Here is a 61476-nt window from a genome sequence, read left to right as displayed (position 1 = left end):
TTTATTACTTTAATTCAATTTTTATCACTTTAGTTCAATTTTTATTTAGTACAATTTTTATTACTTTAGTTCAATTTTTATTACTTTAGTACAATTTCTATTACTTTAGTTTAATTTTTATTACTTTAGTTAATTCTTTATTACTTTAATTCAATTTTCATTACTTTAGTTTAATTTTCATTACTTTAGTACAATTTTTATTACTTTAGTATAATTTTTATTACTAAAGTTGATTTTTTATTACTTTAATTCAATTTTCATTACTTTAGTTCAATTTTTATTACTTTAGTTTTTTTATTACATTAATTCAATTTTAATTACTTTAGTTCATTTGTTATTACTTTAGTTCAATTTTTATTACTTTAATTCAATTTTTATTACTGTAGTTCAATTTTTTTTACTTTAGTTAATTTTTTTACTTTAGTTAATTTTTTATTACTTTAGTTCAATTTTTATTTAGTACAATTTTTTATTACTTTAGTTTAATTTTATTACTTTAGTTCAATTTTTATTACTTTAATTCAATTTTTATTACTTTAGTTCAATTTTTTACTTTAGTTAATTTTTTATTCGTTTGTTCAATTTTTAATTACTTTAGTTAATTTTTTACTTTAATTCAATTTTTAATTACTTTAGTTCAATTTTTATTTAGTACAATTTTTATTACTTTAGTTTAATTTTCATTACTTTAGTTCAATTTTCATTACTTTAGTACAATTTTTATTACTTTAGTACAATTTTTATTACTTTAGTACAATTTTTATTACTTTAGTTGATTTTTATTACTATAGTTTATTTTTTATTACTTTAGTTCAATTTTCATTACTTTAGTACAATTTTCATTACTTTAGTTCAATTTTCATTACTTTAGTTCAATTTTCATTACTTTAGTACAATTTTTATTACTTTAGTACAATTTTTATTACTATAGTTGATTTTTTTATTACTTTAATTCAATTTTCATTACTTTAGTTAATTTTCTATTACTTAAATTTAATATTTATTACTTTAGCTAATTTTTTTACTAATTTAGTTTATTTTTTTGTTAATTTAGTTAATATTTTTTATTAATTTAGTTCAGTCTGTTTAAACAGATCAAGCAACGCCTTTTTAAGGCTAACACTTTATTCCACAAGGAGATAAATTTACATGCGAGGACTCTCTATGTTTTTCAATTTTATTTTCTTCCTTTGAAGATTGTAACTTAGGTTATGGGGCAGGCAAACCAGCTGCCAACATTGTCCTGTCTTTTATTGAAACCAGCCGAAAGCTCATTTTAGTGTCCTTGTAGTTCCCTTAAGTGCAATTGTCTGGATTTCTTTTGCACTTGGTTCACCAGGAATATTAGTTAAGTAGGACTTCATGTTCTTCTTCATAAGCCCTGTAGCACCTATAATAGCTGGTATGATTGATATCTCCCTAAGATTGCTCCTTGGTGTCTAAGAACTTCCTGCCTATTCTTTTTCCTTGTATGCTCTAGAAGAAAGGTGATCATGGATGCTGTCTGCAACAAGGCCAATGAAGTATTTCTAGATGGTAGTAAGCAGCAGTTGGGTCTGTTCTTGCCCGGGCATTGTGTTTCAACCATTTTAGGTATAAGAGTGGTGTCATGTTTTAACAACCATGTTGGTGTGACCTCCTTGCCCTTTACCAGTCTGGTGAAGCAGCTATTATAATGAATATGGAGTGCTGTAATATTTTAAAGCCGGAAATTTGATAAGTTATCAATTCTAGGTTTTTAATTATTCTAGAATCTATTCAATTTTTGTTTTACTATACCATAATGTTATCTTTAGTTTCGGCATTTCTGGCTGGTTTTTATTTGTTCTTGCTATAGCCTGGATCCAATTGGCTTTTAAGTTGCTAGGTCCCTCATTCTCAAAAAGAGACCTCCAATACTATTCTAGGTCTTGCTCTTTTGGTGGCTGTGGTTTTCTCTAAGGTTTCTGTATAATAGGCTTGCATTACTTCTGCAGTTTATTATCAGATTTTGTTTTCTGTCTGTTCACGATTACTTGAATCCTTTTGGCAAGTGCGGATACATTGCCTTCCAGTTATTCTTATCTTTTTTTTTTTATTACATTTTCACCCCAAACAAGGAAAATTGCCACTTTGGTGTAGGGGGCTACTATCAGGGGCAGCAACTACTGGAGCACTATGTTGGGATTTGGGCAGTAAGATGTCGGTTCACATTGCACTTGAACTTCTGCATGTAAGTACAATTAGGGAAGCAGGAACCTGGAATGGAATTCCAAAGTTTAGCGGTTCTGGGAATAAACTACTGGAGTAGAAAGATCTTTTACATCTAGGGATCTCTACTGTGTGGGAGTGGGATTTAGCTGTCTGTCGGGTTTGTCGTAGGTGTCTACATCGTGGGGGCACAAGTGTCTGCAGTTCGTCAGAGCATTCACCATTAAAATACTTGTAGAACAGGCAGACGGATGCAACGTTTCGTCGATGGGACAGAGGCTGAAGCTTAGATGCCAGTTCAGGGCCTATCAGATTGGCGACTCTTTTAAACCTTGTGTAGGAGTGAGAGGCTAGTAGCAGATGTACCAGCCCAAATGTGACAACAATACTCCATACATGGGCGAAAAGTGGCCTTATAGAGGTACAGGATACTTCCAATAGTTCTGCTTCACCAAATTTACACTTCTAATGATAACTATGATATTGTCCTTTCGACCACTGCACACTCGTTAACCCTTATCCTCGAGTGGCCTCTGGGCTTTGAATAAGTGGTGATTCCCTTGTAAAAAAAAAAGTTCTTTATCTCTCAAACAGTGAGTTTGTAAAGAAATTGAGAACACAATTTCTCTCTCCGCAATTTCATGTTATAGTATATCTTTCTTTTAAGTCTCTTGGTCTTACTAAGTTCTAGAACTAGAATTCATCTAGTCTGGTTGAGTATCCAACTTCGTGTTATTACTTGAGGTAACATCACTTGAAGAAAGAGCACCATTCTTCAAAAAGCTTAGCTGAGTTAGCCATAGTGAGATCTTATTTGGCTGTGAATACTATGTGATTTTGAATATTTGGTCAGAATTCATATTGCGGGAAAAGTATCCTGATGCCAGGTTGTTCTAACAAACCCTTGTACAGAGATGAGTGTCTAGTTCTCTCTGTGTAGGTCACCATATGAATCTTCAAAGAGGATCTAATATGAAAAGCTTTTTTTTACAAGGGAATCACCACTGATTAAGGCCCAGAGGCCACTAGAGAATAAGAGTTAAACAGTGTACAGTAGTCAATGGGACAATATCATACTAATCGTTAGAACTGTAAATTTGGTAAATTGGATTACTTAAGGGGGACGGGTCATCAAGAACTTGTTCATATTGGACTTGAAGACGGCCATATTATAGTCAGCTAGAAAGCAAGCAAAATGAAAGACAGTGGCACAGGTGTGCAATTCTAAGAAAGAAGCGTTGTTCTTGGAATCTATGTTTAGGTTTAGGCACAGATAAAGAGTGGTGGGGAAATTATTGATAGTGTTTTCAGCCAAACATGTGTTTCTCGTGAATGTTTCACAATGCGGGACCATAGATTGGAGCTCAGATGAGCATGTGCCATGAAAATAACGATAAAATAGAGATAGGCTCGCAACATCTCTTCTGTGAGAAAGAGGTTGCAGTGCAGGGAAGAGAAAAGGGCATCCCCCACTAGGCTATGAAATCTATTCTGAACAAACTTTGCCACATGTTTTGCAAGTATGCAGACTGTTAGACACTCGAGGATAGTGTCTAGTAGACATTCAAGTTCTCTCCCTCTTTTTTTTTCATTTTTCTTAAGCTTTTTCTTCTAGGGGATGGGACATCCAACCAGATGTCTGACATTTACCCCCGTTTATGCTTGCTATGTACCTTTTAAAGTGCCTTTTCATAAGCCCAGTTGCTCCTATGATGACTGGTATAATTGAAACCTCTTTTAGTTTCCAATTTCGTTTCATATCATACATAAGTCCTTGATACTTTGTTATCTTTTCCCTCTCAGCTCTGTTAAGCCCTGCATCATTGGGTAAACTGACCTCTATCATGGTCGCTTTTTTGTTTGCTCTGTCCCAAATCACTATATCTTCACTCTAGTATGTATCCTTGTATGATATACTAATTGATATTTTGTAGAAAAGCTTTTACTACAAATGTCACAACTGAATGGCTTCTCTCCTGTGTGAGTACGTAAATGAACTTTCACTGAATAATTCTGAGTAAAAGCTTTGCCACAAATTTCACAATTATATGGTTTCTCTCCTGTATGTGTCATTATATGGTATTTCAACGTACTCATTGTGGAAAAGGTCTTTCCACATATTTCACAGTCAAATGGTCTCACGCCCGTGTGATCATAAAAATGATGTGTTAGCTGGGATTGGTAGGAGAAAGACTTGTTGCAATTAGTACACTGAAACGGCTTTTCTCCTGTGTGTGACCTTATGTGAGCTTGTAGTGAGGTCTTTGTATAATACTTATTGTTACATGTCAGGCAACCAAATACCTTCTCCCCTGTGTGGATTTTCACATGTTTACTCAACATGTCTGACCTCATAAAACTCTTCCCACATATGTTGCACGGGTATGGTTTGTCTCCAGTGTGTATTCGCATATGGCTTGTTAATCTGCATTTCACTGTGAAACTTGCACCACACACTTCACAAGAAAAAGGTTTCTCGCCAGTGTGGATTCTCATGTGGACTTTTAGATCAGCTTTATGATTTAAATATTTGCCACACACTTCACAAGAAAATGGTGTCTTTCCAGAGTGTCCGATTAGATGATTCGTCAAGTAAGATTTTCTTGAGAGAATCTTTCCACAAATTTCACAGGGAAACTTCTCTTTAAACTTTTTTTTCTCTGGGAATGGTTTATTATATTTTTCTTCTTCATTGCCAGAATCAGCTTTACTATCCACTGAGTTGCTTTGAACATTTCCATCAGTTTTACAGTTGGGAAGTTTTTGAGTATTTGACATTTTTATGTCTGATAAAGGAATCCGTCAACAGGTTTCAAAATCCAATTTCATAATCAGTTTATTTTCTTTGGAATAATTGATATCTTGTTTGGAAAAAAGAGATATGCAATAACTACCAGAATTTAGCAGTGTAAAGGGAAAATAAATGCCTTTACTGATGCATATGGAGCGTTTTTCTATTTTGTTACCATAACTTTGAAATGTACATAAATGAAGTATTTGCGTTGGCATTAAAGTAAATATAAGATATTTAAAAACAATGAAAGATTTTATTAATTAATCATTTCTAGCCAGCTGGCAGTTTACTCAAGACCTTTTCCTTTTTGTTTGCAGGAATCTATGATGTATAATGGTGAAAAATGATAATGCTGATGTGTACTAACTAAACCCCTTTCAAAAGTTGATTCTCAGGAGCATTCAGGTCCGCCCCAGATGAAAATCACATTCAAAATTGTCACCAACACTGACTCCCAGTGTCCAGCATTCTCCTCAATGGCCCACTCTCTTGTTATTTTTCTTAGCAATTTGTTCCAGTTAGGGGTGGAGCACGCTACCAGATGCCAAACATCCACTGGCTAACTCAGATATTCCAACAAAGAGTTCTTTAAAAGATTGTGACTGTCCCTTTAAGTGCAATTGTCTGAATCTTTCTTTCACATATTTCACCAGGTATATACCAGGTACTTTTTTAAATTCTTTTTCAGGAGTTTAGTTACTCCACTAATAGCTGCATGTGTTCGTTGTAGATTACCTTTCTGTGTATATGTTCTTCCACATATTTTTTTTTACATGGGATCACCACTTATCAAGGCCCGTAAGCCACTCGGGGATAAGGGTTATTTTGTGTACAATAATCGATGGGATAATATCGTAGTAATAGTTGGTATTGGAGATTTAATAAATCATCTTACTTAAGGGGGCGATTAATCAGGAATTTGTTTATGTTGGACTTGAAGACGTCCAAGTTGTAGTCAGGTGGGAAACAGGCAAACAGAAGAGAATTCCACAGGTGTGCACTTCTCAGAGAAAAGCTATGTTCATGGAATCTACGTTTTGATTTAGGCACAGATAAAGAGTGGGGGAAATTACTGACAGTGGTTTTAGCTAGACGGGTGTTTATCATGAAGGATAGGCGAGGGGGGACAAGAGATTGGAGCTCGGACAAGCACTTTCCATGGGAATAACGATAAAACAAAGACAGGCTCGCAATGTCTCTTCTGTGAGAGAGAGGTTGCAGGGAAATGCATTCTTACAGGAAAATGCATTCATCTCAATCTGTATTCTCATATGCATTTTAAAACCAATGTAGATTTTTCTTGTGTAATAAGCCAAACTTTCAAAGTCAGAAATTTCACATATTAATACAATTATGTTTTTTAAACCAATTCTCTACATACGATAAAGTGTTTCTATGTCAAACTGTATAGAATACGCGTTTTGTAACAGAGCATGGTCACACATATGCAAATGCCAAGCTATGTGCAAAGAAATAAAGACTACAAAAAGAGCATGTGCAGAGACTGGCGATCAAGTTCAGCACATTTGCGAGCACATTTTAAACAGCCTTTGAGAGGACAGAGATCAGAGAGAAAGAACGATCACAGTTTATTCAATACAATATGCAAAAATAAATGTTGTAACAAAAAAAGAGTTCAGTTAGTACTTGTCATATGTTCCTTGCGATGTATTCTCCATACTTGTCGGGTCCCTTTTAATGTTAAACTTTTTTCAAATTGTACTTCTCAAAACAAACCATTATTTTCTGGGGAAATTATAATGGATTATAATCAAATTGTATTCATATAGCTATTTCATTTTGATGTCTCAACACGATTTTGAAAACAGTATACTTTGAGCCAAATATGATTTAGATAAAGAATTCCACATACTTCTTAAAAATAATAAACTATGTTGCCTGAGTGCAAAACTATTTTGTCATGGAATTTTGAAATTTGAAAAAATAAATAGATGAAAAAATTCTTTTTACATCGATTAAAATATTTTGGTGTAGGTAGTCGCAGAGGAAAGACATTTTAACCGGACAGATACATCAAACTAACATCGATCAACGATATTCAAATGTCAACGTTTTTCATGTTTTTTTTTGTTTCTATTTGCCCCATCCATTTAAGTGTATAGCAACTGGATTTTGACGACTGGATTATCTGTAAAAAAAAGAAAAATAACGTATGATATTCAGTTTTCAAAGTCAAAGTTTTCATGTATTAGTGCAATTCTGGATTCTTGAAAACTGAAACTCTACAGAATTTTAAATATATAAATAAAAATGTGGATGCATCTGCAGATGGAATGTGAGGAAAGTGACAAGCTAACCCAATAAAAACGGACTGTTGCTTACACCAAAATTGAGTTGTAATATTATGAACCATTTTTTCTAGAATTCAAATACACAACAACACATTTGGTGTAAGTAACAGTCCGTTTTTATTCCTCGTTGTTTCTTGGTTATGATAGATAGAGAGAGGAGTATTAGAATGCTCGGTTGACAAATCAAATATCCAACTGCCAATCTTTTTCTTGTGTCACCTTTTCCTGTCAACTTTTCAAAACATCCACATAACCAAATTCCTTTCTGCTACATTTTTTCACAACAACAACAAAGGTTGTTTACATTCGTGAGAAATATGGAAACAATTCTGGTTTAGCTGTCATTTTCCTCACATTCCATCCGCAGACACATCATTTTTATCCATATAAATACATATATGTATATAGACCTATACACATATATATACTAGCATGTCAATCCGGTTTAGACCAGGTCCTTTGTGTAACAATATGTCACCAAGCCTCTTAAATTTGGATTCATCATTTAGAATATCCAACATTTTCCTGATATAATCATTCGAATTGAGAATGACTACACCAGCACCCTTACCCGGCTTAGTAATATAAATATCCTTATTAGTCTGCAGGAGCTTGGCAGCTTGATAATGGATCTTAGTCCAAGTAAACACACGAGTATTGATAGGGGAATTAGCAAACTTATGCGCCAGTTCAACTAACCTTGCCTTTATATATAAAAAAAAAATTGTCATTGAACCGTGGTTCATGATGTTTGAGCTGTGAGTTTAATATCTCGAATTTGGCAAAAGTACTTTTTCTATCAATCCTAAGGGGGGGGGTGCCCACATCCAAACCCCTAGCTAATACTACTTTTTCATTGTGAGGAAGACTAGCGCAAGAGAAGTTGAATATATGATGATCAACTTCAATCCGTGAACCGTGCCTGGCGCGAGTAAGCACAACAAGCCATCTCTGGTTGTTAGGGTTAGGCTTAGGGTTATTGCTACGGAAATTATCGCTAGTTGATGAATATTTCAAAAAACGTAATCTATCAAAAAAGGTAAGGTTTGACTATGCAACCGACCATAAACAGCGATATTTAGCAACAGTTCTCTCTGATTCTCTCTCCTCTGATCTCGAGCGCGTGGTTCAGTGGGGGAAGATGTGGCTGGTTACCTTTAATGCATCCAAAACCAAACTCCTATCCTTACATCATCAACGCTCTGATCCCCAGCTGGCATCAATTGTGATGGATGGCTCTCGTCTGGGTGAGGCCCTGTGTTTTGACAAGCTTCTGGGTTTGACCTTTACTCCTGATCTGAAATGGAACACGTACATCAAGTCTGTTGCCAAGGTCGCTGGAAAGATGGTGGGATCCTTCTACCTCTCCAGAAGATATCTCACTAATGATGCAATTCTCTATCTATATAAAATCCAAGTACGTCCAAGGATGGAATACTGTTGCCATATCTGGGCAGGAGCTGCTAAAATCAGCCTATCCTGCCTTGACAGAGTACAAAATAGACTTTGTGGCTTAGTGGGGAATGCCCTTTTCTCTACCCTGCAACCTCTCTCCCACAGAAGAGACGTTGCGAGCCTATCCTTGTTTTATCGTTATTTCCATGGCAGGTGCTCGTCTGAACTCCAATCTCTGGTCCCCCCTTGCCAATCTTTCACGAAAAACACTAACCCCAACCCGACGCAGTTTATATATATGTAAGAGAAAAGAAATAAAGCTGTAAATTGAAATTTACAATGAAATTCTAATAAGCTCTGCTCTCTATTATTTGTGTATTGGGCTTTTTTATTTGGTTGGGATTAAAATATCTAATATACTTCATATTTATATTAGATCGAAGTTTACCATTGCTTATATAACATAAATATTGCATCTCCTTTAATGTTACTATATACATACATACATATATATCTATAATATAAAGCTGAATGTGTGTGTGTGTGTGTCTGGTCACGAATAGGCTCCTATATGGTTGACTATTTAAAAAAACTAATTACAGATAATGATAGACGATGTATCGAGACACATGAATGCGTATGTTTGATCTGGCAGAACGGTGGTTCATTAAAATTGTGGGGTCTGCATTTGCACTTGGTCCACAAAGTATGGAAATAAAAAATAAAAAAAAACGTTTACAAGTGTTTTTGATATAGATGTACATAAGAATAATTTGATAAGTATGTTTTAACTTAAATAGGGATGGTACAATAAAATTGTGGGGTCTGCGTTCGCGCCTGGCCTCGATAGAATTGAAATAGTGACAAACTTTAATAAAGACTTTTCATATCTATCTGCGTAAGTATACTTTGATAATTGTGTTTCAGTTTGAAGAAATATGGTACAAGAAAATTATGAGGTGTTCGTTCGCACCTGACCTCCATAGAATGGAAATATGTCACAAAGTTTAACAAGGTTCTTTAATATAGATCCACAGAATATTGTGATAAGTGTTTCAGTGTGAACAGATATGGTATAATAAATTATGGGGTTTATCTATTTTATTTTTACTTTCATCATATTTTGCTTTGGTTTTGATACCCCCAAATTCGAAGCTATCTCTTTACAACCCTTCCTTTTCATAACCTATCATACTTTAATAAATCAGTCCATTTTCTGTATGCTGTTTTTGAACCCAGTCAATGACGGGTACTTTTGCTAGTATATATATATATATATATATATATATATATATATATATGTGTGTGTGTGATATGACTCAAAACTTTCCTCTCATCTTCGTCCTTACGGATCAGATGATCTCATAAAGTCCTATGTTTATTCCTTATCTTTTAAATTTATATTATCTCAATAAGCTTGGAATAATGTATAAATCATAAAATATAATAAAAATTAAATACTACTGCAAATTAAATTTCTAGACATACAGTCTAAGTTTAATATAACATAGACTTTGAACTTGCATAACCATGACATTCTATATACATGTGCTACACAAGTCCTGGAGGTGACTGGTCCTCAGTAGACAGTATGGCACAATCATGTTGACACACTGGTTCTCACCAGATCACCGAAGTTAAGCAACGTTGAGCCTGACCAGTACCAGATGGGTGACAATTTGGGAAGGCTAGGGGCTGTATGTACCTTCTGGGAAGGTTGGGCATGGGGCCAGCACACTCCCCCTATAAAGAAAAGAACTCCTCACTACAAAAGCATCTACAAAAGTTGTAGATGGCCTATGCCCCTCCAGGGGCTCAAGGGCTATGGATGGATATATATATATATATATATATATATATATATATATATATATATATATATATATATATATATATATATATATATAGTCATGCTTTATATAAGTGATTCAAGTATGTTTTTAATGTGAACTAAAATCTAATATTTTTTTTAAAATACTCAATACGTGCATAGACATTTTGACAGTATTTGGTGCTATATATATATATATATATCCTTTCATTTGTTTTTGCATATGCAGTAATTTGTTGCTACACAGTCATGAGCATGTTTCAGTCAGCTAGCTACTATTAAGTAGAGACCTCTTCAGGCGATACAGATTACATGAAAGCAAAGTTTTCAATGAAAATATCAGGTCTTTGTCACAAGGAGTTAAAATTAGGAGGTTCCCTCAGATGTTGTGATGGAAAGTGACAGGTTCTCAGTAGACAGAACAGTTTCTGATGGTTAGTTGTTCTATACAAGTCCTGGAAGTGATTGGTTCTCAGTAGACAAAACAAAAGATTCTTCACATGTTGACACAAAGAAAACATATGCGAAGTTGCTACAGAAAAGGTTTAATATTTATGGAGCAATTCTGGTTTCTGATTGGTTAGTAGCAGAATGTGAATTAATTTTTTCATTAGTTCCTAGCAGCATCATTTATAAATAGAATCTGCCGACTCTGCGGGATAATACCCCTTTATCGATCAAAAATATTGCAACACTCCCCCCACTATTTTTTATAATGGGGAAGTCTTTTTGGTTCATTCAGCTAAAAAATAAATATATATTTTTATATTCAATTATACATAATAAAATTAGAAATTGTTTGGATCTAAAAATTTTGTCATGTAAAAGAAGCCATTTTTAATTTTGTTCAAATGTCAAACATAAATATACATGTGTACAGAAAAGAGAAATAACAGAAATGGATTTGTATTTTTACCTTAAAAAGGGGTGGGCATGTGAAAAAAGAAGCCATTTCTTAAATTTGATTCAATTTGATTCAAAAACGCATACATATATATGTATAAATAAATATACATATAAATAAATATACATGCAATATGTACCCGTTAAAAAGGAATTTTTTTTTTGTTAATTAAAACAATGCAAAAAAAAAGAATAGGACATTTTTGATGAATAAGAAGGGAAACTAATGTGCATAATAATTCTAATTTATGCACACCTTAAAATAAGCATGCAAAAGTTATTTGTCAAAAAGAAAATTTATAAAGAAAATGTTTTCTAAAAAAGTGATGCAAAAATTATTTGTCAAAAAAAAAAATGTTTTCAAAAAAGTAACTTTAAAAAAATTTTTTTTTTATTTCAGTAAAAGTATTAGTTACGCATTAGTAGGTTAAAGTGTTAATACAAACAAAATGGATGCAGCTTAACGTCTTGCCCAGGACATTCTTTTTCAACATATAGAAATTTATATACATACAAGCCCGTGAAAAGTTATTCAAACTCAAATCCCCCAACAAGTTTTGAAGCAAAACGCTTTAATTTTATTATTGTTGACAATTTCGTGAATACATCAGCGATATTTTGTTCTGATGATATGCAATTCAAAATAATGTATTTCTTTTTTCACCTCGTTTTTTATGAAATGGTATTTTATATCTATATGCTTAGATCTTTGGTTGATTATCGTGTTCTGTGCTAAGATTATACTGGCTTGATTATCTCAATAATTTACTACGGGGCTTTTAGTTAATTCTGGTTCTAAAATAGTCTTTAGGATATTTTTAAAATAGAGTGCTTCCTGGATCGTGTGTGTGATCGCGATAACTTCTGCTTCACACGTAGAGAGAGATACAATTTGTTGCTTTTTAGATTTCTATGAAATAATAGGCCCATTTTCTGATAGTCTGAAACAATATCCAGATATACTTTTTCAATCTTCGTCATTTCCCCAATCTGAATTTGGAAATCCTTCTAATTTTAGGGGATTTCTTGATTTTCTAAATACTAACTTCTGTTCCTTAGTTCCTTTTAAATGATGAAGGACTTGTTTAGTTACGTTTAAACCCTTCATTGTCGGTATTGATAATTTTTGTGACAGTTTTGTTACTGTATACCATATATTGGGTTTATCGCAGTCATTAAATATATAAGACTTCCTACGATTTATCAATATAATTTATGATCTATTATTTCATTCTGTGTGTATATTTTTTATTAATATCGTTTTTGACTGGTGTAGAGCGTTTCTTGCACTCTCCCATTCCAAATTTTAATAGTATTTTGTCAATGTATCTCGATTGATTCATCGTAATAAGTCCTTTCCTATGAGTAAATTCTATCCTAAAAAACTAGGCTATTTTGCCAAGATCGGTCATTTTGAATCTTTTACTTAATTTGTTCTTAACATCGGTCAATATTATGTCACAATTTGATGCGATTAAAATATCATCGGCCCATGAAACCAAAATCAGTAGTTTATTACATTTGTGTTGGGTATATAAACAGGAGTCTGCTGGGCATTGTTGCAATTGCTGTTTAATCATATAATCATGAAATACTGTATTCCAACATTGAGCACTCTGCTTTAGACCGTACGATGATTTGTGAAGTCGCCACACACTATTTTTATTTTTCATTATAAATCCCTCTGGAGGGGTAATATATATTTCACAGTCGACTGGGGGAATTCAAATAAGCATTTTTTACGTCCATTTGATGGATGTTTAGGTCATATTGCGATGTGATTTGCAATAAAATTCTGATTGTCATTAGGTTTGTGGCCGGTGAAAATGTAGAAAAATTTTCTATATCGTAAATCTGAGAGTATCCTTTAGCAACAAATCTAGCTTTGTACTGTTCAACGACTGATGCTGTAGTCTTTTTTTGTAAAGACCCATCTTGCAGAAATAATATGTTTATCTTTTAGGAGAGATACTACCGTATAGGTATTATTTTCGGTCAAAGCATCTATTTCTTTTTTCATGGCTTATTTCCATTGATCACAATGTTCTGAATTAATTGCTTCGTTAAAGCTTTTTGGTGTATTTTCCAGGGGATAGCAATAGTTGATTTTATAATCTTTCATATTGTCGGCCACAAAAAAATCGGCTGTCTTCTATTGGGGTATCTTTCGACTTCAACATCATCATCATCATCATGGATACTCTTGTCCCCGTTATCTTCAGTGTCTTCATTTGTTTTAATAATTTGAGGAAATATAATTTCATCCTCTTCATATGACGGGGTTTCGTCTTTAAAATTAAACGTGTCTGTGAATTTTACAAATCAGACTCTTTTTATTTTATTTTTCTTGGGGAAAAAATAATAATTGGACTGTTTTTATCCTATCCAAGAAATATACCTCTATCAGTTTTAATATTTAATTTACTCTTTTTATCTATGTATGCAAAGCAAGTTGAACCAAATATATGCATTCTGCTTAAATTTGGTTTTCTACCGCAGAAAGCTTCATATGGGTTTTAGATAGTCTTTTGTTAAAGCACCTGTTGTATATATAGGTAGACGCTAAAAGTGCGTACATCCAGAGGTGTTTGGGGAGTTTTGATTCAGTGAGTAGACATCTTGCCATTTCAAAGTGTCCGCCATGCTCTTTCTGCAGTCCCATTTTGGTGTGGCGATCTAGGAGCCGATTTTTCATGCTTGCTTGGTTAATTAGTAAAAGTTCAAAGTCTTTATTAGTAAATTCTGTACTATTGTCAGAGCGAATACACTTGACTTCACCGTAGGGAGCCATGTCAACTAAATATTTTTTAGTTGCTAGCAGGGTATCAGATTTGTTCTTTAAAAAATAAACCATTATTAAACCTGAATGTTCATCTACGAAATTCAACACATGTCTATAATGTTCTCTGGCCATCGATTCCACAGGACTGTTCAAGTCACAATGCACTACTGATAGGATTTCCGTGGTCTTCTTGTTTAGTATATTGTTTTGATAGTTTGTCATTTTTTCCCTATGTACAAACGTCGCAGTTAAAATTTTTTGATGTTTGTATTTTCATTCCATCAACTACAGTTGGCAACTTTTTGATATCAGGAATATTGCAGTGCCCAAGAATTTTCTGCCATGTCTGTAAATCATGCTAGGTGGTTTTCGATGGGACAATGCTATTTAAATAATATAGTCTTCCATTTTTTTAATGCCAAATACGGTTGCATTCAGATACACCAGTTTTTATTTATTGGGGCTAAAGTTTATATTTGCACCCTGTTTAATGGCAGCTCATACAGAAAATATATTTTGTTTAAATTTCGGGATAAGAAGAACGTTTTCTAGGATACAGAAACATAGTTCACCTTTATTGTTCCTTAGCGAGATTTTAGCATCACCTCTTTTCAAAACGATATCGTTTACTCGACTGCCATCGGCCAGTTCTACAAAATGATTTTGAGTCTTAAAATTGGGATCAAAATTGATAAAATCAGATTCCTTCATAATCACATGTGCCGTTGCACCACAATCATCAAGAAAATTATTATTGTTTATTAAAACGTCAAGCGTATATGAAAATAAAAATGTATGTTCATTAATCTCTCCACATTTTTAATGGAGTCACCATTTGAAAGTCCTGCATCTACATTGGAAACTCTTGTGATTAGGTCAGCCACAATTCTAGCAAATAATTTTTATACTTTTCTTAGGAGAAAATTGTTTTTGGCAAAGTTGCAATTTTTATGCCCGGCATGGGTATAATTTAATTTTGGTGTTTTTATGTGTGCATTTTTGAATTTCATGATATTTGTAGATTCACTTTTTTCTGTGATCATCTTCTCAGTTTCCTCATAACTTCTGAGTGCCACCTTGAATTGACTAAAAGTCATGGGTTTTTCTTTCTGTGTTATCACGGTGGTAAATGGCTTGAAATCACTTGGTAATCCCTTGAGGACCATGGAAATTAACAGACTGCCGCTAATAACTTAACCAGACATTTTTAAAGAATTTGCAGTGGTTTCTGTTCTTAATCTGTAATTGTTTTGGCTTTCATTTGTTTTAGAGAGGTCAGTTCAGTATATAAAGAAATAATTCTGGGTTTTCCTTTCGATAAATAATGCTCTCTCAATATGTTCAATGTTTTGCAGCCATCGTCCAGGGCTTCTCTGATTACCAGTGATAAACTTTGGTCATCTAAGCACTGTATTAATTCCACAAAGACAGTTACGTTCTTTTCAATGAAGTCGGGGTCATTTCTGTTTTCAGGTTGTGTTTGAAGTACTTTATGTAGCTTTTGAATTTGTAGATATCCTAAAAATTTCACTTGCCACAATTCAAATTTTGATTCGGATCCATCGAAATAAAAATGCACACTGGGCCCATAAGTTCTTGAGTTGTAAGTAATTTTTTTAATAAATATATGTATGGTTTCATTTCTCTTGTTTTCCGTTCAGTTTCGTTATATAATCAACCGTATCCACTTCCAATAGCTTGATTTTTTTTCCGAGCAGTGATCTTGGACATTACTTAAAAATATACAAATTTATTTTCTTTTGGAGGGGGGGGGGGCTGTTTTAAAACTATATCTACCTCAGTATTTTCTTTAATTTTCTAATTTTAAGTGATTATCAAAACTCCTAAACTAAAACATGATCACCATGTCGGACATTTTTTGTTTAAAAGTAACACTCGACATTACTTGTTTTTTTATTTAACTTAATAAACTCTTTAAAATAAGTTGAACCACCAAAAACTTTCAAAGCTAGGGTAGAAAACGAAAACTTAGAAAAATAAATTTTATTTTATTAAAACAACAGTAAAAAAGTAAAAATATTAAAAAAAAAAATATTATCAGATGTATATTTGTTTAAAAATATCTCCTTCAATAACAGTCATAAAATGTTTTCAATCGATATTTATTCAATAATGGACCAGTTTTCCTATCTAGCAAAAATGGACGAGTTTTCCGAGTACAAGTTTTCCGATGACAAGTTTTTCTAAATTCATTTTTTTGTGCAAACAAAGTGTTTTATTCAATTCAATATCTTTGGACTTTGCTTTAATATGCCCAGAAAACTAACATTCATCGTCCAATGGATTTATTATAATGAATTTATTAAAGTTCAAAATTTAGCTGAACTTGTCAGTTTCCAAATGTCGCCGTTAGAAGATTTTTTATTATAACTTTTTTTTCAGGTGTAGAATTTTTTTTTTTTTCTTCTTCTTTGGGAAAGTAAATTTAGGCTTTAATCTTTCAAATACAATCCAAAATTAATCGGAAACCTACACAAAATTATGATAAATCGGCCTTCAAAACTATGTCTCCCTATCATATTTCCGCCAGTAATGCACGTACATTTTTTAAGAGATTAATTTTAGTTTGTTATTTTTCAAACACAATTGAAATTTAGACATAAACTAAAAAGATAATTAGGTACTTCTACAGTTTATTGCCAAAATTGGAGATGCCATTTTATTTTACGCATTGTCATTGAAATCCAAGGGAGAAATTAGTACTTTAAACTATGACCGAAGTTAGAAATAAATAACAAAAAACTAAACTAGATATTAATTACTTTCGGAAAGAACCATGAAAAAAAAAGTAAAGTTTTGAAAGAGAATATATATATCCATAATTGTTTAATTGGAAATGTTTTGATTAATTAATGAAAACGGGAAAGTTTTTCATGAAACGTGTATATATATATATATATATATATATATATATATATATATATATATATATGGAAAATTCAAAATGGCGGCCGACTCTCTCTTTAACACAGTAAGTTCGGGAAAAGGTGTTATAAATAATAAACTAGACAAAATACGATTAAAAACCACCGAATATATGTCAAGTTATGTCACGGTAACATATATTGAGCGAATTTCTAACAGTATTTTGTCTAGTTTATTATTTATAACACCTTTTTCCAAACTTACCGTGTTAAAGAGAGAGTCGGCCACCATTTTGAATTTTCCAATACATCGGTAAACACTGTATGCTTTTCGAGCCGAATAAACATGTTAAATTGAATAAAAACACGAAAATTATATCCAGTTTGGTAGAAAAGTAACTTATCTTGCCTTTGTTATATATTTGTTTTTTGACAACTTTTTCGAATCTATGTGTACAGTAATACAAACCCAAAAAAAAGAAATTGAGGGAATTAATACTTACTCTTCGTAAAATCTTGTTACGTTTAGTTTGTTTGTTTTACAGAAAAAATAACATAACGATTATATGATTTGTATATTTCCATTGACAATCCCGTGGCAAATCGTCTTTAAAATAAGATATTTTGATTAAACCTAGCGTACTTTTTAAAACCGGAAATAGGTTTATGGGTTATCTCCCCTTCCGCATTCGCTTTTCTTTTCACATATTTTTCCGGTCTTACTGAAAATGTACGTCTACTTTATGTCCGTCTAATTGCTGCTGCTCCTGATGATTATGAAGCAACTTCTTTAAAGCCACTTCCGGTTTTTGACAGTGGAAATTATCGTGTGCTATTTAAAAACAATATATATATATTATCTTTGTTAAAAAAATACAATAATGTTCGGACAAGTGTCAAGTGATCTTTTCCTAAGAATTTGTAAAATACAATAACAGATCTGCATAAAATAAAATTAGAATTATATTTAGTAATTTACACTAGTTTTGGAGGATTAAAAAACAAAAAAAGAATCGAGTTTTCGACCATTCGCATGCTGTTTGTTTTGTTTTTGCGTTAAACATTTTTGTAAAAAAATGCTTTTTTTATTTATCTTTTTATTTTCAGAATTAGGGAAATATTTAAAAAAATAATAATAAAATACGAGTCAAAAGTAAAAAGGAAAACACTCTGGCCTACAAAAATGCCCGGGCGGTCCCATCGACATTTCCAAGTACGGGCGCCTCGGGCGACTAGCAGTTATCGAAGTATTCTAAAACGTTTTTTAGTCATATGTCAAATACATAGAAAAAGCAAAAAAAGCGTAACGGAAGATTAGGTGACTACTGACTCGGTGTGAGCAAATAAAACGCTATTGTTTCAGTTGTTGTTTTTTATTGTTTTTTCACTGTTTTGTGTTCGTTTTTAGTATTATATTATAATACTTATAAAAATACATCACTTTATGAAATATTTATTTATATTTGGCAAGGTTGACTTAAAATGTCCACAAGATAGCGACTGTGAACGAATGTAAAAAATGAAAATGGAACGGAACGCACATTTAAGTGAAACGAGATTATCGCATCAATAATAATAATAATAATAATAATAAGCGTGTATTAATTTTTAACTAATCAATACTTGTTATGAATATGTTAAAAAAAAAGACACAGTAGTGTTTACTTTTGTTTGTTTTTTTGTTTTGTTTTGTTTTGTTTTTTTGGTAAATAAAATTTGTTTTCTTAGGGGTTTAGGGTCACTAACAACGAGTCTGATATTCAACCCCGTTGTAAATTTACCGTTTGCATGGTATTAACCCCTGAACGCTTGGACTACGCACGAGCGCGCGGTAGCATACACAAATTTACATTGGTCGTCGCTCGTCAACAAGTACTTTTCCTAATATTAATGCGTGCGTGTTGTTTACACTGGTCGCCATGTGTTGTTTTCGCGCACGCAAAAACAACACATGGCGACCAGTGAAAACAACACGCAATACACTGGATAATAAACGCATTAATATCAGGAAAAGTACTTGTCATTACTTTAAAGAAAAGTGTGGAGGTTGACCTAATGTAAATTCGTTTATGCGCTCGCGCGTTGTCCCAGGGTTTAGGTGTTAATACCATGCAAACAGTAATTTTGCGACGGGCTTGAATATCAGATTCGTTGTCAGCGACCCCAAAACCTCCTTAAAAAACAATTGTTTTTGGTTGGGGCTATTATGGTATTAAACAACATATTTAGCTTTTCTTTTGGTTGGTGTTTATTTTTTTCGACTAGTCTAAGTTTTACGTAACAATTTAATAAAGAAAACATTAAAAAAAAAATGAAATGAAATAACATAGAAATATTTGTTTTTTATTTTTCCATTTATTTTTTTTTAATTCAACTAGTCTGTACTTTCGCATGACGATTTAATAAACAAAAAATACAATAAAAATTAAATTTCATGTTAAATCTCTGCATAATTACCGAAAGAAAACAATGAAATAAAAAAAGTAAAAACTTCTCTTTTAGTCTTCTCAATTATTAAATCATTTCTCTCTGATAGGTTCATAAGAGTAGTAGTTGATGCGCAAAAATCAGAAGCTCACAGTATTAATGCTGGAGTCCCTCAGGGGTCCATCCTTGGCCCAACTCTTTTCCTGATCTACATTAATGATCTTACAAATCACATCATAGACATTTTTGCTGATAACACTACCATCTATGGTAGCACATCTAATACAGTAAACGACCAAGTTCTCTCCAATTCTCTCTCTTCTGATCTTGATCACGTTGTACAATGGGGAAAGGAGTGGCTGGTTACTTTTAATGCATCTAAAAGCAAGCTTCTATCTTTACATCATCAACGTTCTGATCCACATCTGGTATCAATTAAAATGAATGGCTCTCGTCTTGGGGAGGCCTCAAGTTTTGACAATCTTCTGGGCTTGACCTTTACTCCTGATCTTAAATGGAACTTGTACATCAAATCTGTTGCTAAGGCTGCTGAAAAAATGGTGGGATCCTTCTATCGATCCAGTAGATATCTCACTGCTGATGCAATTCTCTATCTATATAAGAGCCAGATACGTTCAAGGATGGAGTACTGTTGCCACAGGAGCTGCTAGAAAGGGCTTGTCCTGCCTTGATAGAGTTCAAAATAGACTTCATGGCCTCGTGGGAGATGTCCTTTTCTCTTCACTGCAACCTCTATCTCACAGAAGAGATGTTGCAAGTTTGTTTCTGATGTATCGTTATTTTCATGAAAAGTGTTCGACTGAGCTTCAATCTATGGCCCCCCTCGCCAAACTTTCACAAGAAACACTCGTCTAGCTGAAAACACTATCAATAATCCCCCCACTCTTTATTTGTGCCTAAACCTAAACGTAGATTCCATGAACAAAGCTTCTTTCTTAGAATTGCACGCCTGTGGAATCGTCTTCCGTTTTCCTGCTTTCCAGTTGACTACAATATGGTTGTCTCCAAGTCCAACGTAAACAAGTGTCTGATGAGCCATTCCACTTGTTAACAAATTTACCGAATTTCCATTACTGACGATTACTACATTCTCCAATTAATTGCTGTACACTCTTAACCCTTATTGCCGGAGTGGTCTCTGGGTCTTGATAAGTGGTTATGCCTATGTAAAAAAAAAAAAAAAAAAAAAAAATCCTTTTGTTTTCGTTTATTTTTTTTTTTTCCAAATAGAATTTTATCAGCAGTGGAGTTTTTTTTTTTTTTTTTTTTTAACAATTTTTTTTAAATACTGTAAATCTGCATAAAATAAAAAATAGAATCAGTTTTTTTTTTTTAATTCTTATGCCCAAAACAATAAGCAATTGTTGCCGCGTCAGCATTGACCTGTAGGGACGCCCTAGGCGACTAACAGCTAGATAATCCCTTTTAATGTTTTTCTGAAACTTTTATCACAATATTATAATGTTAGGTAACCGAAACTGTCTCTGAAAATTGAAGAAAATATTTGTTTATTTTTACGCTAGTTTAATTTTTAATAGTAGATCCCCCACCTCTAAAAAAACAACAACAAACAAGCAGTGTTCATCAAGTTGCTTTATTCGGCAAAATTCTTGGGCAGAAATATTGCGTTCAAATCTATACGTACATAGCAAGCAATCTATATGGACATAGCAAGCAATCTATACGTACATAGCTAGCAATCTATACGTACATAGATTGCTAGCTATGTACGTATAGATTGCTAGCTATAGGCTATGTACGTATAGATTGCTTGCTATGTCCGTATAGATTGCTTGCTATGTACGTATAGATTTGAACGCAATATTTCTGCCCGAGAATTTTGTAGAATGAAGCAACTTGATGAACACTGCTTGTTTTTTTTGTTTGTTTTTTTTGGGGGGGGTTGTTTGTTTGTTTTTGAGGTGGGGGATCTACTATTAAAAATTAAACTAGCGTAAAAATAAACAAATAGTTTTCTTCAAATTTAAGGGACAATTTCGATTATCTAACATTATAATATTGTGATTAAAGTTTTAGAAAAATGATAAAAGGGATTATCTATTAGTCGCCTACAGGGGAATGCCGACGCGAAAGCGATTGCTTATTGTTTTGGGCATAAGAATTACAAAAAAAAAAAAAAAGAAAAGAAAAACTGATTCTATTTTTATTTCATGCAGATTTCCAGTATTTAAAAACAAAATTGTTACAAAAAAATAAATAAATAAAAATAAAAAACTCGACTGTTGATTAAGTTCTATTTCGAAAAAAAAAAAAAAAAAAAAATTTTTACTTTTTTTACTTTATTGTTTTCTTTTGGTAATTATGCAGAGATGGAACATGAAATTTAATTTTTACGGTATTTTTTGTTGATTAAATATTTATGCGAAACTAGTTTAGTTGAATTTTCCAAAGTAAAAGAAAAAAAAACATTTCTTAGTTATTTCATTTCATTCTTTCTGTATGTTTTCTTTATTAAATTGTTACGTAAAACTTAGACTAGTCGAAAAAATAAACACCAACCAAAAGAAAAGGTAAATATGTTGTTTAATACCATAATAGCCCCAACCAAAAACAATTGTTTTTTAAGGAGGTTTTGGGGTCGCTGACAACGAATCTGATATTCAAGCCCGTCGCAAAATTACTGTTTGCATGGTATTAACACCTAAACCCTGGGACAACGCGCGAGCGCATAAACGAATTTACATTAGGTCAACCTCCACACTTTTCTTTAAAGTGATGACAAGTACTTTTCCTGATATTAATGCGTTTATTATCCAGTGTATTGCGTGTTGTTTTCACTGGTCGCCATGTGTTGTTTTTGCGTGCGCGAAAACAACACATGGCGACCAGTGTAAACAACACGCACGCATTAATATTAGGAAAAGTACTTGTTGACGAGCGACGACCAATGTAAATTTGTGTATGCTACCGCGCGCTCGTGCGTAGTCCAAGCGTTCAGGGGTTATACCATGCAAACGGTAAATTTACAACGACAACAACAGCGACCCCAAAACCCCTAAGAAAACAACAAAAACAAAAAAACAAAAGTAAACACTACTGTGTCTTTTTTTTTTTTTTTAACATATTCATAACAAGTATAGATTAGTTAAAAATTAATACACGCTTATTATTATTGACGCGATAATCTCGTTTCGCTTAAATGTGCGTTCCGTTCCATTTTCATTTTTTACATTCGTTCACAGTCGCTATCTTGTGGACACCTTGCCAAATATAAATAAATATTTCATAAAGTGATATATTTTTATAAGTATTATATTTTTATAAGTATTATAATATAATACTAAAAACGAACACAAAACAGTGAAAAAAAAAAAACAAAACAAAAAAAACTGAAACAATAGCGTTTTATTTGCTCACACCGAGTCAGTAGTCACCTAATCTTCCGTTACGCTTTTTTTGCTTTTTCTATGTATTTGACATATGACTAAAAACCGTTTTAGAATACTTCGATAACTGCTAGTCGCCCGAGGCGCCCGTACTTGGAAATGTCGATGGGACCGTCCGGGCATTTTTGTAGGCCAGAGTGTTTTCCTTTTTACTTTTGACTCGTATTTTATTATTATTTTTTTAAATATTTCCCTAATTCTGAAAATAAAAAGATAAATAAAAAAAGCATTTTTTTTACAAAAATGTTTAACGCAAAAACAAAACAAACAGCATGCGAATGGTCGAAAAACTCGATTCTTTTTTTGTTTTTTAATCCTCCAAAACTAGTGTAAATTACTAAATATAATTCTAATTTTATTTCATGCAGATCTGTTATTGTATTTTACAAATTCTTAGGAAAAGATCACTTGACACTTGTCCGAACATTATTGTATTTTTTTAACAAAGATAATATATATATTGTTTTTAAATAGCACACGATAATTTCCACTGTCAAAAACCGGAAGTGGCTTTAAAGAAGTTGCTTCATAATCATCAGGAGCAGCAGCAATTAGACGGACATAAAGTAGACGTACATTTTTAGTACGACCCCATATTTTTTCAACATTTATAGTCAGCTAGCGTACTTCCTAACTTCCGGTGTGTTTACCGGTTACCGGAAGTGAAAAGGCAAATCAGTTCCATCACTGTTATTGTTTTTCAGTGTTTCTATTGTGAAGCGATTTATTGAAATTAAATATAAGAAAGGACTTTATTGAAAAGTATACAATAAAATTAACAAATTTATATACAGATAAAAACTATACAATTAGTCTTTATTTGCACTTTTAATTAATAACAAAATAAAAAAGTTTTCATTTCATTTAACATTTTATAAGAAATATATATTTATTAAATTATAAAAATAAAAGTGTTTTATCTGAATTTATACAGTGTGTCCCAAAAGAAGCTGACGGATTTGAAATTTAAATTCAACTCAAAGTACCTCTCTACAGTAAATATCGACTCCTTGATGGTATAACGACTCATGATGACTTTAGTAGGGTTAATCTAGATGCTCTAAAATCTTTTTTTCGCTAGTTTGATGCTTCTATTGTTCTATCTTATATTTGATCAATTCAGCTTCTTGTGGGACATCCTATATAAGATATGTTTATGAAAGTATAAAAATATCGAAAAAAAAAAAAAGTAATAGAAAAGAGTACATGCACAGGAGAGATATAGACGTGAGAAAAAAAGCAAAGTAACTGTTTTGCCTTGTCATCGCTTTTGGTACTGCTACGTCGAAAGTTAGGAAGCATTAATATGCAGACTATAATCGTTTGAATTTTATAAGACAGAATAAACAATTATTACAATCATAAATACAAATGTCCATTGTTATATCACATATCTCTCCATATTTACAAGAATAAACCAGAAACCAGCAGGAACACCAATGGTGACAATAATGGCGACGCTTAGACGAACCCCGTTCATTGATACAACATAAATGGACACAATAAACACACACGACAACATTAAAGCCCATTTTTTTTATGTACACACATCAACGGAATAACGCGCCCCTCACTTCAACAAAGAAAACCGCCAGAGGAAGCTGTACATTAAAAGAAAAATCAAAATATGAAACACAAACATCACAGCAGACACAACTCCGACAGCATATAAACACGAATAATTATTTCACAAAACACTGCAACAGTACAACACCTACTAGAACACATTCACAACTTTCTTAGCTTTAAATTGATATAACACATGTATACAAGCATCAAACAGACGACTCCTTTCAATGCATTAAAACACAAAAAACAAATACAAATAAAAAGCAAAAACGACAGCCAACGATAAAAGCCACCTTTATCTACAACTACGTCCACATCACCAGTATAAAAATGACAGCTTTTTCGACGAGCGGGCAGATCGGTCCAGTGTGTCAATCTGTAAACCTTGCTCCATCACCAGCCAGCAGCCGTTAACGCCTTGCCAGTGACAACAGCTATTAAAGTTACTGCGCTGCCACCGCCAACTCATTCGTGATACTGAACAGCAAGCCTTGCAGAGTACCCCTCTTTCGCTGCCATCGCCATCACTACCAGATCACCACAGCTCACCAGACAGAAAGTTTTGTCCTGCCGATAGCAGCAGCCACTGTCACCAACCCTCCATCAATGACACCTGCTATTAAGATTACTCCTCTTCTGCTGTCGACACCAACCCCCTTGTGCTACCAGACAACAGCTTTCAAGACTACTCCTACTTTACGGCCGCCACCACACCCGTATCCCAGACACCAGAACACTAAGCCACATTTCTGTCATCGCTGCGACCACACCCGTATCCCAGACACCAGAACACATAAGCCACATTCCTGACATCGCCGCCCCGCCTCAGCCTGACCATAACATCAGATCATTGCCGAGTCATACCAACGCCCGACCAGCATTCCCACTGCCTCCACCGCCGCCAGAATATCCTGACACACGAAGCAGTTCATTTCACAATCGTTTTAACTTTAAATAAAAGGTTTACACTCAACCTTTTCGTTTGTTCCAATCTTGCTTCCATGCACTCAGTTTTGTAGTCTAACACCATCTTCCTGTAAATAGGTTTCTCACATCTATGTAACTTATACATTATTATTTTCTTAATGTGAAAATAAAATAAAATTTTTTCCAAATATAAAAATATTGAAATTAATATCTGTCAAAATTTGCTAAATTAATAAAATGGACAATTAATTAAAATTTATAAATTGAACAATTACTAAATTGTCCAATTTCTACTGTACACTCTTTAACCCTTATCCTTGAGTGACCTATTGGCCTTGATAAATGCGGTGATGCCTGTGTAAAAAAAAAAAAAAAAATTAATTTAAATTTAAAAAAACGCCAAATACGATTTATGAAGGATGATCTGCTTCAAAGAAGTCAAATTTTATTAAATTTTGCTTAAAAAGGGCCAATTTGGCAACCCAAAGTATTTAGGGAGGTAGATTTCTTTATTCTGGACAATTCTCAGTTTTAGAGAGTTTCTTTAGGTGTTTTGATTTGCACAAAGATATTTGGGAGATGAGCCAATTTTGCGGGGATATTTTCAAGGAAAAAAACTTATAAGGTTTATAATTAAATGTGAAAAAAAAAAACGAGAGACATGTCATGTGATAAACAAAAACAAAATAAAAAGTTCAGAAACATACATTCACAAAATGAAATTATGGAAATAAAAGTGTTGCTTTTTTTAATAAGTTTCATATCTGAATTTATATATGTTTATGAAAGTATAGAAATATCGAAAAAAGTAATTAAAAGAGTACATGCGCAGGAGAGATATAGACGTAAGAGAAAAAAGCAAAGGAACTGATTTGCCTTATCACTGCTTCTGGTACCACTACGTCGAAAGGTAGGAAAACTCTGAAGCTAAACCTAAGGGGAGGAAGACCTCTCCAGTCTTGGATGACAACCTTCCTAGAGCTGGTGACGCAAACAAATTACCGGTCTGCAAACCTATACTACTTAAGGAGTAGATAGGTACTGTCTATCGCCCGGCTTCCATACTCCTTCTTTGCCTATTATCTAGGCGTAGAGGTCGAATCACAGGGAGTCGACAGACCTTCAGTAGTCGATCTTGTTCCCTGACTAGGACAATGAACGCCATTTTCCCACTCCCGACACATCCCATCCCCTAAACTGGGCACTTGGGAGTGCTTGAATGCTATAATGCCAGTACAAGTAGATTGGGTTGACCATCATGTGATGGGTTGAGGGTACCAGATAGACCGTTCCTGGCTGCTGTTCTTGACTGGTAGTACAGGGGCCCTAACTCTTTGGTAGCACTTGGAGCGGCTGCTCCATCAACAGTTGTATAATATCGGGTTGTTTGTAGTGCCATGTCTTTAAAAGTGACCCTGCACTCATCCCTGGTGGGCTATCTCGAGGCCACAATCCTAGTAGATGGCAGGACAACTGATGGTCTGATTGTGTTGCATGTCTGGTATTCTGCATAACCACTTGTTCAGCATCCCTTACCTAAACTGAAACTCTTTAAAAAAATGACAGTACAACAAAAAAATTATGCTAAAACAAGGCCCAAACTCAAACAAAACCAACCTGCCTTCTCCCTTGAGGCTTGCATTTACGAACATCTGTGGGCTTAGAACTAATTTAAATGATGTTGAAGTATTTCTCCTAACAAACACCCCGGATATCTTAGTACTAAGTGAGACTAACCTACACTCCTCCATCCCCTCTAACTACTTTAACATGCCGTAAGGACTCTGACAGACATATGCACGGACTTGGAGTCTACATTCGTAACACCCTCCCCTAGGCTACAGAAACAAACCTAGTATCGGACGATCAAGCCTTTATGTGCTTTAGACTAAACATACAACATAACATTAGCTACTTTTATTTTCTCTACTATTCTCCCTCGACCCTGGACTGCACTATAATAAACAAAGTCTCTGACAGCATAGACACAGCACTCGCCCTCGACACTAGCGCACAAGTACATGTATTTGGTGACTTTAATGTCCACCACAAAAACTGGCTTGGATTCTCTATTCACACAGATGCAGCGGGCAGCACAACACATAGTTTCGCTATATCTCACTCCCTTTCACAAATGGTTACGTTTTCAACCCATTTCCCTGACCAGCAAGAACAACATGCATCACTTCTAGATCTGTTTCTGACCACAGTTCCCAAGGATTGTATAACAAATGCTGACAGCCCACTCGGGAACGCTGATCATGCAGTGATAATGGCCGAAATCGCCTTAAACTCTAGACCCAAAACTGAAGAGCCAGTGCTCAAAACAACGAGATATTATAAAAAGGCTGACTGGGAAGCCATCAGAGATCTTATCAGAGATGCCCGATGGGGAAATATTTTTTCTCTTCCTGCTGAACAGTGCACAAATGAGACCACTGAATGGTTCAAAACGGCAATTGAAGCACATGTTCCCATGCGGAAATTTTATAGCAAGCCACACTCTCCCCAATGGTTTACTTCTACTTGCGCAACTGTCATTGCTCAAAGGCAGCATGCATAACACAGATTTAACAGACATAAGTCCGGATCAAACAGACAGAAGTATATAGAAGCTAGAAGTAACGTTAAGAAAGAAATAGCGACAGCTAAGAGAGAATTTACTGAAACCACTAAAAAACGCATCGAAGCACAAAAATTAGGAATGCGTGACTTCTGGAAAATCTACAACAGTGTAGTAAATAATGGGCAATCAACAATTCTCCCACTAACCAACAATTACGAGGTTGTTTGCTCAGCAACTGACAAGACTAATATGCTTGCCAGTCGGTTTGTCTCAAACTCCACACTGGACCCTTCCAATCACCCCCTACTTGATTTTCCTTTGCGGACAGACACCATGCTAGACGATCTAAAAATCGCACTGCTCAGGTGCATGCTATCATAAAAAACCTTGACACTTCAAAAGCATGTGCACCCGATCTCATCCCAGCTGTGCTATTAAAAAAGTTCTCAGCCGAAGTAGCTCCAGTTCTCTCCAAACTCTACAACAAATGCCTTAATGAATCTTGCTTTCCGGGCTGTTGGAAAACTGCTTCTGTGGTACCAGTATTCAAGAATTCTGGCGAAAGAACTGATCCATCAAATTATCGCCCCATTAGCCTCCTCCCACTTTTCGCCAAAATATTTGAGACCATAATTAATCAAGCTCTAGTCCATCACCTTACAGATGCTAAACTTCTGACTGACAAACAATATGGATTTAGACAAGCCCATTCCACAGCAGACATTCTCACTGTAATCTCTGAACGTATATACCATTCACTGGACAAAGCAGGGGAGGGCAGAGTGGAAGCTCTAGATATATCTAAGGCTTTTGACAGGGTATGGCATGAGGGTCTCCTCAGGAAAATTAAATCATACGGTATCACTGGTAGAATACTTAACATAATTAAATCCTTCTTAGATAAGAGAAAAATCCAGGTTGTCCTCGACAGTCGTATATCTAAATAATATGATATAAATGCGGGAGTCCCTCAGGGGTCTATCCTTGGGCCTCTATTGTTCCTAATATTCATTAATGACCTCCCCAACAAAATTGCCTCTGAGATGGGTATATATACTGATGACACCACACTCTATAGCAGGCACGACAGGAAAACAAATGAACACATACCTAAAGAAATGGAAAAAACACTAGAGAATGACCTCCAATCTGTAGTGGATTGGGGACATAAATGGATGGTCACATTCAATGCTGCCAAGACTAAATTTGTTTCCTTCAATAACTACAAGAAACCTTCTCTACCACCAATAGCAATGGCCAGTGACTCTTTATCTGAGAGTACATCTTTCAAACTGCTTGGCCTTACGCTCACAGGAAACATGAGGTGGAGCAATTACATTGAAAGCATTGGCAGGGCCGCTGCGAAGAAGGTAGGCTCTCTCTACCATGCTAGAAAACTACTAACACCTGAAAGTATCCTGTACCTCTATAAGGCCACCATTCGCCCATGTATGGAGTATTGCTGTCACATTTGGGCTGGTGCATCTGCTGTCTCTCCCTCCTAGACAAGGTTCAGAAGAGAGTCGCCAATCCGATAGGCCCTGAACTGGCATCTAAGCTTCAGCCTCTGTCCCATTGGATCGACACTATGTCAGCTAACGCCACCTAACAGCCAAATGCGATCCACGGATCAAAGAAGGGGGAGATAATCGCCTTTTTAATTATGAATTAACTTAATAAATAAATAAATAAATAAATAAACTTAACTTCTAGTAATAAAAAAAATAACTTTTTCCTTTTTTTTTTTTTTAGAACAGAGGGTTTGTCTTAATTTATCAGTTTATATTTTTTTTCATTCCAAATAAATAACTGATTCGGACATCTTATTCCAAATAAATAACTGAATCGGACATTCCTAAAAAGGAACAGAAGTCGTTATTGTTACTTTATTAATTTGTATTTGTAATAGGAAAAAGTTTGGGGTTTGTATTACTGTACACATAGATTCGAAAAAGTTGTCAAAAAACAAATATATAACAAATAAATGTTATCAAAGGCAAGATAAGTTACTTTTCTACCAAACTGGATATATTTTTTGTGTTTTTATTCAATGTAACATGTTTATTCATCTCGAAAAACATGCAGTGTTTACCGATGTATTGGACAATTCAAAATGGCGGCCGACTCTCTCTTAAACACGGTAAGTTCGAGAAAAGGTGTTATAAATAATAAATTAGAGAAAATACTGTTAGAAATTCGCTCAATATATATTACCGTGACATAGGTTGACATATATTCGGTGTTTTTTTAATAGTATTTTGTTTAGTTTATTATTTATAACACCTTTTCTCGAACTTACCGTGTTTAAGAGAAAGTCGGCCGCCATTTTGAATTGTCCAATACATTGGTAAACACTGCATGTTTTTCGAGCTGAATAAATATGTTACATTGAATAAAAACACAAAAAATATATCCAGTTTGGTAGAAAAGTAACTTATCTTGCCTTTGCTAACATTTATTTGTTATAAATTTGTTTTTTTGACAACTTTTTCGAATCTATGTGTACAGTAATACAAACCCAATTGTTTTCGGCATTTCAGGAAAAAAACAAAAAAAAAATACATAATATGTCAATTATCTCCCCCTTCTTTGATCCGTGGATCGCATTTGGCTGTTAGGTGGCGTTAGCTGACATAGTGTCGATCCAACATGGCGCTCGACTTATTCTCGATTAACTGTGCTTTAATATTTGATTTTCTTAAATAAAAAAAAAAAAAAAACTATTTGATCGATTTACGTGATTTTTGGAATATGACATGTACATGCAATGACAAGTACGTACGTTATACTGTTTTTTTTTTGCAGATTTTCCATGTAACCGATTTCATTTTCGGCCCATTAATAGACTTGCACCGAATTTCCTAATTTGTGTATATATTACTATTTGCGGCATGTCAATTAAGTAAGTAATATTGTTCTTGCTTAAAATAAAATATTAAAAAAAAAATCGATTTATCGCCTGTCTCTCAACAAGCACCGAAAGTTTTATTATACAAAAATGTAGGACTTGAAATTTATAGTTTATAAAATTGATAATTGGAATGCGTGTATTTTTTTTTTTTTAGGGTGGGTGGGGGTAAACGAATGGGTTTGTATTACTGTACACATAGATTCGAAAAAGTTGTCAAAAAACAAATATATAACAAATAAATGTTATCAAAGGCAAGATAAGTTACTTTTCTACCAAACTGGATACATTTTTCGTGATTTTATTCAATTTAACATGTTTATTCAGCTCGAAAACCATACAGTGTTTACCGATGTATTGGAACATTCAAGATGACGTCTTATTCTCTCTTTAACACGGTAAGTGTGGGAAAATATGTTATAAATAAAAAATCGGATAAAATACTGTTAAAAACTCGCTCAATATATGTTACCGTGACATAGGTTGACATATATTCGGCGGGTTTTTAATAGTATTTTGTATAGTTTTTTATTTATAACACCTTTTTCCATACTTACGGTGTTAAAGAGGGTGTGAAACGCCATCTTGAATTTTCGAATATTACATCGGTAAACACTGTACGCTTTTCGAGCTGAATAAACATGTTAAATTGAATAAAAACACGAAAAATATATCCAGTTTGGTAGAAAAGTAACTTATCTTGCCTTTGATAACATTTATTTGTTATATATTTGTTTTTTGACAACTTTTTCGAATCTATGTGTACAGTAATACAAACCCTACAATCAAATATTTATTGGAATACAATGTATGTACACTGCACAATAAATATTTGATTAATCTTTATAAATAAACAGTAGATGTATGTGTGTGTGTGTGTGTGTGTGTGTGTGTGTGTGTAACTGGTTATATAATAATGAAATTAACAGGAAATAGTAATCATACAATGAAGGATGATTTATAACGAGTAAAATCTTTGCTCGACCGGATGAATAATGTGTATAAAAATATGTCAGCAAGCTAAAATGAAAAATGTTCAACTTGCCGACATATTTCTATTACATTTGCGCATGCGCAAATTCATTTATAGCTCCAAGTAGTTTAATTTTAAACCTTTCTTATCTATTTATTGATATCCCAAATAGTAAGGAATGAAACTGGAGCGTTCATTCTTTGGTTTCGATTCTAACTAATGGCACCTAATCCAAGTTTTTTTTTTTTTTTTTTTTTTTCAACTTTTGAAATAACTTTTATATATTCTGTACAATATAATATTGGGTTTGTATTACTGTACACATAGATTCGAAAAAGTTGTCAAAAAACAAATATATAACAAATAAATGTTATCAAAGGCAAGAGAAGTTACTTTTCTACCTAATTGGATATATTTTTTGTGTTTTTATTCAATGTAACATGTTTATTCATCTCGAAAAACATGCAGTGTTTACCGATGTATTGGACAATTCAAAATGGCGGCCGACTCTCTCTTAAACACGGTAAGTTCGAGAAAAGGTGTTATAAATAATAAACTAGACAAAATACTATTAAAAAACAACCGAATATATGTCAAGTTATGTCACGGTAACATATATTGAGCGAATTTCTAACAGTATTTTGTCTAGTTTATTATTTATAATGCCTTTTCCCAAACTTCCTCTCTCCGAGAGAGAGTCGGCCGCCATTTTGAATTTTCCAATACATCGGTAAACACTGTATGTTTTTCGAGCTGAATAAACATGTTACACTGAATAAAAACACAAAAAATATATCCAGTTTGGTAGAAAAGTAACTTATCTTGCCTTTGATAACATTTATTTGTTATATATTTATTTTTTGACAACTTTTTCGAATCTATGTGTACAGTAAAACATACCCATAATATTCAATACAGAATTAGCTATATACTAATAAATACGAACTCTGAATTAAAATATATTGGTTCTTCTTCTTCGTTATTGTACCAAAATCAAACAGCTGAGTTTTGATTAATATATAGTGATAACTACTTACTATTTTTTTTTACCAATTTCAAAATAAGCAATATCTAATTTTCATGTCATAATTAGTTAAATATTACTGCATTTTTACATTAAAAAAAACATGTGCAAATCGATGATTATGCAACGTCCACCAGTACGAATAGAGTTACTTCCCCTGACTTGATGATGTTAATATTTTTTTTTTTTTTTAAACTATTTCTATCATTCAGTATTTTTTTTTTTTTTTTAATTATCTGATACATAAGTCTCTATTGGATGATATTAACAAGAAAAAAGTTTTTTAAAAAAGTGAAAATTGTGGACTTTATTTATAGTTTAGGTACTTATACAGTTTAATGACGACATTAAAAAATGGAAATATTGAAAAAAAAATTTTTTTGTACGTACCTGTTATAGACTGAAGTTCTTCGAAAAAAAATTTCACTTCATTTGATCAAGTAGTTTTTTTTTTTACAGCGAAAAACAATTATTTATCACGACGACGTCAACGTGCCCATTTTGGAAATGTACCTAGCAGAATACCTCCATTTTAGGCCAGATTTTGCAATCTAGCCTTTTTTTTTCGCCAGAATGAGATGCACACATCACATCTGCAATTTTTTTCCGTTTTTTTTTTATTTTTAAAGCAGAATACTATTGAATATGCCAAGAAATTGAAGAATGCAAAGAACTGAAAAATTTTTTACGCGATTATTTTCGAAACATGCGCAGTAGTGTTTACCGATGTATTGGAAAATTCAAAATGGTGCCCGACACTCTCTTTAACATGGTAAGTTTGGGAAAAGGTGTTATAAATAATAAACTACACAAAATACTATTTCAAAAACACCGAATATATGTCAACTTATGTCACGGTAATATATATTGAGCGAATTTCTAACAGTACTTTGTCTAGTTTATTATTTATAACGTCTTTTCCTGAAGTTAGTGTGTTAAAGAGAGACTCTGGCGCCATTTTGAATTTTCCAATACATCGGTAAACACTGTATGCTTTTCGAGCTGAATAAACATGTTACATTGAATAAAAACACTAAAAACATATCCATATACAGTAATACAAACCCTAAGTTTGTTTTTTTTAATTCGAAAATTTCGGTTGCATATTTCTAATTTTTCTAATATTTTATTCTTTTTATTTTCTTCTGTTACAAATTTAAAAAAAAAAAAAAAACACTCCAAAAATGGCATCTGTCTTCGCAAAAAAAAAAAAAAAAAAAAAAAAATTCTCATTCTGGTGGAAAAAAAAAGGGCTAGATTGGCCTAAAATGGAGGTATTCTGCTACGTAGGGCAGTTACCTGCCCTTAGGGAATTCCTGGGCGCTGCAATAACATTTCCAAAATGGCCACGTTGACGTAGCCGTGATAAATAATTGTTTTTCGCTGTAAAAAAAAAAAAAAAATACTTGATCAAATGAAGTGAAATTTTTTTTTCGAAGAACTTCAGTCTATAACAGGTACGTACAAAAAAATTTTTTTTCAATATTTCCATTTTTTAATGTCGTCATTAAACTGTATAAGTACCATAGTTTACTATAATGTATTGTGGACTAAGTCACTGCGGGGGGGGGGATGTTCATCCCTGAGCAGTAGCACCGCGATGGTTCTTCATGGGTACGGGCAAAATGAATGTCGATGCTCAAAATGTATAAACATTGAATTTAGGAAAACTCGTCTCCTTTTGATAGGTAGGAAAACTGGTCCCTTATTGAATAAATATCGATTGAAAACACATCTTATGACCGTTCTTGAAGTACTTTTTTCTAAGTTTTCGTTTTCTACCTAACTTTGAAAGTTTTTGGTCTCTCAACTTATTTTAAAGAGTTTATTTAGTTAAAAAAAAAAAAAAAGTAATGTCGAGTGTTACTTATGAACAAAAAATATCCGACACAAGACGATCACGTCTTAGAAGGATAATTGCTCAAAAATAGAAAATTAAAGAAAATATTAAGGTGGATATAGTTTTAAAACGAGTCCCCCCCCTCCAAAAGAAAATAAATTTGTATATTTTTAGGTAATAGTGCGAGTGCGCACTCACTGCACATCCCATAATATTAAAAAAAATATATATATATTTACACGTTTATTGTTTTAAAAAAATTAAATTGATTTTTCTAAGTTTTCGTTTTCTACCTAGCTTTGTAAGTTTTTGGTGTTTAAACTTATTTTAAAGAGTTTAGTTTAGTTAACAAGTAATGTAGCACTCGACATAACTTAGTAAATGATTTAAAAAAAAAAAATGTCCGAAAATTAAAGAAAATTCTGAGGTAGATGTAGTTTTAAAACGAGCCTCCCCCCCCCACCCCCAAAAGAAAATAAATTTGTATATTTTTAAGTACTACACTACACACCTGCACAAATGCCCCCGAAATGACTTTTAAACGATACCCTTCCCTCCCCATGTTAAGAATGGCTTTCGAAATGATAACGTTATTATTTCAGCGCTGTGCTGTACTAAAATTACATAAGACCGTGTTTTCTTTTTTGTTGTTTTGTAATAATACAAGAATTATTTAAACTGAATTAATTCTTCTAAATAAAACAATTGCTTTCTTTGATAATATGTGTTTTCTTTCTTCATTTTTGTTTCGTAAAGACACGAAAAAATGTTAAAACTAGAGTATTTTTTGGTACTTATACAGTTTAATGACGACATTAAAAAATGGAAATATTGAAAAAAAAATTTTTTGTACGTACCTGTTATAGACTGAAGTTCTTCGAAAAAAAATTTCACTTCATTTGATCAAGTAGTTTTTTTTTTTTTACAGCGAAAAACAATTATTTATCACGGCTACGTCAAGGTGGCCATTTTGGAAATGTTATTGCAGCGCCCAGGAATTCCCCAAGGGCAGGTAGCTTTCCCCAAGGGCCGGTAACTGCCCTACGTAGCAGAATACCTCCATTTTAGGCCAATCTAGCCTTTTTTTTTTCCACCAGAATGAGAATTTTTTTTTTTTTTTTTTTTTTTTTTTTGAAGACAGATGCCATTTTTGGAGTGTTTTTTTTTTTTTTTTTAATTTGTAACAGAAGAAAATAAAAAGAATAAAATATTAGAAAAATTAGAAATGTGCAACCGAAATTTTCGAATTAAAAAAAAAAAAACTTAGGGTTTGTATTACTGTATATGGATATGTTTTTAGTGTTTTTATTCAATGTAACATGTTTATTCAGCTCGAAAAGCATACAGTGTTTACCGATGTATTGGAAAATTCAAAATAGCGCCAGAATCTCTCTTTAACACAGTAACTTCAGGAAAGACGTTATAAATAATAAACTAGACAAAGTACTGTTAGAAATTCGCTCAATATATATTACCGTGACATAAGTTGACATATATTCGGTGTTTTTGAAATAGTATTTTGTGTAGTTTATTATTTATAACACCTTTTCCCAAACTTACCATGTTAAAGAGAGTGTCGGGCACCATTTTGAATTTTCCAATACATCGGTAAACACTACTGCGCATGTTTCGAAAATAATCGCGTAAAAAAATTCTTCAGTTCTTTGCATTCTTCAATTTCTTGGCATATTCAATAGTATTCTGCTTTAAAAATAAAAAAAAACGGAAAAAAATTGCAGATGTGATGTGCGCATCTCATTCTGGCGAAAAAAAAAGGCTAGATTGCGAAATCTGGCCTAAAATGGAGGTATTCTGCTAGGTACATTTCCAAAATGGGCACGTTGACGTCGTCGTGATAAATAATTGTTTTTCGCTGTAAAAAAAAAAACTACTTGATCAAATGAAGTGAAATTTTTTTTCGAAGAACTTCAGTCTATAACAGGTACGTACAAAAAATTTTTTTTTCAATATTTCCATTTTTTAATGTCGTCATTAAACTGTATAAGTACCTATTTTTTAAATAAATATTTGGTTTCGTTTTTCGTATCTTGACTCCGTGATCAAGTTTTTTTTAAGCAAGAGTTAAAAATAATTTTTTTTAAATATTATGGGGGTGCATAGTCTCTTTTAAAAACAATATCTCCTTCCAGAACGGTAATAAAATGTGTTTTCAATCGATATTTATTCAATAAAAGATAAGTTTTCCTACCTAACAAAAAGGGGGGATTTTTCCAAGTACGAGTTTTCCGGGTACGGGTTTTCCGGAGACGAGTTTTCCGTGCATCATAAACATTTTGACCCCTCCCTTTACTTAAAAACTCGACAAAAATCAGGAAATTAAACAATTTTAATGAAATTTTCATTATTTATCAAATGATGATCGCGGAATATAATGAACTGATTATTTTTATTTAAATCCAAGTGGAAATGTATTATTTTGTTTAAACAAAAAATACCTTTACTAAAGTTATAGTTTTCAGTAGTAAATAAAAAAACGAAAGAATTTATTTTAGCTTTTTTTTTATATAAATAAAGCCTCGTAATTTGTAGCAATAAAAGTAAAATAAAACAATTTTTATATGAACATTACGAAAAAGGCCCCTAAATCCATATTAATTAATTCTATATAACTCGAAGAAAAATGAATTTCTCGAATTACCGATATTACCATTATTTAATACTTTCACACTTACTTATTTAATATTTTCACACACAAAAAAATATAATTTTCACACACAAAAAAATTATAATTCCAAAAAATATTTCTAATTTTTTTTTTAAATTACGGATTTCGCATAATTTATATATGCAAGATTTTAATAATTTCCTTGCTCGCAAGAATGTGAAAATTTCGGCGTAACATATTTTTTTTTTTTATATAATATTGAAAATAATTAAGAAAAAAAAATAATTTAAAAATAGGAACATAGAAAAATAATTATAATTAAAAAATGCAAAAATTAATACAAACGTTCAAAAAAGGAATGTACGGATGCGCGACTGGGGAAAAAAAAGAACTTTCTCCCTTTTAATTTCATGACGTCATTTTCACAGTCTTTCGATTTTGGGCCTTCGTAATTTTTGTGTTTACAAAATTTTAGTTTGTTGCTTTTTGCGAACATGGTTTTTAGGGCTAATTAATTTATTTTTTGTACAAACAAGGTGTTTTTTTTATTATTTAATTCAATATCTTAGGACTTTACTTTACTAATTATCTTTAAAATAGACACAGAAAACTAATATTTATCTTTTAAAGGATTTTTTACAATCAATTTAACTTCAAAATTTAGCTGAATTGTGTAGCCCACCCCACCGTGAAAACATTTTTCATAACTTTTTTTTTTTTTTTTTCACGTGTACAAATATTTTTTTTCCTTTTGGAAATTAAATTTAGTCTTTAATCTTTCAAATACAATCAAAAAGTAGTCGGAAACCTACAAAAAAAATTATGATAAATCGGCTTTCAAAACTAGGTCCCCCATTTTTGTCCGTCCATTTTTGCTCGTACCTAGTTCTTCAACTAGAGCAAGCAGTCAATCGATTTGATTGAAAAATGGGCGATTTCACTGATTTCGATGGCAGTAAAAATATGGGAGGATGAAACATTCGTTGAACATCATTCAATCACGGACAATGTCGGGTCTTCCTGCTAATTTCACAATAAAATTCTTTTTCTCCAAGCGTAACATTAACCGAAGAGCGGTTTAGTCAGGGGAGATAATCTCACTGTTTATCATTAATGTCTTGTTTTCAATCATTCGTAAGAAAATTTGACTAGAAGTAAGTAAGAGTTCACTTAATTTGTTTTTGTTTTGCGTCCATTTCATAAAAGTAAACAGCTTCATACACTAGTGTGATATACTTTCTCGAAAATAACTATTTGCGCGCACGCGCACGTGTAGAAGCGGTACTCTGTGTTTTTGTTTTTGTTTTTTCGTCTTTTTAATTAATTTTTTTTTTTTAGCGGATTATTATCGGATGGTCGATAATCTAGCAAATTATCCAAAAAATACCAAAAATATTCAATATTTTACATTTTTTTAAGGGGTGCCCCGTTTCCAATGCAACGTTTTAATAAATCGATCCCTCACGTTGAAATCATCGAATTTATTTAGGCCAAATTTCGCGAATCTAACACTTTTTTAAGCGTTTTTTTTTTTTAAGGCGAAACTGCTATAACAGAACATCTACCACTCTAATTTGTGTTTTAGAGGTATTCGAGGTTGCTGACAACGAATCTGGTAATCAAACCCGTCGCAAATTTACAATTTGCATGGTATTAACCCCTGGACCTTGGAACTAATTTGTGCCATCTCACCGCCTTCGTTAATACTATGACGAAGCATGCGATATTGTTTCTTACATTATGCACAGGTGCGTAGTAAAGTGACTTGTCACATCACGGAGGAGTCTTTAGCGGATATTTGAAATAACAAGAAAGTTTTACATAGTTTTTTAGTGCTTTTTAATTGATCTAAAAACTCAAGTTTTTTACGAGTGGTTTACAATAAGCACCTTCACTTGGCCTTTTGGCCAAGATCAAAGTGTAGTATCTGTTCTTCAGATGCGGCACTTCCATTTCTCGTTCTCTTTCGGTGGAGAAGAGGTCCTTCACGACTGAGACAATTTTTATTTTTGTACCTTTTCTCCACGTTAAAAATGACCCTGGTGTCTAACTCTGTCCCGTGGGGAGGCATTGTAAATAGGTACAATAAGCACCTCCAAAAGTCACCACAGAATTACTCCCCTCCCCCATATTGTAAAACGATGTAACTTTATTATAAATTAATATTATCAATATAACTTTTGTACCATTTAAAAGAAGAAGGGAAAAATAAACCAGTAATAATCAAAATATTTTTTATCGTACGAAAATAATGAAATTGCGAGACGAAAATCGTGTTTACATAATTGGCGCTTTAAAATAACGTTCCCATTTCCCAGGTAGTAAGCATTTCGAACGTGAAAACATACCCGTGTTTAATAAATCTTACAAAAATCAACTAATGGTCAGATTTTAATGAAATTTTCGATACTTATCCATTTTAGAATGAAATTACATATAAAATGCAGTTTCCTTAAAATATACGAGGGGAAACATTTTTTAGTGCGTCTCCCCCCATTTATTTTTTTCGAAATTTGAATAAAATATATTTAAAGCTGTCGAAATTTCTATTTATTATGAAACATATGAGTTCAAATAAGTAAAACATATTTATTTTTTAAAAGTTTAAATACACATATTGAACAAAAATCTACCTTGAAGTTGCAATTAAAAAAATGATATAAATTTAATGTTTTTTTTTTTTTAAATAGCGTTTTTTCGAATTAATATATAATCAGTTGAATTGCCAAGAAAAAGAAACTTCCTAAACATTAATTAATTTCTAAAAGATTAAAATGATTAAAATTCCATTATTTCAAAATATTCCGTACAACATAGATTTTTAATTGTGTTTAATTTTTTTTTAATATTAAGTTTTAATATAAACATTGCTATTGTCAGCTATTCTATCGATTTGAAAATATTATTGCACAAATATTAAGCATTTTGTAGCCCCCCACGTCATATTTTGTTTGTCTCTTTTTACCGAACAAAATATGGAAGCCAGTAGTTAAGCAAATGAACATTCAGTAAAACCGTATTTCATATCTAATATACAGATGTTTATAATATTATTAATCGTTAAACTGTGTAAATCTTAAAACCTAACAAAATTATAACAAAGATTAATTATTAATTGCAGTTTGAAGAAGATAAACAAAGGTTTGAAAAAATCATTAAGTCGCTTCTGCTTTTCCATAGTTCGTATAGTTAACACAAGTATGACGTCACAGAAACATGCTTTCTTTTTTTTCACATTCGGTTGGCAATGCCTAGTTTACAAAAACATTATTATGGTTTTCCTTCTTTTTCATTGAGGGGAGGTATTCAATTATAACACTCAACAGGTGCTCATGCAGCTTTATTAACCGTTTGTGAGGACGGTGGTGGGGCAGGGGTATTCAATTATCTAACTTAACAGGTGCTTATGCAGTTTAATTAACCGTTTGGGGGAAGATTGGGGGTGGAGGGGGTGTTGTGGCAGCGTTGAACGATAAATTTGAAATGGGTTTAATTATCAGATTCGTTGTAAGTGACCTTAAATACCACTAAAAAAAAAACGGTATTATTTTAGATTAGGTACACCTCCACAATTTTCTTTTAAATGACGACTTTTATAGGTTTTCGACTATGCTGAATACAGAAATCGCATTGAAATTTTGCAGAAATAAGTAGTTAGCGAGATATAAAAAGTTGTATCATACATTGTATTCTTTGGCGGCCATCTTTGTTACATGCGTGCGCGCCATAAACAAATCTATGCGCGTAACAAAGATGGCCGCCAAAGAATACAATGTATGATACAACTTTTTTTTATATCTTGCTAACTACTTATTTCTGCAAAATTTCAATGCAATTTCCGTATTCAGCATAGTCTAAAATTTATAAAAGTCGTCATTTAAAAGAAAATTGTGAAGGTGGACCTAATCTAAAAATTTACCAAAAAAAAAAAAAAAATTAGAGTGGTCGGAGTTTTGTTGTAGCCTAAGGTAATATTTACCATTAAAAATAAAGTTTTACAGAATGAAGTTATCATATCCATAAATTACGTATATAGTTCTTTTTTTTTTTAACTAAGAAAATCAAAATTAACAATTTTTAGCAAGTTTACTACTAAACTGCATTGAACATAAGGCTGGATTTTTTTTACATCAGCAATCTTTACTTTTAATAAGTGATAATTTGAATAAGCATCAAAATATCTACTCAAATATTTTCCTAAAAAACATCTAAAAATAAACTTATAAAATAATTACCTAAAATTTTGTGTAAATCTGATAAATATTTTTTCATAGAATTTTAAAACGTGCGAATCAGTGTTCATATATAAATGGTTTTGTTAGAAATCCGTTGTTTTAATGTTTATAAAATGTAAAAGTTTTTTTTCATATAATCCTAGGTTTGTTCTAAAAAATTTTTATATATCATGTTGAAATTAGTAGAAATTCTAACGAATTTTAGGTGAAAACATTATTACCTACTTATATGTCATGTTGAAATTAGTAAAAATTCTAACGAACTTCAGGTGAATACATAACGAATTTCAGGTGAAAACATTATTACCTACTTATATATCATGTTGAAATTAGTAAAAATTCTAACGAACTTCAGGTGAATACATAACGAATTTCAGGTGAAAACATTATTACCTACTTATATATCATGTTGAAATTAGTAAAAATTCTAACAAACTTCAGGTGAATACATTATTACCTACTTATATATCATGTTGAAATTAGTAAAAATTCTAACAAACTTCAGGTGAATACATAACGAATTTCAGGTGAAAACATTATTACCTACTTATATATCATGTTGAAATTAGTAAAAATTCTAACGAACTTCAGGTGAATACATTATTACTACTTATATATCATGTTGAAATTAGTAAAAATTCTAATGAGTTTTAGGTGAAAACATTATTACCTACTTATATATCATGTTGAAATTAGTAAAAATTCTAGCGAACTTCAGGTGAATACATAACGAATTTTAGGTGAAAACATTATTACCTACTTATATATCATGTTGAAATTAGTAAAAATTCTAACGAACTTCAGGTGAATACATAACGAATTTCAGGTGAAAACATTATTACCTACTTATATATCATGTTGAAATTAGTAAAAATTCTAACAAACTTCAGGTGAATACATTATTACCTACTTATATATCATGTTGAAATTAGTAAAAATTCTAACAAACTTCAGGTGAATACATAACGAATTTCAGGTGAAAACATTATTACCTACTTATATATCATGTTGAAATTAGTAAAAATTCTAACGAACTTCAGGTGAATACATTATTACTACTTATATATCATGTTGAAATTAGTAAAAATTCTAATGAGTTTTAGGTGAAAACATTATTACCTACTTATATATCATGTTGAAATTAGTAAAAATTCTAGCGAACTTCAGGTGAATACATAACGAATTTCAGGTGAAAACATTATTACCTACTTATATATCATGTTGAAATTAGTAAAAATTCTAACAAACTTCAGGTGAATACATTATTACCTACTTATATATCATGTTGAAATTAGTAAAAATTCTAACAAACTTCAGGTGAATACATAACGAATTTCAGGTGAAAACATTATTACCTACTTATATATCATGTTGAAATTAATAAAAATTCTAACGAACTTCAGGTGAAAACATTATTACCTACTTATATATCATGTTGAAATTAGTAAAAATTCTAACGAACTTCAGGTGAATACATAACGAATTTCAGGTGAAAACATTATTACCTACTTATATATCATGTTGAAATTAGTAAAAATTCTAACGAATTTCAGGTTAAACCATTATTACCCACTCAAGTGTCACTTCGAATGTTATAATCCTAACATCCCTTAAAAGGAAAGTGAAATATTCCAAATGGCTAATAATAATAAACATTAATGGCTATGAAAATAATTTTATCAACTATTTATTTAATGCCTGGAAAAGTCTTTTCTGATTATAAAGATGCACTGGAAAATCATTTCTTGTTAATTGTAAAAAAAAAAGTTTTCGTTTTTCAACTAGTATATTTAATGTTTAAAAACTATAACATTATAAAAATGCCCTGGAAAAGTCGCTTCAGATTAAGTATAAGAACTATGTTTCGTTTTTCAAATACTATAGTTATTGTTACAAAGTTTGAACATTACAAAGATATCCTGAAAAAGTAACTTCTGATTATTTACAAAAACGCCCTGGAAGTGTCACTTTGATTTATTATAAAAATGTCCTCGAAAAGTCCCTTCGGATTAATTACTAAAATTCCTGCAACAACCATCATCATCACTGCCATCACCACCACTGCTACCATCGTCTCCACTGCAACTTCCCCCACCACCACTGCTACCACCATTGCCACTATTATCTCTACTACAACTGCGACCACAACCGCCACTTCTGCCCCACCACCACCATCTCCACTGCAACTGCCATTACAATCACTACTACCATAACCATCACTGCCACCACCACCATGGCTAAGATGACCACCACCACTGCCATCATCACTGCCTCCATCTCCACTGCATATGCCACCACTATTCCCTGCTATCACCACTGCTGCCTTCATTGCAACCACCACCACTGCCACCGCCTCCACCACCATTGCACCTGCTGAAAATAATGACGTAAATGAGACTGGAACATCTTGCGATGGTCTCACGTCCGGTAAGTGTCCCACTGGTTAACAGGGTGGGACCTGTCATCATCATACGACTACTCAAAATTCTGAGGATGTGGCTGAATCGAGAGGAGGAGGAGCTAGAAGTGTCACGAGTTTGGTATCCCAGTTAAAACAAATTAAAAATAACAACCTACTTTCAGTGATTGCAAGAGAAGAAATTGAATGGATGGTTAGGAATGAAATGAATAACGAAAGTAAAATTGATGAAACTAGCTCTGATGAAAGAACTGAGAGAGTGAAAGTGTAGAAGAGAAATGTAAGCGATGATGGGAGGCAGACAACTGAGGAGGACTGGAATCCTATGGTTATGGGAAGTGATAAGAAGGAGTTTGAAGGATCTAAGGCAGATGAGATCATTGATACTGAGACAATGGAACCAGTGGAAGAAGCAGATGTATGGAGAAGTGGTGATGAAGTTCGAGCTTTGACTTCTGTAGAAAAAGAAGTACTTCAGAAGTTAAGAGAGGTTCTTCTTAGAGACGAGATCATAGAGATTCCAAGTATGAAGAGTAGTGATAGACGGAAAGTGAAAAACGAGGTAAAAATAGTTCTAGGAATAATTCACAACATCATAAGAAAGAACATATTAATTACGGAACTTAAAAGACTTCTGTATGCAGCATCATACATCATTGCGAATCATCTTGGCTTAATACAGAAGAAAAAGAGAGAAATGCAGGATAGAAGGCCACACTGGCAGAGGCAGCTTGAAGAAAGTATTAAACAGTGGCGGAAAGACATTGGTAGAATTGAAGAAATAAGAAAAGGAGTTAAACTATGACAGAAAGCTAAGGACGAGCTTGAAAAGTGTAGATTGCTGGAAAAGGGAACCATGAACGTTCTAACAATGTTGAAAGAGAAGATCCACACTGGTGGTATGAAAATTCGGAACTTTGTTGGAAAAAGTGTTGTGTTTCGGCAGAACAACCTTTTCCGGAACAATCAGTCTCAGCTGTATAAATGGTAGTAAACAGGTGGGAAATAACAACACTCCAAATGCAAAAGATGCCAGGAAGTTCTGGAGTGGGATTTGGTCTGTCGAAGGGCGATATAATAAGAAGGCTAGCTCGTTGGGAGAGGCCAGAGAAAGGCTATCAGAAATGCAGCAGATGAAGAACGTTGAGATAACCATCGATGACGTTAAGATTGGCACACGAAGGATGACAAACTGGAAGACACCTGTTTTAAACACAGTTTCCGTGCCTTTATCCACCTATAGCTGCTGCCCTGCAAAGGGTTATAGAGTCGGGAGAGATGTCCCTGATTGGCTTGTGAAGGGAAGAACAACACTGATTAGAAAAGATCCTGCAAAGGGAACAGATGCCAATAATTATACATGTCTGCCACTGATGTGGAAACTGTTGACTGGAATATTTTCGGAGAAAATTTATGAACATCTTGAGAGTAATCGCGTTTTTCCTGACGAACAGGGTGTCAGAAAGGCTTGAGATGTACCAAAGAGCAACTACTAATTGATAAAGCATTAATGCAGGATGCGAAAAAGAAGAAGAGGAATCTGAGCATGTCATTGATCGATTACAGATTATCTAGCTAAGAGTACTGAAGCTTTTATTTGTGCAGCATAAGAGCAAGCATTAGGAACACGATTGTTCAAAAAAGTGGTTCTAGGAGACGAAGCTGCTGCAGAATGCCGGATTTGTGGTAAGATCTCAGGGTCAATTGTGCACTTTGCAGCAGGGTACAGTGGACTGGAGAATACCGCAAAAGACACGATTGCATGGGATATATTCGGAGGTGTGTAAGAGGGTTGGAGTGAAGTGTGCTGGAAAATGGTTTGAGGAGGTGCCTGATGAAGTGAGAACAAGTGAGGATGGCAAGGTAGAGGTATGGTCGGACAAAAGTGTCATAACGACCAAGCAATTGGAACATAATCGTCCGGATTTGGTCGTCATTGACAAGGTCTAAAAAAACTGGCAGATTGTAGATTCTCAGTACCCTGGAACAGGAATGTGAGAGAGAATGAGAATGAGAAGTGGAGCAATTATGCTCCATTAGCCTTGGAGATAAGGCGTATACACGGGGTTAAAACACAAATAATCCTGGTCGTAGTTGGTACACTAGGAGTAGTATCAAGTCGTCTGGAAGGACAATTGAAAAAACTACAAATCTCCGATGTTTTAGGCGGCCTTCAGACCTCTACAATTGTAGGTACCACCAATGTCCTTAGAAAAACCCTTGATCTTTGAAGCTCCTGGTTTGAAGCCGGGATTAAGGGAAATCCTCTGGAAATTAATCCCATCCCTTTCCAGACAGACATTGATAAACGAAATCAGAATTATTATTATTGATGTTTTTATTATTATTATTATTATTATTATTATTATTATTAATAATATTATTGTTATTATTATTATTATTATTATTGTTATTACTGTTATTGTTTATAATAATTGTTGTTTACTGTGGCTTTTATATAGTAGATTATTATTATTATTATTATTATTATTATTATTATTTGTTATTAACAAAAAATTCTTAATATTTTGCCTAAATATATAAGTAAGCAGGTTTGAAGAATAGCAGAATTATTGTATCCATTTTGTGCTTCCATACCTCAATTGACAAACCCATCTTTGAAACTTAGGGTCTCGTTTTATGCACCTTTACAGAATCTCCCAAAACTAACTGTAGTGAAGTGTGTGGTTCATCATTTTCAGAGTTTTTAATTATTTTTCATGAGTAAATTATTGAAATTAACAAATATATAATTTTATTACTAAAAGAAGACAAGTCAGTTTTAAAGTCTTTAAAGTTATTAAGTTTTTGATTCGATAATATTATTTCAAAATATCAACAAAATACTTTTTTAATCTGAATTTGTGCATTTAACCTTAATTTCAGTTTTTAGATAACTTAATTAACCTTGTAGACTCATTAAAGTTTTTTTCTCTTTTTTTTACAGATCATACAGTTAGGAATGCGTTTACATGATGTTAACCGAAAAACATGAAAAATGGAAAATATCAAAGATTAAACACCCAGAAATTTACAGAAGTAAAAAGACAAATACTTCAATAGTAAATCCAATACTTGAAAACATTGATTGCAATAAATCCTCACGCATGGATCTTCAAACTTGGTCATAGTACACATTTGAACATAGAAACAAAAGAAATGATTTTGAAAAAAAAATCCATCCGTACTATTTTTTACAAAGCGACTTTGCACCTTCTGACACACCAGTTACTGTTAGATCGCTGAAGTTAAGCAGCGTTGACCCTGGTCAATACCAGATGGGTGACCTTTTGGGAATAGTAGGCACAGTATGTAAAAAGACTTCGACACCTTTCTGTAAAAGATGCAAAACCTTAATGTCATGATCTCCCCTAATAAGAATATACATACTACTGGGGACAACTTGTTAAATTCATATTCACATGAAACCTTGGAGGAAAATGATTCAACCCACCTGAGCAAGTGTCGCTCTAGTACTGTATGGTACAGCATGGTTGCAACATATATATAATTATGTCTATGGAATCATTTGAACATGAAGTAATACATGTTCAAACGCTAAAAACAAACAATATCACTAAGAAATGTGTGATATTTGGATTTTAAAAAATCAGATTCGGCGCAACTTATTCAAGCTATAATTTTTCTGATGAATTAATAGAAATTCGAAATCTGACATTTCACAAGGGCAAGACAAGTCTTGCTAAAATACATAAGATGAAGCATCATATAGAAGCACAGTTTGAGAAGAAATTTTCTTGTGACGTTTGTGGAAGAATATTTTCACAGAAAGGTAATTTGAAACAACATATCCGGAGACATGCTGGAGAGAAGCCATATTCTTGTGAAGTGTGCGGTCGATCCTTTTCAGAAAGATGGGTTTTAAACCAGCATATGCGGACGCATACTGGAGAGAAACCATATTCTTGTGAAGTGTGTGGCATTTCCTTTACACAAAAACCACCATTGAATAGCCACATGAGTGTACACACGAGAGAGAAGCGATATTCTTGTGAAATATGTGGTAAATCCTTTGCAGAGAAAAGTACCCGGGATCAACATATAAAGACACACACTGGAGAAAAACCATATGTATGTGAAATATGTGGATGTTCCTTTTGTAATAAAACTAATTTAAATCAACATGTCCGAACTCATACTGGAGAGAAGCCATTTTCTTGTGAAGTATGTGGCACTTCATTTTCAACAAAAAGTAGCTTGGTACACCATGTGAGAACACACACTGGGGAGAGGCCATTTTTTTGTGAAATGTGTAGCAGATCGTTTTCGGTGAAGAAACATTTAAGTCAACACATCCGAACACACACTGGAGAGAAGCCACATGTTTGTAAAATATGCGGTAAATCGTTCACGCAAAAAAGTAACTTGAACCAGCATCTTAAAACGCATACTGGAGAAAAGCCATTTTCTTGTGAGGTGTGTGAATCTTCCTTTTCGCTGAAGCAGAATTTAATAATGCACATGAGAAAACATACTGGGGAGAAACCGTATTCTTGTGAAACATGTGCAGCTTCCTTCACTCAAAATGTACACTTGAAAACCCATATGAAAAAACATAAGAAAACAAGCAGTTAGTTACACATAACAGAAATATGCTTAACTGCCTGGCATCTAGTAGGATGCCCTATCCTTAGGTTTAACAACCTAATAAGAAAAATAGAAAACAAGAACAAGAGAAATCATAGTCTTGTAAAATATATAGAACTTCCTTCTCTCAAAATGTACACTTAGCAACTCATATGAGAAAACAAGTCATTAGTTACGATAAAAGAAAATATACTTAAATGGCTATCCTCAGGTTGAAAAAACTTAGAAAATTGAAAAAAAAAACAAGAGAAACAATATTCTTGTGAAATATGTAGAGCTTCTTTCACTCAAAATGTACACTTAACAAATCACATGAAAAAAAACACGAGAAAACAAGTAAACAACAATTAGTAATGCATATAAGAAAATGTCCACAAGTGCAGGTTCTGCCACATAGAAGTAGACAGTGCTAGTTATCTGACATCTAGCTGTAAAGGTCTGCTATGAGACAATACAATACAATTAGAGTGTAAATATTTCTATAAAACGATCTGTTGAATATGAACTGCAGAAAATGTATACACTTGAAAAATGTATACACTTAAAAAATTGTACACTTAAAAAATGTGTACACTTAAAAAATGTGTACACTTGAAAAATGTGTACACTTGAAAAATGTGTACACTTGAAAACTGTATACACTTGAAAAATGTGTACACTTGAAAAATGTGTACACTTGAAAAGTGTATATTTGAAAAGTGTATACACTTGAAAAATGTGTACACTTGAAAAATGTATACACTTGAAAAATGTGTACACTTGAAAAATGTGTACATTTGAAAAGTGTATACACTTGAAAAATGTGTACACTTGAAAAATGTATACACTTGAAAAATGTGTACACTTGAAAAATGTATACACTTGAAAAATTGTACACTTGAAAATTGTACACTTGAAAAATGTGTACACTTGAAAAATGTATATACTTAAAAAATGTGTACACTTGAAAAATGTGAACACTTGAAAAATGTGTACACTTGAAAACTGTATACACTTGAAAAATGTATACACTTGAAAAATGTGTACACTTGAAAAATGTGTACATTTGAAAACTGTATACACTTGAAAAATGTGTATACTTGAAAAATGTGTACACTTGAAAAATGTATACACTTGAAAAATGTGTACACTTGAAAAATGTGTACACTTGAAAAATGTATACACTTGAAAAATGTATACACTTGAAAAATGTGTACACTTGAAAAATGTGTACACTTGAAAAATGTATACACTTGAAAAATGTGTACACTTGAAAAATGTGTACACTTGAAAAATGTATACACTTGAAAAATGTGTACACTTGAAAAATGTATACACTTGAAAAATGTATACACTTGAAAAATGTATACACTTGAAAAATGTGTACACTTGAAAAATGTGTACACTTGAAAAATGTATACACTTGAAAAATGTGTACACTTGAAAAATGTGTACACTTGAAAAATGTGTACACTTGAAAAATGTATACACTTGAAAAATGTAAACACTTGAAAAATTGTACACTTGAAAAATGTATACACTTGAAAAATTGTACACTTTAAAAATGTATAAACTTGGAAAATGTGTACACTTGAAAAATGTGTACACTTGAAAAATGTATACACTTGAAAAATGTGTACACTTGAAAAATGTGTACACTTGAAAAATGTATACACTTGAAAATTTGTACACTTGAAAAATGTATACACTTGAAAATGTATACACTTGAAAAATGTGTACACTTGAAAAATATGTACACTTGAAAAATGTATACACTTGAAAATTTGTACACTTGAAAAATGTATTCACTTGAAAAATGTGTTCACTTAAAAAATGTATACACTTGAAAAATGTGTACACTTGAAATATATGTATAAAGAAACATATATGAAAACAAGCAAACATCAAATAGTTATGCATAAAATAAAATATAAGAATGTTTTCCACAATGACAACACGTACAGGTTCTGCCACAAAGATATAGAGAGAGTACAAGGCATCTGACCTCCAGTTGCAAGATTCTACTGTGAGATGGCTACTATATACAATATATTGTGTAAATATTTCTATTAGACGAGCTGTAAAAACTTGAATATCAATAGCAGCAGAAATTAGTTTCACCAAGGATGCTGGATTAAATAAATCTAAGTCGGAAGTTGAAATGAAACTGGAATCTTAGAAGATCTCTATCATTCCAGAAATTACAGGAACAACTGGACTCTTATGAAACAATTTTAAAAGCTATCTAGTAATTATACCCAGTGAACCAAGTGCAGGAGAGATTCAATCAAATTGCACTTAAAAAAGACGGTTAGAATCTTGAAAATATCTGTTGGAATATATAATATAATGGGTGGGATGCCTCATCCTCAGTTTGAGCAATCTGACAAGAAAATTTTAAAATTTCTATAGCTTCCTTTACACAAAATGTACACTTAAAAATCACATGAAAACAAGTAAACTACAATCAGTAACGCATTTAAGAAAATGACAACACGTGCTGGTTCGGTCACATGGTAGCAGAGAGTGCAAGCCACCTGACATCCAGCTGTAAGGATTACAGCTACGACACAATATGACAATAGAATATGTAAAGATCTCGATTGGAGTATGACACCAATGATTTCGACAATTGATTTTATAACCACCGGTTGTGGTAATCAACCAATGAAAATCTTCCTAAGTTACTATAAAAATTGTCGAATTTTGGATTCAGTCAGTTTGCCGTTGGCTATGTCACAAACCTGAATTTGATTCTTTGCCACCATCTTTGTTATTGGCAATTACTTCTCACTCAGTATCGGGACTGCACTGATTCTTGGCCGCCATCTTTGTTACTGGCAATTACTTTACACTCAGTATCGGGACTGCACTGATTCTTGACTGCCATCTTTGTCCAACATAATATCTCAACACTTAACAGGTTATGCACCCAGCCATCGTCTTTTCTTTGACAGTTCGGAATCTAAATTCGAATTGTGGCAGGTAAAATCTCTGGGGTATCTAAGGATTTGAAAACTACACAAAGTGATATAATCTCTAACAGAGAATCCTATCGACCCTGAATTTCTCAGCACTTAACAATCTGAAAAAGTTGAATATCGATTGCAGAAATTAGTAGATGATGTTTCCCCAATAATGCTGCATCAAACAGATCTAAGTGGGAGAAAAAGATAACGGAATACCAAGGTCTTATGTAGAACACGAAAATAAGCTGGAATCTTTGACGATCGCCATCATTCCAGTAATTATAGAAACAACTGGACTCATGAAAAAGAATTTCCCAAACTTTCTGGCAAATAAACGTGGTGAACTAAGTATAAGAGAGGTTCAAATAATTGCACTTACAGGGACGGTCAAAATCTTAGATCTTTTAATCGGAATATGTGAGACAGAGGGTGAATCTCTGATGTATGGTAGGATGACCCATCTTCAGTTTTAAAAATCTGATAAAAATATTTAAAAAAAAACAAAAAAAAGCAAGAGAGAACCAATAATCCAGTGAAATTCGTGGCAAATCTTTATTTAAGAAAGTAAAAGTTGGCAGAAATACATACTAAAATGAATCCATTTTCTTATTGTGACATAGCACGTATGTGTGTACGCAAATACATGAGAAGTGATGTCACCATTAGCGGGGAGGGAGGACTATACAGAAAGAGAAAGACAAAGATCTTGTCAGAGACGAGATAACATTTGAAATCTTAGGAGAGACAAGATAACATTCTAGATCACGTGTGTGAAGTCACAGCTGTATCAATGAATGAATAAATGTTGTTGTAAAAAACGAAAAAGCGAGTTGGAGTTATTTCCTATTCTTTGTCTTCGTTTCCTTTGCGAATGAAACTAGACACAACGTGTGTTGGTCTGCAGACGTTACATTATGGTTTCTCTCATTTTAATTTTCTTATCACTTTGTTTTTGCTGGGGATAGGGCATTCTAACAGATGCCAAACATTCTTCCATTAGTTTAGTTACTCCAACCAAGGGATCTTTTTAAGATTCTAATCGTCCTTTTAAGTGATTTTGTTTGTATTTCTCTTGCATTTGGTTCACCAGGTATATTCGCCAAATAGTTTAGATATGTAGTGCTTCATTTTCAATAAAATCTACAGTAAGCTCTGTGTTCGTTACAACTCTACTTTCAACCGAGTCGTTGTTTGTTTCGTTCATCACACTCTTTTCCTCTACCTCTTCTTTTACATACGTCCGTTCGCTTTAGTGACTAAAAATCGTCTGTCCTCCTGCTTTCCTTTCCTCGTTATTTATGGAACCAGGGTACAAGATTCTCCAAGATTCCATGAGATTCTATGAGACTTTTTTCCACATAAACGCATGCGGGCGCCATCTTGATTCTCAATTTGTACTCTGCAGGCACAAACGTGCAGCCGCTTTAACGGTAAGCCACTTCTTTCTACACAAGCTCACACCTGAAAACATTCATAGCAGATACCTTATTCTTTTGAAATTTGTAGCTGGCTGTTTTTCTCAGAAAAAAGTTCTTAGTTAAGAATTCATATTCATATGTGAAAAACTTAGCTTTTAGCATAAATTAGCTGAATATACAGATAACTAGCCGCTATGCCAAACGACGGCTATCCAGGGTTAATAGTTACTAAGGTCCTTAAAATGATACAACAACAGAACAAGAAGGAAACAAGAAACGACATTTTATAATACAAAGCAATTTATTAAAAAAAAGAAAGAAGAAAAGATAAAAAAAATAATGATAATTGTTGTGGAGACGCCCACTAATTAGCATACATGGGTGAACAAGATGTAGATAAAGGTATCAAGTCAGCAAGACCGGGGAGCTGTGTTTGGACGCCGGATAGGCAAGACGCATGTGCCGGTTGCGCCATGAAAGACTTTAACACGCCCTCTGCCGGACAATCTTCCAACTGCAGTACAACTGCACCTTTGTAAATATGTATTATATTTTCGTCTTAATATATTTGTTTTACCTTTACTTTCTGCGTTTAATAATAATAAAAAGAAGATGTAAAATGTTCAGTTGTGATTGTAACTGCTAAAATTTGTCCCTTTAGCCCGGTTATTTGACCATGAGTAAATAAAAATAATACTGGTGGACTGTGAATCCTGAGCTGACAAAAATATTGCAGTCTTCGAAAAACAAGCTGGAACTTCCCGAGCCAATCTGCAATTACTATTCAGTCACGTGATACAACAATCACCATCAGCATCATCATCAGAAATATAGAAAAAGAAAGAAGAGGAAAAGAAAGGAAGAAAGATCAAGCAAAAATAAATTCCACCACATGTGTATGTGATGTCGCCAAGCTAATCAAGAACCTTGATTCCAGTAAAGCAAATGGCCCTGATGACATTCCAATTATAGTGTTGAAAAAGCTTCAACCAGAACTTGCCCCCATACTTACAAAACTGTTTAAGCGTTTTCTTAAGGAGACTTACTTCCAAACACCCTGGAAAACTTCATCAGTATGCCCTGTATTTAAGAATTCAGGTGACAGGTCATCTCACTCTCAGTACAGACCAATAAGTCCCTTGTGTGTCATGAGTAAGTTGCTGGAATCCATATTAAATAAAGAAATAGTCAACCACCTTCTTAGTGACATGCAATATGGTTTCCGTTCTGCTAGTTCTACAGTAGATGTGCTAACGGTTATATCTCATAGGATTAGTGAATCTCTCCTCAAAGACTACCTTTCTAGGGCAATTGCTCTTGACATATCAAAGGCCTTTGATAAGGTATGGCATAAAGGCCTACTTCACAAGATTTCTAGCTACGGTATAACTGGAAATGTTTTCTCAATTATTAAATCATTTATGAGTAGTGGTTGATGGGCAGAAATCAGAAGCTCACAGTATTAATGCTGGTGTCCCTCAAGGGTCAATCCTGGGCCCAACTCTGTTTCTGATCTACATCAATGACCTCCCAAAACACATACTTAAATCATTCGTTGACATCTATGCTGCTGACACGACCATCTATGGCAACACATCAAAGGCCATAAATGACAAAGTTCTCTCTAATTCTCTCTCCTCTGATCTTGAGCACGTGATACAATGGGGGAACAGGTGGCTGATTACTTTTAATGCATCTAAAACCAAGCTTCTATCTTTACATCATCAATGCTCTGATCCCCATCTGGCATCAATTGAAATGGACGGCTCTCATCTTGAGGAGGCTCCATGTTATGACAAGCTTCTGGGATTGACCTTTACTCCTGATCTGAAATGGAACACGTACATCAAATCTGTTGTCAAGGTCGCTGGAAAAATGATGGGATCCTTCTACCGCCTCAGTAGATATCTCACTTCTGATGCAATTCTCTATCTATATAAAAGCCAAGTACGTCCAAGTACTGCTGCCATATCTGGGCAGGAGCTGCTAAAAACAGCCTATCCTGCCTTGACAGAGTACAAAATAGACTTCGTAGCCTAGTGGGGGATGCCCTTTTCTCTTCCTGCAGCCTCTCTCCCACAGAAAGGACGCTGGGAGCCTGTCGTTGTTTTATTGTTATTTTCATAGCAAGTGCTCGTCTGAACTCCAATCTCTGCCCCCTCCCTCGCCAGTCTTTCATGAAAAACACCTGTCTAGCTGAAACCACTGTCAATCATTTTCCACACTCTTTATCTGTGCCTAAATCAAAACGTAGATTCCATGAACAAAGCTTTTTTCTTAGAAGTACACGCCTGTGGAACTCTCTTCCATTTGCCCGTTTCCCACCTGACTACAACTTGGATGTCTTCAAGTCCAACATAAACAAATTCCTGATGAATCGCCCCCTCAAGTAAGACAATTTATCAGATCTCCAATCTCCATTACTAGCAATTACTACGATACTATCCCCTTGATTACTGTACATGCAATAATCCTTATCCCCGAGTGGCCTCTGGGTCTTGATAAGTGGTGCTTTCCTTTTAATATATATATATATATATATATATATATATATATATATATATATATATATATATATATATACACGATTGTTTATTTTTTTTTTTTAAGCGATACTTTGGTGGGTTTTTTTTTCTTGTTTTTGTTTTTCACTCTGAGTACTTTAAAGGGAGAGGTTATCTGCACTTTGTTTGTATTCTAGTTGCCCCTGCATTTTTGGGACGTATTATTTATAATTAATTTATTATTTAAATATTTCTACGTGCATAAAATTAAGTTATCTATAGACATGACATGTTTCAAAGTTTTACTTCTCGTCAGTATAGCTAAAATTATTGCGACTCGAACTCACCGCATCTCGATACATAGCCTGACGTCTTAACATATATATCCTTAAGGATATTTTTAAGGGAAAAAAGAATTCTAGCAGGGTGCTCTATTATAAGGAAAAACAGTCATCATCGCCCGACGTACGAACTACCGGCTGACACAACCAAGTTATGTGCACTACATATTCTCGATGGCGTCGATTGGTTGACTTTCGACCTCGACAAACTCGCAGCTGTTTACCAGTGAAATCATCCGTCTGCTCGCGATACACATGATTCAAACTTATATGCATATATAATTATATATATGTATTTAATATGTATATATATTATATATATACATTATATATATTATGCATATATATGATATATATTATATGTATTATGTATACATATGTTATAATATATGATTTAAATAAATAAAAATTATGTAATTTATTGAAGCATCAAATTTTTTAAAAGGTAGATACAGTAAATATTTTTTCTTAATCCATGGAGTTTCGAAAATTCATACTTTTCTCTTCAATTTCAAGTATTTTTTAGGCGAACTCCTTTTTCCAAGTAATTAGTCTCTTTTAATCATTGCATTTGTTTACTTCCAAGAATTTATGCATGTCTTCATATTATTCTAGAGATCACCAGGTTTCTACTAAGAGAAGAAGGGATTTAAACAGAAAACAGTATATATATATATATATCATCTTCTCATCTCCATTGTCTTTCAGAACACTTCGCCACTGAATGCACGACTTCTCCAGTTCTCTCGATCTCGCATTACAGTCTGCAGGTCCTGAACACTTCCCAATTCTGTGTCCTGCAGCAGGTTGTCAATCTATATCTTTTATTTTATATATCCACATGAATTTTATATAAATGTTTTCAGAAATTGCTTCGACAGTGTTCGATACATAAATAGAACTAGTTAGTAAGTTTGGAAAATATATACGGCAATCAAACTACACAGAATTTTCTGTGTTTCATGCTCGTGAGAATTTGTCAGGCTATTGCATCGAATCTATGTTACTTCGTACTTTTTTATACCTCCGTGGCGCTTGGTTTGCTAGTTAGCCAATCGGATTCTTAGTTGTTCAAATTCATCTGTTTCTGTGTTGTCTTCGGCTTTTTTTCTTTTGTTTGTGATCAGAAATGACCTTTGTTTTAATTTGGATGTTTATTTACATTTTTTTGTTATACTAGACTATTTTTTAATGTATTTATTTATTAAATATTATTATTATTATTATTATTATTATGATTATCAATTTTTTATTGTTGTTGTTGTTAGTAGTAGTAGTAGTAGTAGTAGTAGTAGCAGTTCATCATTTTTTTTTCCATTATTCTATCTAGTTAGCAGTAATCGGATTTTATAGGAAAAATGCTAAAAGCTACAGTAGCGTCTAATTTAAGAATAACATAATTTTGTACTTCATTGGAGGTCTTTTTTTACAAGGGATCTACCACATATAAAGGCCCAAAGTACACTCGAGGTTAAGGGTTAATTGCTAGTGAGTCAACACTATGATAATTAATGGTGAAAGTTAGTAAGCCGGAAACCCGATACTATCCAGGATTTAAAATGGAACAGTGAATACTTTTATTGTCATAGAAATCAGTAAAAATCGCCAATTTTTCAGTCAAATAGATTTATTGCCTGCTCTAGTCGGGGCTCCATTGTGGTACACCAGGAGAAAACTTCACATGCATCCCTGCAGTGACATTCCACATTACATTGTAGTCTACATTGCACTGTATAAAATCTACCATTGATTTTATAAAATCATTTTTATATAATAGCTAGAATTAAAGTTTAAAATGCAAAAGTCAAATATTGTGGTTCAGTTGTGCTTTAAGCAGAAACAATCATTTCAAACACGCCCTCATCTTATCAAAGAATCTGCAGTTTAATTGATATGTTTGACCCTTTTGCTTGTGCGCTGAGAGAACTTCTCAAATGTCTTTGTGATGTTAGGCTATATAAAGGTGTTACCTTTGGTCAAAATTCGACTGCTTCCTCTTTAATTGGATTTTTTTCGATTATCGATTTTCGATACTTATCGGATGCATTTCAGTACAAAATCTTAGCACACTCCCTGACACAATAGAGTATATTTGTGTGAAATTAAAAAAAAATAATAAAATTTTTTTAAAAAATCAGCCTACCCGTTTCAGAGTCCATAAGGAACGAATCCCCCTACACACACAACATGCCTTTTATATATCAGTACAGATGATTATTTAAAAGGGTAGATGAATAAGGACTTGTTAACATTACATTGGAATTGAAAACGATCATGTTCTATTTAGCTGGGAGAAGCCTTGCAGTATTTTGTATCGCAGACAGGCAATTCTAGGAAAGAATCTTTGTTCATGTAATTTTCATTTAGTTTTAGGTACAGATAGAGAGTAATGGAAATTATTGACAGTGTTGTAGTTTGATGAGAATGTGTTATACAGGAGAGGGGGGGGGCAATAATTGAAGCTCAGTCAATCATCTGCTATGAAAATAACAATTGAGCAACGTTTCTTCTTTGATCCAGAGCGAGAAGGAGAAAATTACTGTCAATACTACATGTATGAAGTGTAGACAGAAGCCAAAGACTCTCAAACCTAACAGCTAAGAGTAACCGAGAAAGTGAGAAAGGAAGTAATGAATTTCCATTGATCAATGTTTAGTGATTAAGACAAATACCGGACATAGGACTTCTGGTCCTAAGTTTATATATTTAGGAGTCAGAGTTGTTTGAAGAAATTTGCGGCTTGGGGAGATCCCGAAGAAAGTTTTAAAATTTAATGACTCGGCATTGGACAGAGAGGAGAATTGGCAAACCCAAGCAGTTATCAACAGACGATGTATGGGGTTCCTTTTTTTGTGCTGATAGTATCACACACATACAGAGCACAACTGAACTATACACAATGTATCTGAGTTTGTTTTATTCATTTATTGCCTTAAATATTAAGTGAGTGTACAAGCAACAATTTTGTTCCACGTACATCCGTGGTTTACACACACGCAATTTTCGCGACCGCAAAAACTTGTAGCATCCCTGCAGTGACATTCCACATTACATTGTGGTCTACATTGCACTGTATAAAATCTACCATTAACAGCCATTACTAACAAGCAGAGCTACGTCTCACAATTTCCAGATTTGAAATTCATTTCCTCCTGGCTTGTCCAATCACAAGCCAGCTCTTTATCATCTATAAAAGCAAAACCTGAAACCATTAACCATTTTTCTAGCTGGTCTGCCCAACAGCAAACATCGCCAGGAGGGCTTTGGCTCCCATGCCTAACGTGAGTACAAAACAAGCCCCTCTTAAAACTACTACTGGCTTCCACGTGCCGTACCACGTGGACCGAACTGTTCTCTCCTCAACAAGCTGGCAATATATTAATTCTATCTCCACACAAGAACACATGTCTCTTTCTCTTTCAACAGGCCTGACCTATATCTAATTGTAAGATATCTAATCCTCATCTCCACATGAGGAACTTTTCACGACTACTAAGGAAACACGTGCGCGCACGAACACTGAACTATCATACTAATACGTCTCTCTCTCTCCTACTAACGCTACTAACGAAAATAACAAATAAAGCTTGTTTATTAAATGTTTAAATGAAACTTCTTTTCGTTGTCTTCATTTTTAACTAAATCTCCATGTGAGCCACCAATAATAATAAAATGAAATAATTTTAATAAGATGTATTAAAAATAATGCGTAATAATGATAATATGGAATACTAATAATAACAATAATAGAGAATAATAATATGAAATAATTTTAATAAGATGTATTAAAAATAATGCGTAATAATAATAATATGGAATACTAATAATAACAATAATAGAGAATAATAATATGAAATGATTTTAATGGGATGTAATAAAATAATACGTAATAATTAGGACTGTGACAACAGAATATTCTTTTTATTGTTTTGACTCTTGAGTATATATCCGTTAATATCTTATACGCGTTTATATAGACGAATGGCTTTGGCTCCCATGCCTACCGTGAGTACAAAACAAGCCTCTCTTAAAACTCCTACTTGCTTCCACACGTGCCGTACCCAAACGAACATTCTTTGTCATGCTAAAGAACTGTTCTCAACGATACAACTCACACTCACCCATGACAACATGTAAACACGCTGAAGTCTTTGCCCTTTCTTTCTTTTAATTGGTTTCCTTTGTTCCAGCAACTACTAGCTATAAACGCGTGCATGCACCTAAATTCTCCACATGGAAGTACCAAAGCAGCGAGAATTAACATTTACCCCTCGATTTCATTTTGCCTCAGTCAGAGCAAGATTTCTCTCTCTCTCTTTACTTTGCTTAATGCATTTAATTCAAAACCTATCAGACTAATCAGACTAAATACAAATATATATATATATATATATATATATATATATATATATATATATATATATATATATATATATAGAGTCCTAGTGACCATAAAGATGTTACAAACATTAACTTTATTGCCAAAATATTCCTTTCCTTAACATTTTAGCTTTATCACTTTACCACAATAAAACGGGCAAACACGCCAAAAGCAGTAAGTCGAGTCAGATTTTTCCTGTATGGTAATCCAGCCCCTCCAACACTCGCTCGATCTCCTGACGTTAACCAAAAATGATTGCTGAATGCCTTACACTTGAAGCTGGAAATCTCCTTGGACTGAGTACTAAAGGGGTATATTTATATAAGTTCGCATTACCTACATTCTATGCTCAGAACCATTGAAAATCAACAATTTTGTGACTTTTTCAAAAAGAAAAAAACAACTTTTTTAAAGAAAAGACATCTGCCCTGGTCAGAACAAGATTTCTCTCTTTACTTTGCTTTACGCATTTAATGCAAGCCTATTAGACTAAATACAAATACATACATAGTCCTAGCAACCATAAAGATGTTACAAACATTAACTTTATTGCCAAAATATTCCTTTCCTTAACATGTTAGCTTTATCACTTTCATGACTCTCGTGCTACACCAGCAGACCACCAGCACACACACAAATAAAAATACATCAACACAATAACATCATTGGCCTTTCTTATATTGTTAAATAAAAATCATGTTGAACTTTTAAAATTCAACTTTTCTGACAACCTTTTATTTTCATATTTTTGTTGGGGATTGGGAAACATTTACCTATGCTCACATCACGACTGTGATACCAGGCATCGGTGAATATCCACCAAGCTCCCAACAGTCTGTTGCTTTTATTTTTGTATATTTGTAAACCAGTGCCCTTGGTGATCGCTAATGACCAGAACAAGAATAAAAAAACCACAACATAAACATTGGAGTGGACGCTCATCTGGAAGTGGCATATAACTGTGGACAGTGTGACTCCAAATCTTTTGTTGTATCTGGTTTCTCATTATTTACATCGCTGTTGAGGATTTTTAACTTGTTTCTCTCAGAAAAAAATAAAGATGGGCATTAGAATAATTTTTTTTTCAAAGATCAATGTATGTAAAGCAACTGGTCCTGACGGTATTCTGATTATAGTGTTAAAAAAAGTACAACCAGAACTTGCCTCCATACTTACAAAACTGTTTAAGCGTTGCCTTAAGGAGAAGTGCTTCCTAACACCCTGGAAAACCTCATCAGTATG

At 33.2% G+C, this 61476-nt stretch overlaps 1 protein-coding gene across 1 annotated transcript; it reads right to left on the bottom strand.

The window, feature by feature from the left end:
- Positions 1-816: 816 nt before the first annotated feature.
- Positions 817-17961, bottom strand: LOC145269537 (uncharacterized). The gene is made up of 2 exons (XM_080125296.1): positions 17596-17961; positions 817-7133 (listed from the first exon to the last, which is right to left on the bottom strand). Exon 2 carries the CDS (start codon positions 4966-4968, stop codon positions 4069-4071), a length of 900 nt encoding a protein of 299 aa, XP_079981422.1. The 5' UTR covers positions 4969-7133; positions 17596-17961; the 3' UTR covers positions 817-4068.
- Between the last annotated feature and the right edge of the window lie 43515 nt (positions 17962-61476).

This window comes from Euprymna scolopes, chromosome 45 (assembly GCF_053919585.1).
Source record: "Euprymna scolopes isolate OS-2025 chromosome 45, ASM5391958v1, whole genome shotgun sequence".
NCBI classification, from domain to species: domain Eukaryota; kingdom Metazoa; phylum Mollusca; class Cephalopoda; order Sepiida; family Sepiolidae; genus Euprymna; species Euprymna scolopes.
The sequence above is the reverse complement of the archived record's forward strand: the minus strand, read 5'-3'. Positions and strand labels throughout refer to the sequence as shown.

What these genes read in the sequence shown, in the direction of transcription:
- LOC145269537 (XM_080125296.1), bottom strand. Translation starts at nt 4,968, where the DNA reads ATGTCAAATACTCAAAAACTTCCCAACTGTAAAACTGATGGAAATGTT.